Genomic DNA, 72089 nt, shown 5'->3' on the forward strand with positions numbered 1-72089 from the left:
GTTATAGGTGTCGAAATTGCTTTAATTCAGAGGTTCCCAAACTGTGGGAGTTGGGACTGCGGTGAGTTGTTGCGGGTGCGGAGCAGGGGAGGAGGGATGGCCCTGATGACGCTGCAGCAGTTGTGGTGCTGCAGGGATCCAGGGGCAGTTTACCATACATGGGGGCATCCTACAGATTCCTGGAAGGTCCCGGACGCTCACACTGAGCTCCTGTTTGCTATCGAAACTCACTTCCTGTTTGCAATCGCGCAAACTAGAATTGAGCTCCGATAGCAGATTGAAGCTCCGTGCAGCCACACGGAGGGTCACGGAGGAGGCTACAAGCCTCCAGGACTCTCCAAGAGGCTTCAGGATGCCCCTAGGTATGGTGAACTGCCCCTGGGTCCCCATGGTGTCGCAATTGCTGTGGTGCTATCGGGGACCTATTCCTGGGCCACTCCCCTTAAGGGGAATGGCTCATTTCTTGTTCACCTGGTGGGTCACAACCTACCAGTTTGGGAACTACTGCTTTAAATTGTTCCGTTTATCAGCTTATCATGTGGAGTCAGTTATTCTTCACACAGCTTTTCTCTTCTGCCAGCAGAAACACCCTGTATTGCCTTGGAGGAAAACATCCTAACTGCATGCTGAGCTGCCAGACAGCCAAACAGATGATAACTGTGTGGTTTCACATAATGACTGTAACATGTAGAATGGCCATGTGAGTGTATTCAGAATTGGTTGCCATTTCCTGATTACACACTTGCACTGGCCCTTCACTGGCTGCTATACACCAGTTGCAGTTGAATATAAACTTGTACCACTCCTCTTCCTCCTGCTCTCTGGATTCAAAAAAGCATAAGGGACTGGAACTGAAATGTGACAAAGAGAACTTTCATCTCTTCCACATTTCCTTGTCTGCTCTGCTTCCCTGCTCCTCTTTGAATCCAGGAAATGCAAGGAGGTGTGGTGGCGGCTGGTGCTCTTTTGGGAAGGGGGCATCATTTGGTGCACTTGCTCAGTAATGAGCAGTGATGTAGCAAGCAGGGAGAGGGGGTGGTCCACCCCAAGTACCAGGCCAGAAGGGGTGCAGCATGAGGCCCAGCCAAGATGGCGGCGGCTGGAGAAGCAGCAGCAATACCAGCCATAGTTGCCTCTGGCACTGTAGAACACAGTGCAAAGCAAAGACACAACAGCTGAGCTCTGCTCCAACGAGCCTGGTGGGTTGGCTGAGTCATGTTTTGGCAGCTTTGTGACCTGGCTGCCCCCTTCCTTCTCCCTCAACAAGAGCCTTTAAAGGAGAAAAAACAGGGGCAGCAGTCAGATCACCAAGCTGCCACCAACTGCCTCCTACCTCCAAGAAAAGGAGGTGACGTCACAGAAGTGCCATTAACGGAAGTGACGTCACCCAGAAATGACATCACGACATCTTCACCCTAGGTTCTGCTGCCTCTAATGCAACCTCTGATCATGAGGACATCTTGTGCTCTTCCGCCTGTGCAACCAAGACACAAGTTTTTGAATGGTGGGTGCTGTTCCTTCTGCTGGCTGACACTTTGCAAGCACAGGAACAATTAATCCAGGCATCTTTATAGGATGGCTGTTTTTAAAAGGGACATCATCTTTTCCATACAAACCTGGCTGGCAGCAAAGAAAGAAAATGTATACATCTCAGGCTGAAACCTGAAGTGTTCTGTGAGGGAAAATGAATATGTTTTAGCCTTAAAGGGATCACAGACTGCAATTATATAATTCTTGTCCACTGATGTTAAAGATAGGCTGGAAAGAATGTATGCTGAGGCCCTGTAATAAAATGAGCTCCTTTACTCCTTTCAAATGTTTGTAAGCCTTGGAGGTTATCCAAAGGTCAAATACAGGAAAAGTCTTGGTGAACAGAAAACATAATCAAGAGCTTTTTTTCTTTTCCTTTTTTAATACTGGCCCTTTCTGTAATAAAATAAAATCATTTGTAAGGGAGGGAGTGGACTGGCTCTGTCTCCTTAGATCTGGGGCCAGAGGGGCTGAGCTTTAATCAAATGCTGCTGTTCCACCTTCCTCCCTGAGCCCCCCAACTGTGCCTGTCACTTAAAATAGACAGAACCCACACTAACTGCATCAGGGTGTGGTATAAAAGTTGGGGGGGGGGAGGAGAAAGATTTAAGTCATAGTTGGGCAAATGTTTGCCTACAGATGAGTGTGGAATTGTCCCTCTTGGGCTCACTGGAACAACAGACCAAGTGCTGGGTAAAGATTTACTGTAAATGCACTGATGTTCCCCACTGACTCATTTAGTTAACAGGAGTTAACAAGGAACAATGTTTTGTGTCTATGGTCTTGTTTATGTGATGGTAGTCTTGGGTGGTTGAATTTGGTGGAACTGGGTTCTTATCCCAAGCAGTAGCATAGCAGGGGAGGGAACAGTAAGTAGTGCAGGTGTCACAATGTACCCTGTAAGTTGCCCCTCCCACTCACCATCTGAGCTATTCCAGGCATTGATGGCAAAGCACAGGAGATGCCGCTTGGTTCGGCAAGCACCTGCGCATTGCCGTTGCTGCCCAGAGTGGCTCCGACAGCAGTGGAAGGGGCCACTTGCATGGTGCTTTGCAGTGCCTGCAGTACTTAGCGTTTTGCCCGCCCTCCACCTACACTACTGATCCCAAGTCAGTGACTTGTATTCAAAGGTTTCCTCCCTCTGAAGAAAGCTTCCTCTTTATCTGGAGGAAGGAGTTCAAAGCTGGAAGTCCTTCAACCAGAGGGAGAAGGCTTTAGGCTACAACCCATTAACAGTGATAGGGGAAGAATGTTGGGGTATTCACTATATTGTGTTGCTCACTATCCTATCTTTCTCAGGCCACTGCATGTTTCCACTGAAGTTCTGATCAGTTCTGTGTACTCAAAATAATGACCAGGTCGGCATAGTCATTAGTGACCATTCTACATGGTCACTGATAGCAAAAGGAATAGAAAAAGAGCATCTTGGGGGCGGGGCTGTTTCCCACATTTTCTACTTGGGGTAGTTTCCAATTAATTCCACAATCCTGTAAACCAGAGGTGCCCAATCCCTGCCCCAGGGGCCATTTGCGACCCTCAGGACCCCCATTCTGGTCCACGGAGATCCCCCAGTCTCCAATGAGCCTCTGGCCTTCCAGAGACTTGCTGGAGCCCACACTGATCAGAAGCAACTGCTCTCAGCGTGAGGGCCAACTGTTTGACCTCACTGCAGGCCAAGGGCTCCCTCCACTGCTTGCTTCACATCTGTGAAACAGCTGCAGCAGCAAAGGAAAGGTTGGCCTTGCTTTGCTATAACGAGACCTTTATTCGTTTATATAAGCTGCATTTCTAATATATACTGATTTATGCAAATTTATTCCCATTTTAAATGTGATTTTTTTTTCCTGGCCCCCAACACAGTGTCCAAGAGATGATGTGACCCTCCTGCCAAAATGTTTGGGGACCCCTGTTGTAAACTAACTAGAGGCTAAAACAAGTTAAGGGATTACAATTTTCAGAAAACATATTTAACAAGCAAGCCCTATTTTGTGTTTTCTAGCCAAAACATTCCTAAATTGCTTTACAAACTATGTATGGTGTTTGAAAATTGCTTTGCAAACTAAGTATGGTGTTCATGTATGTTAGGATTAACCTCTGCCAGTGAAAAATGTCTTTGATGGAGCAGAAGAGCTACTTCCTTTCTCCCCAAAATGAAAATCTTGGGATGATCCTATCCTTCCCCTTTTAATAGCACATCCTCAGTGTTCACACATTTAAGGATACCCAGTGGGTCTTTGTACTAGAAACCATAACACTCTCAGAACCATTCAAGAACCAGACATTTCCTTATCACCAGGCAAGGGTGTTAATCCAGCACTGAACAAAAGGGAAGTGCCGTACATTATCACCACTTTACTGGAAAAAAAAACTAGATTTTTCACTGATGTTTCCCATCTGGCTTTCTTTAACAGGAGAAGCCTGGCCTGAAGGGTTACACTTTGGTGGGAGTCTATGAAAGAGACATCTACCAGAGGTGTTAAGTCCTACTGGAGTTTTAAGTACAAAATGAGGAAAGGGGGAGAGGAGGTAGAGGATGAGGGATATGCCAAACCTATCCTTGAAACTGCAACAATTTCCATCCAACTGAATCTGTGTAACTATTGCTCAACGTGGCGATTTTAAAGTGAGAACTGAGAAGAAGAACTAAAAGCTATGGGGCATTTGTGCTCTGAGCCATGGAATCAATCAATACTTAGCCACCCCTTCTCCCACAACATATACACTGGGACTGGCACCACAGTTGTTCTGACAATAATAGACTATGAGCAGGTGTCACCACTGAACAGTCTACTTTTCTACCTGTTTGGTTTGTGAGCTGTATTCCTTTGACCACATTCATGGACATTCTCCACCATCTCGGTCATTAAGGGTCTATTCACTCAAGACTCTTTTGGCATATCAAAAAATGTGAGCAGATTCTGTTTTTGCAGCCACCCAAGCGCAGTACCAGGAGCTCCACTTCTATGTGACTGTGTGCATATATAGCCCAGGGTTTCAAACAAGAGCTCCATATCTTACTGCACTCAGAAAAGCTTTAGGCATATCATCCTTGCCCTATACAGGAATTATTTTCATGTAGAAAATGCGTCTGAGCCACCACCCTCCCCCCCCCACCCCCACAATAGTATGCTCCCTGAATACTTTGGAACCTGCATGCCAGCTTCCCTCACAGGATGCTGAAGAACAAAGCAGCAGACCTGAATCCCCCATCATGCCACAGCTACAGTGGCGGCAGCAAAGGAGGACTCTCCCCATCTAGTACCTATATCCCAGTTAGCTTTCCCAACTACACAGTCAATGGGGAAACCAGAGGCAGTGGGGAAGAGGCAGCGGTAGCAGTCATTCTCCCCCCCTCCCCCCGCTATCTGACAATTCCCAGAAGCTCTTGCTCCTGATGCAGCAACAGGGGGCAGAACATCCATCAACCATAAAGTCAAACTGAGGAAAGAAGGAACGGGTCTGCTGATGCTTCCTCACAGTCACCAAGAAAGCACCCCCCACAGGCCCTGACTTGCCAGTGGCTGCAATGGAGCTTCACTGCATGGTAGTGGAACGCTGTGTGGGCATGTGCCCCACAAGATCCCACCTGCGGAGCCACCCTTGAGTCTGGCTGGAGATTGACATGTCATTTATTGCTTTTTCAGAGAGATAAAGATCTTACTTTTGCCTCTGCTAAACAGATTTTGCAGAAAGCTGCAAAACCTCTTTGACCAGATGTGACAGTCACACGACTAGTGAAGGCTCTCTTAAACCACTCATTTTTTAGAGAGTTCCAACTGTTATCTGTCTCTAACTGCACTGGAACATTTGAATGTACAAATGTCCTGGGGAGGTTCCAGGAGTACTTGGCTTGAACAGTTGCCCGCACCAGCTGCCTGATCTCAAGTTGAACACAGCACTTGTACTGAATTTCAAATGCTATAGTTGTAAACATTACATGCCAACATTACATGTCATTTCTCATATAGAGTTGCTCCTGTAGTCAGAGAAATATCATATGAAAAAGCATTCAGTGATAGGTTCCATTTCTGATTTTGTACCAGGCCTATTATAAATCAAGAACTGTAATGAATCTTATGCGCATGAAGATACCTGGTTCATATCCTAAACATTTATCCTAGCTCTGAAAGGTACATCACATGATTGCTTACAGTTACTATATACTCTAGGATTGGCAACTAGATGTGTGGACTAGTTTTCATTGAAAAGTGCTGCATTTAAAGTGAGGTGACGTGCTATGACTATTTTCTAAGTGGTGTTAGATTTGCGATGGTCCAGTCCCACATTCAAGTCGTCACTTGATGTCGCAGCAATGAACATATATATTAGTGAACGAGTGCAAAGTCACAATGTATCAGTCCAGTCCAAAAACATGTTCCATCATAAATGTGTGTTTCAGCATCACCAATGCACTTTTGCAGTTCTCCCCACATCTGTAAAATGTAGGGAAAGGTACTAAAGTGTCAGCCCCCACCCACCCCCCAACATTCAGACAACAGAACTTACAATCCAGGGCATCTTTATTGGCTGAATGTTTCCCAAGAAAGACACAAACATTATTACCAGATGTCATTCCCACTTGCTCAAGGCAAGTACGTCGGCTGCCACTGCCTTCCAGTCATTCGCTTCCTTCACTTTCATTCAGTCTCATTTATTTCATTTTCTGCCAAGTCAGTTGGGACATGGTCTTTTTGCTTCAGACCTGCAGTTCTTCTTCTGTGCTTCAACTGAAAAATCAGCAACATGCTCATCAGAATTGTCAGTGAATGCATCCAAACTATGTATTGGAAAAGTCAAATTCCCCCCCCCCCATCCCTATTGGGTAAAATATGGGATGTCACATTTGGCTTTTAATAGGCACTTACATCACAGTGATATCATAGCCTTGGCCTTGGTTCAGTACAGAGGTTGTCTGGTGTAATGTGGTGGTGAGGGACAAATTGTCGGTATACTTACAGCCCAAGCCTATTCCCCTCTAGCCCATAGCACACAGTGGCACCACTGGGGTGTGTGCTGCATGCTACATGTGGATGACTAGATGGCCCTGGAGAAGTAAAAACTTTTTCTTACTTCCTTCCCCATAGGCCACCTGGCCTCCAATGGGTTTCCTTGAACCGATTCCCATTGTTTTACTGACATCTCGTACAAAGAGATTCAGGGTGGGTGGGTGGCTTTCATTGTGGGGAAAGGGAGATAGTGTGCATTGCTTCTGCCAAGATCCTCCCTTTCATAACCCTGAAGCACCTCTGCTAGGCCCACTCCCCACCTCAAACCACCCCCACTGCAAACCTACCTGTTCCAGCAGGATGTCTACAAACAGATGGTTTGTACCCAGCAGCCCAGAAACACATTATGCTGGTGTGGCTTTTGCACCAGCATCTCAGGCTTTACACTGACAGACTGCAAGATCTGCCACCATAAGACCACCATAGAATTGGGCAGTAAATGCATAATGTGGCCCAGTGGGGTTTTCTTTAAGAGTGGCTGTGGGCACACAAAATAGAGTCCAGTTGCACAGTAGAGGTTGGGCTTTGCCCCATCACAGTTTCACTTCCAATTGTACCCCTGAACATTAATTTTAAACTGAAAAAGTCAATTAAAAGCCAATGTTTTACATGTCCTATTTAAAATAACACATAGAGGATTGCAATTGGGAATGAAACGATGGTGGAGACACATTTCTAACCTCTTCCGCCCCCTGCCTGCACTGCAGTTCCACTCTGTTTTGTGCTCCCCCAAATGCTATTTAAAAACATAAATAATAAATGACAGGGCCATGTTATGTGTTTGCAGGGATGTCTAACATGGCCCTGAATGTTGGATTAGGACTGGAGAGAAATGGGTTCAAACTTGCCCTCCGGCTCAGCCATGAAGCTCTCTCAGTGATTTTAGGCTAGTTGCTACTCTTAGTTAAACTACTTCACAGCATCATTGTGACCAGAAAAGGCGGGGGGACCATGTTAACTACACTGGGCTCTGTGGAGGAACCGAGGAATATAAAGTAAACGTAATAAAATGAACGTATAATAAACCACTCAAGAGTCTGTCTCCTCACCACAATTAATCCAAACTCTTGCCAAGAACACTTACACATGATGCCACCTCTTCATCTTCCACCCAGTCCCCCATCAAAACCCATCTTTTCCCTGAAACCGCAGGCCTCACCTTTTAATCCTTCAGGCCTCACCTTCCCCCCAAAAAGTCTACACTTGTGTTAGTGGCTGCTCACATTTGTCCTTTGCTATCCTTGCCTCTGCATTTCTTTCCCTCCCTATGTTGTCAGTTTCACTGTTAAAATGTAGATGATCAACTTTCTGGCCAGACCTGCCTTTTTCTATGATATTGTCCCATGTACCCATATGCCCAGCCCCATATGCCCACATGCCATATGCCCATATGCCATATGTGCCCATATGCCCAGCCCCATGTACACCGATATCACCACACAGTGGGGTGCAGCCACTACCTCTGCTTTCGCTGACTTCAGCACCATTGCGATTTGTGCTTTTGCCACCTTTTCTGCCGCCCTGGCGAGTATTTCAGTTTTCCTAGCTTTAGCGGCTTCTGTGGTTTCCAGCACTTTCAACTTCTCTCCCTCTGGGGCTTTAGCCTTGGCCTCAGCAGTTTGTTCTGCGGCTGTTTGGGGTGCTTTTCTTTCTTCTTTTCCACCTGACTGTTTTGGGGGGTCCAATTTGAGCGCTGCCATTGCGGCTTCCATTTTCACTTGTCCTGATTGCTTTGATGTGTATCTGCAAAACAAAAATAAAAATCCCACTACTTTTCAGACCCTGGGATGCTAGATTGGCATCTGTCGCTCTAAACCTCTGGCAAAATATGCTGCTGCTGCTGCCACCCCTAATTTTAAGGATTTCGTCCAATGAAGGCATCCAAAAAGTGGACTTCTTAAAGTGATAACATTTCCCTGAGGACTGGAATTAAACTTCTCTGAGGCTCGTTGTTCAACAGCTAAATCTCTATCACATTTGAGCAGACATAAGTAAAGTAAGGTTCCTATCCCCAATATGCAGATAAAAAAGAACATGGCACAATCTACTTCAGATCACCTAGTTTTCCAGAAACAACATGGAGGTGCAATGTTGCTAATGATTTCTAACGCACGAAAATCCTTGATTAGGCCAGGAAAGCTAGACTAATCAATCTTAAAGCCATGACTCTGTTACTGTTCTATTTAACCGTTTTCCTTTCCCACTTCAAATAAAGTTCATGAATCAAGGGTCTCTCAGCACGACCCCCTACACCTGCTCACTCCCTCCATCCTCCAAAGGTAAGACTTCCTACACAGTGGTCTGATCTTCCTTTCTTTTCCCCCCATCACATAGCCCAATCCTATCCACACTTTTCTGAGAGTACGCCCCACTGACTTTAAGGAAACTTACTTCTGAGTAGACATGCATAGGATTGGGCTCTCCGTCTCCTATTCATCCCTTTCCCTACACCCTGTTGCTTTCCGACAGCTCAGGGCTGATCTAAAAACTCTTAAATTCAGTGCTCCACATTCTTGGGGCTGGATTTTATCATCACTTAGTCCCACCGAGCCTTATGATTCTATGAAGCTCAGAATCAAGCTTCATAGATGCTTCAAGCTTCAAGCATAGATGCATCAAGCTTCATAACGTGAGACTCAGAATCAAGCATCCATAATGAACAATTTAATGCAAAGCGCACCACATTTGAATATACACTCAACAGCCCAATTATGTTTAAAGCACTGTAGTTCTTTGTACAGGCTTACAGCCCAATCCCGTCCTCCATCACTGCACGAAGTGCAGCTGCGTTGAAAAGTACACATTGCAGCTGGTGGTGGTAGGGAGCAAAAGGCCAACCAGAGGTAAATAAAAAACTTTACTTACCTCTGGGTAGGCTTTCTGGTCAGCTATGGGTCTCCTTGGACCCATATTACTAATGTAGCAGGTCAAAGACCAAAGACAGAAAGAGGCAAGACCGGTTAGAAAAATGAGGGATAGACTCCAACATGTGCTTTTGCTTTGAAGATCCAACTCTTCCAGCCCCCTCCCCACCCTCCTGCCCTGCCTCCTCCCACCCTGAAACACCCCCTCTCTGCTCATGAACTGTTCCTGCCACCAATTTACCTGGTTCAATGGAGCATCTGGGTGATTCTGGAGAATGCATGGAACTGTTGACTGGTTCCCTCAATGACTCCATCATGCGCCATAGTGGTATGACATTTCTATTATGACTGGGTCTTTTACACTAGCAGATCAGAAGATCTGCTAGTGCAAAGAGTCCATAGGATTGGGCTGTTAGTGCTTCTTGATGAAGAATTAGTCGTTTTATGCCAGTTTTTATAGCGGTTTTTGGAACATAATATGCCAAAGCAGAGGTTAAGAAGCAGAAAGAGAACTAGGAACACCAAGTGTGAGTTATGAATATCTCATTGCTCCAAGACAGATGTACGTGAATGAAGGGAAATGTCCTCAATAAGATTTCATTCCTCTACTTCTGTTAATAAATATAGTTTGTGTTTTTGCAATTACTATATACTTTTCTGGCTGCCACTGAAGATCTCCTTCTTCCACTCTGAAGAGTGTTAAAATATTTGAAGATCTCTATGCTGCACATGTAGCTTCTTCTGTTTTCAACTGCACGTGCCTCACTGCCATTGCTAAGTCCCTGTCCCAATCCAAGGCTATTTTGAGCAGAATTTCTGCATGCCTGCATTCAGCTGCACACGTGTTTTACCTCCAATTGCTCTTTGTTGAGGTGCTGCCCACAATTTCGCATTGTGATTGATATATGAAAATGTGTTCTTTGTTCAGATTTTTCTGAGTAATCAGGATATCCTGAGCTATGAATCCACCAAATTTAAGGTTCTTTTTAATCTGCTGTGGAAGAACTGTAACCATTTTAATACCCCAGTCAATGCGGTCCATGTCTGTGTGTACGTATAATGTTCAAAGACCCCTCAGTATCAATCCTACCCTCTACACACACAGTCCTGCAGAACATGAAGGACAAGCCACTCACTTATGGTATGTAACTGCAATATAACATTCTACCGATCTGCCTGTTTCATTAAATAGTAACCCTGTAGTTCTGTGGACAAGAACATACTCTTTTCCTCACCTCCTCCCCACCCCCACTGAGTTCCCCTGGAGGCTAGTCATGCTCAGTGACCAAGGAACAATGAGCTACTTTTCAGGTTGCAAAACCTCTGTCCTTTTCTGCTCACGTGTAGGTTGGCAAGTCATGCTTACCTGCCGACAACCTTTGCAAGCCATGGCCATGCTCCACCCCCCCTCCACTGAGTAAGATGACTCTCAACAGGGAGAATATGTGTTCATAGATATTTAATCTCCTCCTCTAGTACTGCAACAAGGCCTTGGGAAAGGCTTGCTTTGTCCATCACCACACAGAGAGATAGTTGCACTGATGGTGACAATTCACTTCAGGTCAAGAGAACCCAGCTATGAATGTACAGGAAGGAGTAGGGGTATATACAGACCTCACACCATGAGGAAAAGAAGCTTGCACTTTTGTGGTGAAATTGTGGGACTGGGAAGCTCCATATATTTCTGTACTCTTGATGCTCTTTCTCATTGCCTTGATGTCTCTATATACACTGTATTCGTTAAGCCAAAATGATCACTTGGAAAGAAACGGTTTTGAAAACCTTAGATGTGACCACATGTTATATTTAGTTCAGTGCTCCTGAAAGCCTCTCATTCAGCACCTGTGTCCACTCGGACAGGGCAGCCATGTTGCTGCTAACAAGTTTCATTTATTTATTTATTTATTTATTTATTTATTTATTTATTTATTTATTTATTTATTTTTAGTGGTCTAAAAAGCCGGAATGCCATCAGAACAGAAAATGACATCAACAAGTATGGCCTTTTGCATTCATGGAAACGTTAACAAAACAAATTCATGTGGATAACAATTGAAATGACTTGGACTTTTCCCTATAGTTTATTGGTATCTATTCATCTCATTTGTAATCATGAGCCATTAGTTGAATGCTTTCCTATGAGACATATGTCACTCTGGTCAGATACGATGTTGTATCCTGGGTTAGAGCTTTGTGATTTAATTTTAAACAGTCTCTTTACAGTGATCTAATGACTCTACACATCTTGCCTATCACGCTTAAATGGCTATATTTTGTGCATTTTTGTAAAACTTTTTATAAGAAATGAATGCATTTTTCTGTTTTCAAGAAAAACATAGTCTAAACAGTGGGCTGGGGAAGCTCTCCAGCACTAGTTGTACACCAAGTGGAAATGCACAGGAAGGAAATAATCATAGCCATAATGATCAAATGTAATCTGCTTCTCTTTGACACTTTTAAAAATGATGAATGTGTACTTTATTTCATTGCCAGGGTTTCATAGAAGGAAAGGGCAGTTAGGATACTGAACAGCCTGGCCGTGGAAGGAGTCAGCTGATTCACTAGTGACATTGCAGATAGTCAACAGTAACTGTCTCTAACATTCACACAACCATATTTCACACAGCAATCACAGTGGCAATGAGTGGATTGACTAGGAGAATGACTACATTTCCAGGCACAAAATATGGTGCACTCAGAGGTGATATCCTCTGAAAGTGTGAAAGTGTGATATCCTTCCAATGGAATCGGATGATCAAGGAATGACATCTAGTGGGGGGGGGGGGAACCGTCAACAACAGGTGGAAATGGTGTGGGAAAGCCCTCAGGTCCTATTCTGATTATGTGGGGGACTCTAATGTAATGTGTGAGACTATAGCTCACGGATCACTGCAGCAACTTTCAGGCTTTAAAATGTTCCTGGGAGATCACAGATGTTGCTGACTTGGAAATTCATGAGGCATGGTTTTACATACTTTTCCCATGCAAAATGTGTCCTCAATCCTCCCACTGAAGTCAATGGCACTTACATTTGGTTAACGTTGACTGAATCATGCCCATAGTAATTAAGCTCGGGTCATTAAGCAGCACCCTTGGGTATTCTCTAGAAATGTCTGGCCACCTACTGAAATATCACTCAATTGCTTCTATGGACCTCTGTCTGATTATTATCACTTCAAAATAGCCTTAAGATGTTCTCATACTTTTCAGAACTCTTGAAAAGCCAAGGTAATAATTGACAGGGGAAAAACCCCATTTAATTCACAAGAGGTTCCTAATAATTAGTGACCTTCTCCATGTGATAAGTTTGTTTTATCTCCCAGGTGCAATCACACACCTGCTTAGGAACGTATTCTGCTTCCAGTTCTGTGCTTTAGTGGGCAAAACTAAAAATGTGGGCAGACTGGGACAGCCAGTATGGCATATGGGATAGGTTATTGGACTAATCTTGGACAGGAGAAGTGCAGGTTCAAATATCTACTCAGCCATGAAGTTCACACTATGACTTTGGGTTGTTCTGAGGATAGAATCCCATGTAAGAATTCTGACTTCCAACACATGCTGTGGGTCTTTAGAGCAAACTACCAGTATCACTTACCACAAAGATTAGTAGAGGAATATTGTAGAACTCATTTCTATGTGACCATAGAAAATACAGAGGACATTTTTTGTTTCTTAGCTTTGTGCATAGGACAGTCATAATGACTGCACAGTCATTGGTATTGGCAACCTTCAGTCTCGAAAGACTATGGTATCGCGCTCTGAAAGGTGGTTCTGGCACAGCGTCTAGTGTGGCTGAAAAGGCCAATCCGGGAGTGACAATCCCTTCCACACCGGGAGCAAGTGCAGTCTGTCCCTGGTCTGTCTCCCTGGCTATGGGCCTTCCTTCTTTGCCTCTTAGCCTCAGACTGTTGGCAAAGTGTCTCTTCAAACTGGGAAAGGCCATGCTGCACAGCCTGCCTCCAAGCGGGCCGCTCAGAGGCCAGGGTTTCCCACTTGTTGAAGTCCATCCCTAAGGCCTTCAGATCCCTCTGAAGGCACAGTCATTATGTCTTTCATATTATGTCTTTTACCCACCCCTCCAATCTTTCTAATAAACATACAAAAGGAGTCAACCTCAGGCCTTCTGCATGCAAAGCAAGGGCAGGGACAGTCCAAGACACCTTACAGCCATTTTCAACCACTGTGCCAGGGCACAATGGTGTGGCACAAATAGTCTCCAGGTGTGCCATGAGAATTTGGGAGAGGGTCATTTATTAGTAGGGCCATTGGGAGATGTGAGCCCCCCCCCTTTTACTGGCAGCACAGTGTGCCTTGTCAATTGTTAAAAAAATGATGGTGTGCCTTGACCATTTTAGTGCCTTGCCAGTGCGCCGTGAGATGAAAAGGATGAAAATCACTGCCTTAGGTGGTGTGCCAAGACTCCCCCACCCCACTGCTGCACAAGTTGCCACTTCCACTGTTCCTCTTCAACTTACAGAAAGGAAGATATGAACAGAACAAAAGAGGAAGCATGGAAGAAAGGAGACTATTAGGTATCCTGACATGTCTCAACACTCTTCCTCTGCTTCATTCCCCTCCTGTTTCCTAAATGTAGGACACAGAAGAAGAAGGAGCAGCGGAGGTAGGCACCCCTCACTAACCCCTTAAAATGTTTGCTTCAATCAGCCGGCTTGGAGCATGTCTTCACCATCACCCCTTAAACTTTATGGTCTGTTGAATACTCAGTTGAATTGTTGGTCACCACCACTGAGCGTATGTAAAGTTAGCTACTTCCACCCATTTCATCTGTGATTGTGCAGGATCGGGGAATGCTCTCTACAATCAATTACTGAGCAGGAGGGGAGGAGGGGAAACATATGGATATCTGCAGCTCCGGTGGAATTACTACCCCAGTGGAATTATTACTCCAGGGTAAAGCCACAATCATCATCTACTGCCCTTGACCAGGATTAAAATGATGTGACATGATCTTCTGTTATTCATTGCACTGCTGGTTGCCCATGGTACTGCTGCCAAATTCAGCCAAGAGGAAAGATTTAATCCATGAAAATTCATTTGACACAGTGCAGGCAAATGATCTGAGAACAGCAAATGAAACATACAACCAAGTCCAACAAATAGAAATGGAGAAGGTCTCAGAAACAATTATCTGCTCTATACTTTTCTCCCTTCTCTTAACTACAAGGTATTATGTCATCTGTTGCTTTACCATAAAGTTTTCGTTTAAAAAAATTATACTGAGCAGAGGGAACAACTAAACTATATCAAAATGTATACAAATGCTGACCTCAATTTGACCTCCCAAAAAACCCCACCCAAATTTAAGTTGTGTGATAAATGGCTGTCTTGCACTTGGTCCTAGAAGTCTGGAATTCAAATTCCACTTCTCCTACAGGCTTATGGTATAGCAGTGGGCAAGTCACATTCATTCTCAGCTCCCCTTCTGTGAAATGGGAACAATAATGGCTTACATCTATAAAAGAATGATGAATGAAATTAGGATTCTAAAGTACCGTGCCATTGAGAGCGCTACAGAAATGATAGCAATAAATCCAAGGGTTCAGAATATCCTCATGTCAAGCTAAAAAAAAATCCTGCTGTCTCTCCTACCAAACAGTGAACAGTAAGTAGCACAAAGAATCAAATTGTAGATTATCTTTAGGGTTATTACTGGGCTGTAAGCTTTCTTGTCAGGCTTCCAGTGGAGGGAAAAGCTTTCTGAATCAGGCCCTTATCATTGAAGCCACATTATAATTCAACGTGAAAAATGACGCACTACAGATTGCATAGAATAAAGCATCTTGAGATGCAATAGAAGTACCCAGTTTTCAATAAAGATATTAAACCTAAGCTTCAGAAAAAAGGGGGGGGAGAATAATTACATCATTTTTTGCTTTGAGTTTTAATGTTAAAAGTGTCAATTTATAAAACTAGGTGAACATCCACAATTCATAAGCAGGCTGAGCTAATTAGATCCCTTTTGATCCTTTATTTTGCCTGGGAGCTTATTTAACAACTTTTCACAAAACCCAAGGTTTTGACGTGCAGGGATGGATTGGGGGAGGGAGGGAAAGCTCGGCAGGAAGTAATTTTTTGCAGCTCTCCTGAGGTGGGTGCTCATCTTCTCCCCAAGCAGAGTACAATTACTGATGATGCTTCCTAGTCATGAAATGTTATCTCTTATTTGAGACCCTTGGACAGGAGGCACTATAGAATTGCAGCACATTCTAATTATTTATTAGATTTTTTCTCTGAATGGTGTTTTCTTTGAATAATGTCCTTTAGAAAAAGAAACTCTCTCAAAAAAAATCCACACATCGCTGCAAACAACCATCATAAAAGATGCAGCTTTGCAACAAGCTAACGAAATGATAGCTGACTCTGGGCCAGCTCATGCTATTTAAGAGGACAGACAAGCAGGAAGTCAGGGAGAGTCAGGCTGCGATCCTATGTGCACATACTTAGACATAGGTTTGTGTTTCATGGAACTGACTTCTAAGAAAAGGCGTATAGTGCAGTTTTTTTTTCCACACTTACCAGAAACAAGCACTGCTGAACACAGTGGGACTTACTTCTAAGTATGCATAGGATTGGGTGGCACTTTGGTGGGTAGGGAAGCAAGGTTGCCACCTTCTGACATGGACCTGGTGCTTCTTCTTTTTAAAATCATCACTGCAAAACATATCACTGCACCTTCTTCTCATTCTTGCTGAACAGACTTCAGGTGAAGAGAGAGCAACTCAAAAGAACCTAGTTCTCTTCTCCAAAGGCCTGCATCTCTTCTCCAAAGGCCTGCATCACGTGCAGGCACAGTTTGGTTGCTTTCATTTGTTATATATACCTCACACATTTTTCCATGCTAAAACTTAAGGCAGTACACATGGGGATCCCGGGCGGTTACCCATTCAGGCCCTGACCAGACACAAATCTGCTTAGTGAGCAAGGTGTTTATATACATTTTCCTATGTCCAGGGATGATGTGTGCCCTAATGACATGCCCTAGGTGCTGAGTATTCCCTGCTGTATAGTGTTCCTTCTCTTCCCTCTTCTCACCCCTACTGGGGCGTGCTCTGTGCAGGCTGGGGTGCTGCTGCAGTGGCCAGCTCATCCATTTCCATGGAGGAGAATGTTGAGGAGAAATTCTAACCCACTGTCCACCTCTTCTCCTTGGAAGGATAAGGAGAATAGAGACAAGGTGCTGTGGTACTAGCAGTAGCTGTAGGTTTGGTGGAGCAGAGAGAGAAAGAGAGAGAGAGAGAACAGGTGCATCCAGGTGAGGCAGAGAGGGAGAGAGTTGCAAGCATGGCAGTGAGCAGGCAAACAGGTGGGGTGGGCCCCAGAGTAGCAGGGAGCAAGGTGGTGGCATTCACCAGCCTCTGGGGTTGCACATCCTCCAGGATTGGCCTGGAGTCTTCAGGAATCACCATGAAGTCTCCAAATGGCTACTGAAAGTAATTCTGGAGATTTTAACAGTGCTTCCAGGAGTTTCCAATATTTTATGTTGGGGGAAAAGATCTCCAGGAATAGCTTCAGTCATAGTTAGTAATCTTAACCCCATCCCATATACTCACTACCTGAAGTGTCCACATCGCCACTAAACCCGACCACACTTATATGCACCTTGGGTACACCTAGACTAAACAATTGTAACATGTATTTCATGGGACTACCTTTGAAAAGCAACTGGAAAGTTCCAGGGGTGCAAAATGCAGCAGCAGTGAGATGGCCGATGGAAGTCCAAGACTCTGACCTTATAGTGCCAATGCTATAGTATAAAGTCCTCCTTGACTCCTGTTAGTTTCCAGGCCCAGTCCAAAATGCTGATTCTACCCTTTCCAAAGATTCTAACCAAAGATCTAACTCTCCTAGCCCCAAACCCTAAATGGTCTGGGGCCAGGGGAGTTTCAAGACTGCCTCCTCCCTTGCTGCATGCTTTGAACCTCCAGGAAGAGCCTGCTTTAAGTTCCATCACTGAGGAAGGTACCTGAGGTCACTACCTGAACATAAGAACATAAGAACAGCCCCACTGGATCAGGCCATAGGTCCATCTAGTCCAGCTTCCTGTATCTCACAGCAGCCCACCTAATGCCCCAGGGAGCACACCTGATAACAAGAGACCTGCATCCTGGTGCCCTCCCTTGCATCTGGCATTCTGACATAGCCCATTTCTAAAATAAGGAGGTTGCACATACACATCTTGGCTTGTAACCCATAATGGATTTTTCCTCCAGAAACTTGTCCAAACCCCTTTTAAAGGCATCCAGGCCAGATGCTGTTACCACATCCTGCGGCAAGGAGTTCCACAGACCAATCACACGCTGAGTAGAGAAATATTTTCTTTTGTCTCTCCTAACTCTCCCAACACTCAATTTTAGTGGATGTCCCCTGGTTCTGGTGTTATGTGAGAGCGTAAAGAGCATCTTTCTATCCACTTTATCCTTCCCATGCATAATTTTGTATGTCTCAATCATGTCCCCCCTCAGGCATCTCTTTTCTAGGCTGAGGAGGCACAAACACCATAGCCTTTCCTCATAAGGAAGGTGCCCCAGCCCCATAATCATCTTAGTCACTCTCTTTTGCACCTTTTCCATTTCCACTATGTCCTTTTTGAGATGTGGCGACCAGAACTGGACACAATACTCCAGGTGTGGTCTTACCATCTGTTTGTATAACGGCATTATAATATTAGCCGTTTTGTTCTCAGTACCTTTTCTAATGATCCCCAGCATAGAATTGGCCTTCTTTACTGCTGCCGCACATTGGGTCGACACTTTCATTGACCTGTCCACCACCACCACCCCAAGATCTGTCTCCTGATCTGTCACAGACAGCTCAGAACCCATTAGCCTATATGTGAAGTTTTGATTTTTTTTGCCCCAATGTGCATGACCTTACACTTACTTACATTGAAACGCATCTGCCATTTTGCTGCCCATTCTGCCAGTCTGGGGAGATCCTTCTGGAGCTCCTCACAATCACTTCTGGTCTTCACCACTCAGAAAAGTTTGGTGTCATCTGCAAACTAGCCACCTCACTGCTCACCCCTGCCTCCAGGTCATTGATGAAGAGGTTGAAAAGCACCGGTCCCAGGACAGATCCTTGGAGCAGACCGCTTTTCACCTCTCTCCATTGTGAAAATTGCCCATTGACACCCATTCTCTGTTTCCTGGTCTTCAACCAGTTCTCAGTCCAGGAGAGGACCTGCCCTCTAATTCCCTGACTGTGGAGTTTTTTCAGTAGCCTTTGGTGAGGGACCGTGTCGAACGCCTTCTGAAAGTCCAGATATATAATGTCCACGGGTTCTCCTGCATCCACATGCCTGCTGACCTTTTCAAAGAATTCTAAAAGGTTTGTGAGACAAGACTTACCCTTACAGAAGCCATGCTGATTCTCTCTCAGCAAGGCCTGTTCGTCCATGTGTTTTGAGATTCTATCTTTGATGAGGCATTCCACCATCTTACCTGGTATAGATGTTAGGCTGACCGGTCTATAGTTTCCCGGGTCCCCCCTCTTTCCCTTTTTAAAGATAGGCGTGACATTTGCTATCCTCCAATCCTCTGGCACTGTGGCCATTTTGAGGGACAAGTTGCATATTTTAGTCAAGAGATCAGCAACTTCATTCTTTAATTCCTTAACTCTTGGGTGGATGCCATCCAGGCCCGGTGACATATTGATCTTTAATTAATCAATGACATCTGAAACATCTTCTCTTTTAACCTCTATCTGACTTAATTCCTTGGTCAGGAGGGGCCGTTCGGGCAGCGGTACCTGAGAGAATGCTTTTTCCATGGTCCCCCTGGGTGCTGGAACTCCCTTCTTCAAAGGTTAGCCCCTCCCCATCCTCTCTTATTCTTGTCATTTAATCTTCCTTTTGCTTCAAGGAATGCTTTTATAGCATATCTGATGTTAATCTTCTCCGGGCTTGCATTCTGCTCCTGAACTTTTAATTGTAATTGTAATTGTTGCAATTGCATTGAACTGGGTTTATTTTACTGTTATCAAGTGGTTTTAATTGTTTTTAGCCACCTGACAGGGGAGGTGGCAGTCCCATTTTGGGATGGAAGGCTGGTTACAATTAAAAAGACACAAAAATCCATAATATCCCAGGGGTATCACCAATCCTTACCAATCTAAAATGCACTCACCTGTATTCCATAGCACTCTCATGTCTAAAATATGATCTGGCATTCCCAGTCCCCAATCTAAAACCCATCACCCTGTATAACTCTTTTGACACATGAATCTGCCTCATAGCCAGTATGTTCTTCCATCTAGCCCAGAGATGTCTACTCCAACTAGCAGCTGCTCTCTGGGGGGACCTCAGGTGGTGATCTTTCCTGGCCCCTGCAATCAGACCATTTTAACTCAGGATGTCAGAGGCTGAACCTAAGATATTTTGCATGCAAAGCTTGGGCTATGCACTGAATGATGGGCTACGGCCCCTCCCAATGACCTTCCTTACCTTTATGCAAAAGCTGTGTTGGCCAGTTATTTTTAAGGCATAATCTTCTTTTTCTCACATGTGTTGTTGAATCATTCCTGTTTAGAACAGAAGAAAAGGTGAGTAAGCAGAAAAGGAAAACGAAACCGTAGGCGGGTCAGAGAAATGTTTTGTCTCTTTTATCCCGTGTTTTAGATCACTATATTAATTATTTAGACAAAACCACTTGTCCTTTGCCCGATAACAAACATAATGTATTAACAGAATCAATACTGCCTATCTGCAGAGTACGGCTTTGTATTTTATAGCATTGCTCAGGTACCCTTGGGCCAGCAGGATACAAGTGATATTAACCCCTGCTAACTGGTTAAGAGGCACTTTCTCAAGTGGATGCTCCTCTTTTATTTAGCAGGGGGAGAGTAACTGGCCCACCTCGCCCCAGCAGTGTCTTTTCTAGTGGCTGTCTGCTGGTGTTGCATCTTTGTAGACTGTGAGCCCTTTTGGGACAGGGAGCCATTAGATATTTGATTTTCTCTGTAAACCGCTTTGTGAACTTTTTGTTGAAAAGCGTTATATAAATACTGTTGTTGTTGTTGTTGCCTGCACTACAGCTTAGCTCCCTTCTTACTGTGGAGTTGGTTTGCACTGTCAATATCTGTTCCTTTTGATAGTTCCATATTAGAAAAGTGCATCTTTTGGATGAGTGTACACAATCAATATTAATGCAGCACCATCAAAGTGATGTTTCCTTGTCATTCTTCCAGTTAAAGGACCGTGTATTATGAACTCCATGGCTGATCAAACCCAGCAACTGAAAACTAAACAAGCATTTATAAGACTGTATGTCAATTTCACTTCTTGGGGTGTATTTAACTATGCACTAAATGCTTGGTCCTTGGGTACTTGTTTTGTTTTTGTAACCAATCAGTTGCAAGCCCCCTCCCCGACTCTATATTACAGGGGTGGCTAAACGTGCTTAATGTAAGAGACACATATAATACACCTCAGATGTTTGAGAGCCACAATATTTAAGAAGCACTTAAATTCTTAAATACATTTAGTCCCCATGAACATTAAAGTTATGTTTTAATCCAGTGGACTCTCAGCTTAAACCTGGTAAATAATGACAAAGCTTGAAAATTTCTTATTTACCTTTTATATTAACCATGATGCAAAAAGGAGCTCTGCCAACGTATTTCTGAGAGTTGGACATTATATGTCAAAGGCAAGCCACCGTTTGGCCATCCCTGCTATATTAGGACTGTAGTAAGCTGAAGGCAGGCTTTTACCTTTTTGCTCCACCATGTTCTCAATCTGGATCTCCCCTTCCCATGAGAAATAGCAGCCAAGGGGGTCCCAATCCAGACTGATGAAATGGAAATGTGGAAGATCCCTTGATGATCTCATCATGGTCTCAGCAGTGGTCCCTTGTGGTATCATAAGAACATAAGAACAGCCCCACTGGATCAGGCCATAGGCCCATCTAGTCCAGCTTCCTGTATCTCACAGTGGCCCACCAATGCCCAGGGAGCACACCCGATAACAAGAGACCTGCATCCTGGTGCCCTCCCTTGCATCTGACATAGCCCATTTCTAAAACCAGGAGGTTGCACATACACATCATGCCTTGTACCCCGTAATGGATTTTTCCTCCAGAAACTTGCCCCTTGTGGTATCAGCAGTGGGCCCTTGTTTTTAACAGGTCTGGGAGGTATGGAGTTAATTCAAGGGCTTTGGATTGTAAAGGGTGTGCTTCACAGCTGCAACCAAGTGGAGGTAATGAGGCCCTTGGAAATAAAAGTGGTGTCTGAAAGACAGAGAGGGTGTGTGCATGTGTGGCTGCTACAGCACAGGAACGGAGACAGTTGGGCGGCAGTGCCACCAGGCAGCTGCCCTGCCACAAGACCGCCAAGAACTGCTGAGAACTGAGGAGTCACTGCTGTAGCTGGAGGAGCTGCTGGCTGGAGAGCAGCAAAGAGGAATACTGCAGCTGGAACAAACAAGCTACCAGCTGATGACCTTCACATTATTCAGTAGCATTTCTTGCACAATGGTGGCTATTCTTTGGACTAGGGGAGCTAATTAGTCTAAAGCGGGCATTAAACTGTTGAAAGGATGTGAGGGAACAACTAAGGAATTAGTATTCACAGTTATCCTGAAGTAGATTGGGCCCTCTGTGTCTGATTTTTAACAAAAAGCTCAAGCATGCAAGGGCCAAATTATGTGCCTGTTAGTCACAGAAAAGTAATAAGATGTCATCTAACTCTGCTGTTTGTCTATCGTCACGGATTATAAAAGCAGCTATTTTCAAACTTTTCCTCTCACAGCACACTGACAAGGTGCTAAAATGGTCAAAGCACACCACCAGTTTTTGTCAACAAGACACCCCACACTGCCAGTGGGGGGTGGGCTCACATCCCCCAATGGCCCAACTAATAAATGACCCTCCCCCCAACTCCTGCGGAATACCTGTGGCACACCAATGTGCTGCAGTGCAGTGGTTGACAATCACCTGTATAAAGGGATGTGTGCAGGGTCTAGGAGAGTGGGGTAAAGGGGGTGATTTGTACCCGGGCCCAGGGTCAGAAAGGGGCACAGGAGCGGGTCCAGAAATTTCCTGGGATCTTTCATTTTCCAATCTCACCCAGACTCACTGCCCATGTGGGATGCTGGGGCATTACCGCAGGCACATTGCTGGGAGCCATATGCACCAGCCACAGGAATGCATATATTCCTTAACAGTGTCACATCTGGGGCGGGGAAACTGACCTGCTACAGTAGCTCTTTGGCTTGGGGATCTGCTAACCATGAAGGAGTGTAGAGGAACTCAGCGACACAGCTGAGGGACTGCAGCTACCGTAGGTGTCGGTTTTGTGAACACAGGACACTTTCCATTCTAGTGTGAGCCTAAATACAATGATACTAATCTCCTGCAATGATTTTCAACATATGAAAGATTTTAGAGAGACTTAGGAGTAGAGATGTGAAAGCCCAGAAAAAAACCCCTTTTTTCCGTTTTTTTTCCTGAAGACTTTTTTGTTTTTTTTCCGAAACACTGGAAAAATTGAAAAAAATAAAAAATAAATTGATTATGGAATGTTTTATTTTAACATGATGAATAAAATATTTTAAGACAAGCGGTTCAAATATTTTCCAAATCATTTCTAAAAAATAGGTATGGTATCAGATTATTCTAATTTCTGTGCACTGAGGACAAGCAAGTCTGAGGTTACAAACTGAACTCTCCAAGAACAAGATGTATTTCTTCCTGTATTTCTGCCATTGTCATAAGAAAAGAAAAAGGTTTCAGTTTTGTTTTTGCATGTGGGTGGGTATGTTTGGTTCTGTTCTGTCCTCTTCACAAGGCCTCAAAGCATTGGAAGAAAATAGTTGTTGGCAACCTTCAGTCTCGAAAGACTATGGTATCGCGCTCTGAATGGTGGTTCTGGAACAGCGTCTAGCGGGCCGCTCACAGGCCAGGGTTTCCCACTTGTTGAAGTCCACTCCTAAGACCTTCAGATCTCTCTTGCAGATGCCCTTGTATCACAGCTGTGGTCTACCTGTAGGGCGCTTTCCTTGCACCAGTTCTCCATAGAGGAGATCCTTTGGGATCCGGCCATCATCCATTCTCACGACATGACCGAGCCAACGCAGGAATCTCTGTTTCAGCAGTGCATACATGCTAGGGATTCCAGCACATTCCAGGACTGTGTTGTTGGGAACTTTGTCCTGCCAGGTGATGCCGAGAATGCGTCGGAGGCAGCGCATGTGGAAAGCGTTCAGTTTCCTCTCCTGTTGTGAGCGAAGAGTCCATGACTCGCTGCAGTACAGAAGTGTACTCAGGGCGCAAGCTCTGTAGACCTGGATCTTGGTATGTTCCATCAGCTTCTTGTTGGACCAGACTCTCTTTGTGAGTCTGGAAAATGTGGTAGCTGCTTTAGTGATGCATTTGTTTAGCTCAGTATCAAGAGAAAGAGTGTCAGAGATCGTTGAGCCAAGGTACACAAAGTCATGGACAACCTCCAGTTCATGTGCAGAGATTGTAATGCAGGGAGGTGAGTCCACATCCTGAACCATGACCTGTGTTTTCTTCAGGCTGATCGTCAGTCCAAGATCTTGGCAGGCCTTGCTAAAACGATCCATGAGCTGCTGGAGATCTTTGGCAGAGTGGGTAGTGACAGCTGCATCGTCGGCAAAGAGGAAGTCACGCAGACATTTCAGCTGGACTTTGGACTTTGCTCTCAGTTTGGAGAGGTTGAAGAGCTTTCCATCTGATCTGGTCCGGAAATAGATGCCTTCTGTTGCAGTTCCAAAGGCATGCTTCAGCAGAACAGCAAAGAAAATCCCAAACAAGGTTGGTGCAAGAACACAGCCCTGCTTCACGCCACTTCAGATGTCAAAGGGGTCTGATGTGGAGCCATCAAAGACAACAGTGCCTTTCATGTCCTTGTGGAAGGATCTGATGATGCTGAGGAGCCTGGGTGGACATCCAATCTTGGGGAGAATCTTGAAGAGGCCATCCCTGCTGACCAGGTCGAAGGCCTTCGTGAGATCTATGAAGGCTATAAAGAGTGGCTGTCGTTGTTCCCTGCATTTTTCCTGCAGTTGTCTAAGGGAGGATACCATATCAGTAGTTGACCTGTTGGCTCGGAATCCGCACTGTGATTCTGGATAAGTGCTCTCTGCAAGTACCTGGAGCCTCTTTAGTGCAACTCGGGCAAACAACTTTCCTACAATGCTAAGGAGAGAGATGCCACAGTAGTTGTTGCAGTCACCCCTGTCACCTTTGTTCTTGTACAGCGTGATGATGTTTGCATCCCTCATGTCTTGAGGTACTCCACCTTCTCTCCAGCAGAGACTGAGGATTTCATGCAGCTCAGTGACGATGATCTCTTTACAGCACTTTCGGACTTCAGCAGGGATGCTGTCTTTTCCAGGTGCCTTGCCAAAGGCAAGGGAGTCCAGGGCCACGTGAAGTTCTTCTAGGGTTGGTTCACTGTCAAGCTCTTCCAGCACAGGCAGGCACTCAATGTTGTTCAGCACTTCTTCAGTGACTACATTTTCTCTGGAATATAGCTCAGAGTACTGCTGCACCCAGCGTTCCATCTGCTGCGCCCGATCCTGGATTACCTCGCCTGTGGCAGACTTCAGAGGGGCAATTTTCTTCTGCGTTGGACCTAGGGCCTGCTTGATACCGTCATACATCCCCTTGATGTTGCCCGTGTCAGCTGCTATCTGCATCTGGGAGCAGAGCTGGAGCCAGTAGTTGTTAGCACATCTCCTGGCAATCTGCTGGACTTTGCTGCGAGCAGCTTGGAGGATCTGCAGGTTGTGCTCACTGGGACAGGCCTTGTATGCTGCTTGAGCTCTCCTCTTTTCCTCAATGACTGATGTCAACTCCTCAGAGTGGGCTTCAAACCAGTCTGCGGTCTTGTTGGTCTTCTTGCCAAATATGGGCAAGGCGTTGTTGTAAACGGCATTCTTAAAATGTTCCCATCTGTTGGATGCGTTTGCATCGACCGGGCCTGGAAGAGATTCCTCAAGCGCTCGTGCATATTCCTCCACTTTTTTCTGATCCCAGGTCTTGCTGGTATCAGTGTGAGGTCTTCCTTCCTTTTTCGTGTGGTACAGTCACTTTGTTTGCAGTTTCACTCTGCTGCACACCAGGGAGTGGTCGGTGTCGAAGGCAGCACCCTGATAGCTGCGTGTGATCTTGATGCTGGGAAGGCTAGAGCGTCTGGTGAGAATCAGGTCGAGCTGGTGCCAGTGCTTTGATCTTGGGTGTCTTCAAGAGACTCCATGTTGGGGCTTCGTGTTGAAGAACGTGTTGCTGACACAGAGACCGTGATGACAGCAAAACTCTAGCAGGCGTTGGCCATTTTCATTCATCTTCCCAGTGCCAAACTGACCTAAGCAAGTGGGCCACGAACTGTTATCAACACCAACTCTAGCATTGAAATCGCCAAGGATGAACAATGGCTGTTTTACGGGGATCTTCTTGCTAGTGGAAGAAAATACAGAGCAACAAAAAGGACCTGAAAGTATATACTTAATTTAAAAAGGTAATAGTTTACATTTATCTGATTCCAGAAAACTAAATCATTTAGCTGCATTAGTTTATCTTTATAAGCTTTGTGTAAATAATGATTTAATTACTCCTAATCTGGTTCTTTACTTCCCCCACCCACAACCATAGATTATTGTCTTCTAGTAAACTAGCCATTAAATTATTTTTCTTTCCTACTCCCCTCAGGAAAATGGTGAGCCCAACATCTAGCATATGGAGGCATTTTCACATTGTAAGTTCTTCTGAGAAGAAAAATGTGATTTGCAAATATCGTCAGATGAAATACGCATTTCCAAATGCTACCAGGATGACAAAACATATTCTTGTATGTAACAAGTGTCCTGTAGACATTAAAAAATCCTTCATGGATCTAAGTGAAGAGGACCACAATGATGAAAATGCACATAGTTTTTCTCAACGTTCTCATTCAAGAAGTCCTCTTTCTACTCCATCTGTAACATCAGCAGCAACACAAAGTGTTGTCCCATCAGCAGCATCTTCAAGTAAACAGATACTGAAGACAGCTGCATCCAAAAATTATTCAATAACTTCATTTGTAGACAAGATGACACCTGAAGATCAGGAAAAAATTGATCAAGCTCTTGCAAGAGCAATATATTCTTCTGGAATACCATTTTCAACTGAAAATACATACTGGCAGGAAGCTTTGAAATTACTAAGACCATCATACCATTTGTCCAGCAGACATTCTTTGAGCAAGCCTCTTTTGGAGTCGGAATATGAACGTGTCATGGAATCTGTGCAAGGAAAAATTAATGAAGCACTGTGTCTTGCACTACTTACAGATGGATGGACAAATGTGAGAGGAGAAGGAATTATAAATTTTGTTATAACAACACCTCAACCTGTTTTGTACAAAAGCATTGAAACAGGAGAGAACATACTGCAGAGTATATCGACTGTAAAATATGTTAAGTCCTACAGAAAATTGGGAGTGGTAAAGTATTTGCTTTGCTGACTGACAATGCCAGCAATATGAAAGCAGCATGGGAGATCATAATGGAGAAGTATCCACATATTACTGCAATAGGATGTGCCTCTCAGGGGCTCAACTTGCTTCTTAATGATATTATGAAACTGGACACCCTTCAAATGATCTATAGGCGAGCAAAAGAAGTTATAAAGCATGTAAAAGGTACTCATATTGTTGCTACAGTTTTCAAGAAGAAGCAAGTAGAAAAAATGCAAAGAATAAAATAGTGACACTGAAGCTCTGTAGTCAAACTCGGTGGGCTGGAGTGGTGATCTCCTTTGAAAGTTTACTAAAAAACAAAGAAGCTCTTCAAGAAACAGTAATAGTTGAAGATCTTAAAGTACCCAGGAATGTGAGAAACACTGTTCTTGATCAGGATGTCTTCTGAGTTCAGCTGCAAAATTCCCTGAAGATTCTAAAGCCAATTGCTGCAGCAATCACTGCCTCTGAATCAGATAGTGCACTTTTGTCAGAAATTCCTTATTTAATTACCAAGATAAAAACAACTATTTTTGACAATCTCAGTATATCTCCACTTACAACTACAAAAGAAAGTAAAGTGAAAGATTTTATTTAAAAAAGGGAAGAATTTTGTTGCCATCTCATTCATGCTGCTGCAAATCTGCTGGATCCAAGATTCAAAGGCGGAAATTTAAGTGATGACAGCACTGTGACTGCATTTGACTGGATTACAAAACAAGCATCACACTTAGGACTTGAGGTTGGGAAGGTAATTTCAAATGTTGCAGAATTTAGAACATCTACAGGGATTTGGTCCAGGAACGCAAGCTGGGATTCTGCCAAACATAGTCCTCCTGCAACATGGTGGCAAGGTCTTTGCACAACACAGCCTCTGACTCCTCTTGCTTCTCGCCTTCTTCAGATTCCTTCATCTTCTGCAGCATGTGAAAGAATCTGATCTATGTTTGGAAACACTCACACGAAATCAAGAAATAAACTGACATGTGAAAGGGTAGAGAAGCTTGTTTCAATCCGGGCAAACCTTCAGTTTTTAGAAGTCCATAATAACTGTGATAATGACAGACACAGCTGAGGAGCTGCAGAAATAGAGACTGATAATTACAGCTCAGAAAATGATTCTGATTAAATTTCATGCCCATTCATTGAAATTTAGTCCCACTCCCTTCTATACACTTCCCACCTCTTCAATTCTTTTTATGAGAATGGGTTTTTTATTTTTATTTAATACTGTGGAGAGGAAATATGACTAATTATTACTTCTGGATTTTTAAAAATTGTTTTGTTGAGGTTTTCTTCTCTGTTCCACATAAACTAGTAAACAGTTCAGGAGATTGTTGCTCCATTTGTTACAATTACAAATAAATATTATTAAAAAAGTAAATTCTGTTTGTAATAATTGTTTGGATACACTATATTTTTAATATGCGAGTTGTGATAATTTAAAGAGGTGCTAATGTAGCATTTTTTCCAATTTTTCCAAAAATTTCCGTTTTTTTCCAAAAAAACCCAGGTTTTTTTTCCAAGCTTCAAAATTTCCAGAAATTTTACATCTCTACTTAGGAGTATGTTTGGTTTTCTGTATTACTGTATCTAGCTGCCAACACCAGGCAGGCAGGTAGACCTGAACTCTGCATTGGGAAGACTGGTAGACCTGGGCTCCAAAGAGTGGCTTTTGCCACTTTCCCCCTGTCTGTTTTGCCCCATTCTGTCCACCCCCCCCCATTACCACCCCCCACTCTTTGGAAAGGGGCCCAAAAGAAACTTTGAACCCCCTTATAAAATTCCTCTCAGAGGCCCCAGATGTGGGGCCTACTTTAGTCTAAAGTTTATTTTTAGTCATCCTGATCAGTGGTTGTCAAACTTTTACCACTGGGACCCATGTTTTAGACTGAGAATCTGTCAGGACCCACCAGAAGTGATGTCATGATGGGAAGTGACATCATCAAGAAGGAAGAGTTTTAACAATCCTAGGCTGTAATCCTATCCACACTTACCCAGGAGTAAGTTCCATTGACTATCACTGTTAAAAGCATATACCATAGTAATCTGTTAAAAGTACAGATCTGCAACATTTCCCCAAATGCAGTCACATACCATGGTACTGGTAGATCAAATCTACTAAAAATAAAATATTGAAATGAATGGGGACCCACCTGAAATTGACTTGTGACCCACCTAGTGGGTCCCGACCCACAGTTTGAGAAACACTGTTCTAGATCATCAGTTGTTTCCTTCCTTAGGAATTGGATAGGGAGGATGAGGTATATGTGACAATAAACTAATAAATAAAAGCTGTCTTGGATATTTTATGTTGCTTTACAAGTTTATGCAACTGACAAGTTCTACCCTGCCTTTTCAAATCCTTAACGGAAGAGCTCAAGATAGCTTATATTCCCATCTGTGTGTGTGTGTATGGAGTCAGCCAAGTTGGGTGAGGGACCATGCCCTCAGACGGCCTTCCTGGCTGATATCAGTAGCAGTGGTAACATCCACCTTCAGAGGACAGGTGAGTATACCTTGGAGGGTCCAGTGCAGGACTTGGTTTCAGGGCCCTTAGCAGCCTGGCACTGGCTCTGAACAGTAGCGGAGCCGGGGGGGGGCAGAGCTGTAAGTGCCAAAACTCAACAAGCTGCTCCTTCCCCTCACTCTCGGAGCCTATCTGGGAGCAAAAGCAATGCAAAGGAGATGCCTCCACGTTGCTTTCACTCCTCAGAATGGCCCCAAGAGCAAGGGAAGGGACAGCTTACACAACAACTTTCAGAACCGTGTGGCACTTACAGCTCTGTCCCTCTGCCCAGCTCCACTACTGACTCTGAACAACTTTCATTTGTGAACAAGTTATCCACACCCATGTTTGGGATGGGGAAATTTGTCCCTGCTTAGACTAGCCATTCTCAACGGGAGGCATATGGCCCCCTGGGATGTCCTGGCACATTTGAAGAGAGCCACAGACTGAAAATCAACAACAATAAATGATTTTATGTTTATCTGTTCATGTTGTATTCTTGTTTGATTGGGGGGGGGGGGCTGGAACCTGGGAAGAACTCCTAAGGGAAGCAAAAACAAAAGGTTGAGAATGTCTACTTAGACCTTTACAACATTCAGGGCCCAATTCCACCCAACTTTCCAGCACTGATGCAGCTGCAACGCAGCCCTTTGGTAAAATGTTCCTTTACCTTGAGGAGGCTTCAGTGACAGCACCTCCACTGCAAGATGCAGCACACGCTCTGTTGGCACGGCTGGTACTGGAAAGTTGGATAAGATTGGGCTTTCAATGTCTTTACAAAACATGTCCAAAAGGCCAGCCAGCATAATAAACCAAGGGGCTCTATGTGCAGCAAACTCACATTATGGGATTGCACACATTTCTGCACAGCAGATATAAAAAGTACCACCTGAAATATTCTGCAATTCAGATTGCTTTACATGCTGACAAAAGTGACCATTACAGGTGTACCCCCTTATCTGCGGGGGGTTCCATTCTGGAACCCCCTGTGGATCGCTAAAACCATGGATACAGGCAAACACCCATCCCTGCAGTCCCTGGGGGGAGCAACCCTTGGAGGCGAGGGGAGCTCTGCTCCCCTTACCTCTGGAGGGACCTCTGAGCTTGGCAGAGGCCAAGGAGGTCCATCTCCAGCTTCTGCCAAGCTCAAACCAAGCTCTGACGCTCAAAACACATTGCTTCCGGCTTCTCCATGAAACATGGAAGTTATGTGTTTTGAGCCTCAGAGTTCAGTCTGAGCTTGGCAGAGACTGGAGATGGATGGCCCCTGCTGAGCTCAGAGGCCCCTTGAGAGGTGAGGAGAAAAGAGCTCCCCTTGCCATCGGATGGGGTGCATGCACTGGGGGGCCTCTGGACCCAATCCACAGATAAGTGAATCCATGGATATGGGATCTGCGGATATGGCGGCTATATTCTTCCTACAGCTGGGAATATGGACTCTGCTTGATGTGAGAAGGGAATGGCCACCATATTCTGAAGCCTACAGGAAGTTAAAAAAAAACATAGCAGCCACTTGGATAGGGTGATCCCTTACACCAGGGGTGTCCAAAGTTTTTGGCAGGAGGGCCACATCAACTCTCTGTTGCTATGTCAGGGGCCAGGGGGAAAGAGAATTAATTTACACTTAAAATTTGAAGTTTACATACGTTTACATAAATTAATATATTAAAGCTGAACATATATAAATGAATGAAGGTCTTGCAATAGCTCAAGGCCTATAAAAGGCCTTGCACAAAGCAAGGCTAGCCTTTCCTCTCCTTTGCTGCCGATACTGCATCACAGATGTGAAACAGCAAGCAGTGGAGGTAGCCCTTATCCCACAGCTCACGCGAGAAGTCAAGCAGTCGCCCTCACGCTGAGAGCAGTTGCGTCGGGCCAGTGTGGGCTCCAACAAATCTCTGGAGGGCCAGAGGTTCATTGGAGACTGGGGGCTCCCTGAGGGCCGCATTGAGAGGCCTCAAGGGCCGCAAGTGGCCCCAGGGCCGGGGTTTGGGCACCCCTGCCTTACACAATAGCAACAGCAGAAGTCCCAGTGCAGTTGCTCTTAACTAATTTAGCATAATGATCAATCCAGCCCTGCACCTACACAATCTCCCCAAATGTTTTCATGTCAGAGCCACTTTGCATGCATCTCAGATCAGCCCTGCCTCATTGTAAAAGCTTAAAAGGCAAGCCAATTTCAGAGGGAAATCTCTGATTAAGAGCAGCCGCAACCTCCCCCTCCCCCCCCGGGTTTACATTGTCCCCTTTTCGTAGCACAGTCTCCATTCTAGTTAAAGCAGGAAGTGCCGACATCAGTGACTCATAAACTTTCACCTAAAAAATAATCAAATGACATCATAAAACAATAATGGCAACCACAATACCTAGTTGCTGGCTTTTAAATCTGAATGGTTATTGAGGAATCGGGAGAAGTTCAGAAAAGGTCTGTATCCACTAACTTAAGGAAGCAGTGCTGCAGAATCGTAAGAAAGGACAACAGCCACAACCTAACCTGCCACTGCTAAAGTTCTAGCCCAGAGACTGGGACATTGAATTCCAAAGCAATGTGCATGTCCCCAGCAAATCTCTGAGTAAACACCATGCCATTTGAAGAAGTCACTAGGGACACCCATGCACTCTGGCACCCTGCCACTCAACAAAATTAGACAAAACAATTAACGGCGCTTGTCTGGTTGTGCAGCTCTTGACACCCAAATATCAGAAAGCATTTAAGTATGAAATCCACCTCATTACCCCTCCTGGAGCCAGCCAGGCTTATTCTGCCAAGTTTTTTGATAGGGAAGAAGAGTACTTAAGCACTACAACTAGAGTTGAAATACCAGCTTGGATAGATTTGGGCATATTTCTCTTTGCAAACTCAGCAAAATTGTTTTATTTTAATATTCACGTTAGTGCCATGCAGATTGTTAGGAAGAAACGGTCCCCAAGCCAGCATGTCCCATATAACGAAGAGGTAAATTTCATTGTGGTGATACACCTTTTAAGCAGCGAAAACCTGTAAATGGTGGGGGTCTCTCTTTAAGAGGTATTTGTAGAACAGGAGAGAAAACGCAAGAGAACAAGGAGGAGGAGAGGAGGGCAGAGCCTCAGGCAGTATTGGGAACAAGAAAGCCAAGGAAAGGATACAATAAAGGACTCAGGGCACAGTACTAACCAGGTCTACTCAGAAATAAGTCCTATTGTGTTCAGTGGGGCTTACTCTCAGGAAAGTGTGGTTAGGATTGCAGCCTCAGAGTCCAATCCTAGCCAACTTTCCAGTGCCAGAGCAGCCACAATGCAGCCCCAAGGTAAAGGAAAAAATGTTCTCTTACCTTGAGGAGGCCTCTGTGACTGCCTTCTCTATGCAGGGATGCAGCGTATGCCGCTTTGGCACAGTTGCATCAGTGCTGGAAAGTTGGATAGGAATGGACCTTCAGAAGGCAATTCATTAATAATAATAATAATAATAATAATAATAATAATAATAATAATAATAATAATAATAATAATACAGGTATTTATATACCGCCTTTCTTGGTCTTTATTCAAGACTTTATTCAAGGCGGTTTACATAGGCAGGCTTATTTAAATCCCCATAGGGATTTTTACAATTGAAAGAAGGTTCTATCTTTCAAGAACCACAACATTCAGATGTTTCAATCTGATCTGGTTTCACATTCTGGCCTCCATCCTCCCACACTCAGAGCAGATGGAATAGCTCGGCTTCAGCTTGTCAGCTGCTTCAAGGTCGCACGGTGCCGGTGGCCTCGAACTGGCGACCTTGTGGATGTTATCTTCAGGCAAATGGAGGGTCTACCCTCTAGACCAGACTCTCCTGCCCATTAGATCTGCTCACTGTATGAATGTTTAGAAAAAAAAAAGTTCTGTTCGTTTAGGAGCTCTGGAATCTATACTCACAAGTGAATGAAAGAACATCACATACTTTTCTCGCTTGAGACACGGAGATCTTACTGGATCATTCTCAAAAGCCATTGATCTTAGTCCATCAACCATAACCTTTCATCTGTATAAAGGGATTATGATCATCATCCTAGCCTACCTTACAAGACAGTTGCAAGGATTACTGAGATGTATGGGAAAGACTTAGGACAAGGGCCTTATAAGATGGTAGGTAACATTAACGACAACAAGTTGAAAAGACTTCACACAGCATTTTCATCATTTCCATTGCTTAAGGATTTCTTCTGTTGTACTGAAAGCTCTTCTTGTAGCTGACATTGGTAATATAAATTCACTGGCCTTCAGAAATCACATTTACCCCTTTCCTTCCACCCAAAATGAAGGGGAACTCAACACACACGTCAAGAGCAATCAACCATAATCCACCAGGAAAGGTGTACATAGTTTTTTCAAGACAGTCTGCATGACAGATGCCTTTGTCAAGGGGAATAAAAGAGAAAAAGGGAACAAGCGCATGACACAAATTCAAAGCACATGCTTGGGCTGCTGCTATGTCACATCCCTCTCGCTTAGCTAATGTAGTGTACTAACTGTTGGTGTAAGTATACTGTAGTAACAATAAGGTGCACATAAAACAAGCCACAGGGCTGTTTAATTTTAGAAATCCAAGCTACTAACTAAGTCAGTGTGCCTTTCTTCCACAATCCAGAACTTACAGCACAATCGTAGGTATGTCTACTCAGAAGTAAGTCTCACTGAGTTGCATGGAAGTTACTCCCAAGTCCGTGTGTATAGGGATTACAGCCCTAGATTACTAGTGTCACAGCCAGCAGTTACCACCATCGTGGTTTGCTGCTGTGGAGAGACAATGTATATCTGAGGCACATCCTCTTGGTTTTCTCACTGTTGTTGTTTGAGCACTGGTATGCAGAGAGTGTGGAAGGCGCCCTAAGGAGATTCAGGTTCAACTTCCCACTCTATCTTGAAGCTCTCAAGGAGACCTTAGGCCAGTCACTCTCGGCTTAACTTCCTCCACAGGGGGCCAGCTTGAATGAGACTTCTGCTGCTCTCTGTGGTGCCTGCATGCATGTCCTGGTTCTTTCCAGATGAGCTACGGCTCATTGACTTAACTGCATGGATAACCCCCCCACCCCATGATTAAGGAAACTAGTCCTGACTCATCTGGGCTTGAGAGGAGGGCCTGGATGTTCATGCACTTTGACTGAACATGTCTTTTAATATGTGGGGTTTGTTGAGTGATAGAAACAGCATCTGAACTAGTCCAGGGTTGTTGAGAAGATAAAATTAAGAGAACCTTACGTGCTGCCCCGAGCTTCTTGAAAGCAGAGCAGGATACAAAAATATAATGCAATAAACAATACAGTGATCACTAAGCAGGCCTCTCTACACTGTGGACAACGCTTTTCACAGCCTAGACTAGCTTTTTGCCTGACATCCAATTATCTATATGCAGGAATTCTTTTCATATGGAGAAGCTGTCAGCCATTCTCCCCGCCCCACCTACAGTCTGAAGTTATACAGCTGATACACAGGTTTATTTCCTCAGTGAGAACTAGGCCCTTACTCACATGCAAACCTGTAGAGCTGTGTTTTCAGTGTACCATCAACCAGATGACCAGAAATGTTGCACTGTGTGCAGTGGTGGGAGAACATTAAATAAATAAGATGACCTTAATACTAATGGATCAAGTTCTGGAGACTGGATGTGGAACTCTCAAGATGAAAGGCTGTTGCCTGAGTCCCCCAATTTGCATACTGCTTTATTTCTTGAACAGATAACCAGCCCTTCCTCCCAATAGATAGAAAAGAGACAAAGGTATTCTGTGCAAAAGGGGGGACGCTTTTGAGTGCTATAAGGAGACATGGATGTTGGGATTGAACTAGAAGCCAGATTTGTGTGGCACAGAAAGATGCAGTGTACATTTGTGCTGCTGTTGTAGATCCTTACTGAGCTGGATGCGAGTAGACCTCCATCACACAACCACAACCAACGCACAACCTGCATCCACAACCAAGGCAGCATAGCAGTACAAAAGGAGATTTCTGAGACTGGTCCTGAAGAAGGGGCACCTTGTCTAGGCACCTCAATGGGCAAACAGTTTGTTTCTGGGAGAACTTAAAACCTGACAAGCACCCACAAGCTGAAACTGGAGAGCTACTGCAGCTCCCTCCCCCTGTTTTATTTTTGTACTTCTATGGAGAAAATGAAAAAAAAGAAGAGACGGAAGAAAGCAAACAAGTCATGGAGGGATTTTCTGTTTCTCTAGTCAAACATGGTAAGAGCAGTTCAAAAGAGGCTAATTAAATTCCAAAATCCCTGAGCAAATTCATTAATAATGATTTTGAAATAAGCAGTTAACCAAGGAAGCTTTCAAGGTGGGGAATGATTGATATGGGGGAATGAGAGTGGGGAGACACTGAGAAGTGGGGAGCTGGAGAGGGAGAGGGCTCCAGAAGATGTGGGAAGAAGGCATTTAGGTAGAGTCTCTGGCATGCCTGTCGACCATGCCTACGTACGAGTGTGTGAAGACAGGAACAAACACATGCACAGAACAAATGTTCTCCCACATCAAAGATTGTTCCCCAGTTAGTGGGGAACCTGATTCCTTTACCTTTTGTAGTGGCCCCCCTGCTACTGTATTTAAACATTGAGCCATATATGGCTACAATAGGAGGTTGTCAGGGTCGGGATTTCGTTAAGGACCTGCTAATTTTTCCTCCATAACTGAAGCACTAAAGAGGCAGCATCAGACACCGTTAGAGAAGTGGCAAGACATCAAATCAGGATGTGAAACTATGCACATAGATTTTGCTGTCCTGGGTCAAGTTTTCCCCCTCCCCCCCCCCAAAATCGATTTCACTGCCAGGTTTCAGGGTGGATTCAGTTGGCATGAGGACAAAGTTCACAGTGGTGGGCGCTTACTGGCTAACATCTGTAACATCACAAACACATCTCCACCTCTGTTTTCTGGAGTTTTTCCGCAATTAGTTTTAATACATCTGCAAAAGTGAAGGATAAAACCTAGATGTACATGCACTGCTTTAAAAATAAAAAATAAATAAGTTAAAAAAAACAAAACAGGCAACCCACTTGCCAAACCAGTTTGGGCAAGACGTAGAGATGAAGAAAACCTTCCATAAAAGAAACATCTTGTTGATCTATCATTCAGCTTTCTGATGCAGCAGCATCTTTGCATTCTGTGGAGCACTGAATCCAGTGCAAGTCCCAGAACGTTGCACTTCACAGATGCCCTGTGGCCGGTGAAGAGGTAAGTTCAGAGGCAGACTGGGGCAGGGATCAGGCTGGGTGAGGGTGGATCAGGGACAGGACAGGGCAGATTGCAGCGGTATCTGCAAGATCCAGAGCCCCCGTCCCAGGCCTGACATGCTCCCTACAGTGGTTCGGATCTACTCCAGCAAAATATATGGCATAGATCTGAGTAGGCTCCTACAGAACATGGGAAGAGCAGAGGAGGTAAGTAAACATTTTCTTTATTACCTTTCCTGGCTTGCCTGGTCCCCTAACAGCACATGGGATGCCTTAGAGACTGTGTGTGTGGTGCAGCACCCTGCAGGCCAGTCATGGATAGGATTGGGCCATAAATAAAACAAGAAAGTGCCTCTGACACCATGGTATACACAGTGGAAGAATCGTATCACTGGCTTAGGTGATACCATTCTTCCTCTATGGTGCATTTGAGGACACCATCCCCCAAATGCACCATTTCATCCCTGTGTATTCACTTGGGGAATGGAATGTCCAACCTGCTTCTCATTGCACAGTTGAAGTACAACAGTTACCATTTGAATGCTGCAGTTATGGGGCAGTTCAGACAGAGAGGTGCACCATGTGTAGAGTCAGGGTGGAGGCGGGAAGAGATGCCTTGAGTTTTTTGGGGTCAGCCGGTCAGATGGGATCCCAGCCAGCCAAGTGTGGTACAGTTTACTGCACAAAGAAAGTGAGCTCATTCCTGCATGATACTCTCACACATCCCTAAATAAAGTGTAGTGCTGTATCTCACCTGCCTTTGTGTAAAATGGGGGTATTAGATCACATTTGCCACATGACATTTGGGTCATGTATACACATAGATGCGCAATGAACTTGGAGGCTCTTTGGCAGAAGATGCCCCCCAAAGAGCAATGGGTTATCCTTGTAACGAGATGTCCCAGTTTGCTACGCTTATGCCTTTTGTACCTGATTTTTCTTCCTCTGCACCACATGAAATTGTGAGGATAGAGAAGTTAAATCTAGAAAGGGAAAGGGGGGCGAGTTGCTGGTTTGATTGGCCGTGACTAGCTGCAATTAAAAACTATAATTTATTACCCTGGACTACGAGTATAATTTCAATGCAGAGAATTAAGGTTTTCTTCTGAGATGGAAATAAAGATTAATTTTTAATTTCCTTTCTCATTGCACATTTAAGAGCAATAGACTCCACAGAAAACTACAGGTCAAAATAGTTTTATGGGGGGGATGACAGTGTTCTGTGAGCGAATAATTTAATGCTCCTGCTGCCTTTTTAATATTTGACTGCAGCTCCCTCATGTGAGACGAAGGCAGTGGATGCTGTGTGTGTGAGAGCGGGTGCACTGCAGCAGGTAGGTCAGCCTGACTTTGACATGAGAGGGGGGAACAGTTTCACTGTTCAGCACTCCAGGCAAGTTATAAGCTTTCCTATGGTGCAGGAACTGCCTCCAAGGCGGACAGGAGGTGCAAGTGCTATTACATAAGAACATAAGAACAGCCCCACTGGATCAGGCCATAGGCCCATCTAGTCCAGCTTCCTGTATCTCACAGCGGCCCACCAAATGCCCCAGGAAGCACACCAGATAACAAGAGACCTGCATCCTGGTTCCCTCCCTTATTACTGAGGTACCACTTAGGACAAGAGGGCATGCATGCAAGCACGCAGACACACACATATTTCAAACCAGTCATGATATTTCTTCAGAAACACTGCAGGCCAACTCACTGGTTGTATATACTGAAGGCAATATTCTTCTCCATGTGGGAGTGCATCACCCATGCATGAAGGGTTCCCTCCAGAACTCAACAGAGCACCCTTTCTTCCTACCTCTGTCTCAACACAGATAGCAGCATTGTGTCAACACAAGAACCGATGAAAAGCCCCGCTGGATCAGGCTGGATCCATGTACTCTGTTTTTCATAGTGGCCCAGCAGGTGCCTCTGGGAAGCCCACAAGCAGGAGAGGAAGATATATGTACTTCTTTCTTACCATTGCTCCCCTGTGTTTAGTATTCAGAGTCACACTGCCACTAGGTCTGGAGGTAGCAGCTGCCTCTCTGAACACCTGAGGGATGTTTCTTCGGTTTCAAATCCCATCTGAAAACCTGCATTTTGGGGAGAGACTTTGGCACCATACTTTAGCCCATGTTCCCTACTGTAACTAAACTTAAGTCCATGCAGCTATAAGGCTCACACATGCTTCCTCTGTTTGTGCCTACCTCCATCCCCATCCCTCTCTCTGTTGTTTCCTTGTGCAACACTTTCTAGATTCTCGATTGTAAACTTCTCCAGGCAGGGACTTGGTGTTTTTTTTTTAACATAGTGTAAAATGCCATGTAGTCTGACGGCACTATAAAAATAACCAGTACAGTGCTGGATGGGGATATGGAAGACATTCCATTCCTCATAATGTTGTGGCATGATGCTTCTCCATGCACCCATGAGCATGCCTAAAGAGGGGAATTGAAATGAGTCTTATGAGGACTCTGACACATGCAAGGATTTCACCCCTGCTCAGGAAACAATTGTACCCCAAGTGATGATTGTTAGGAGCAATTCAGTGGGCCTAAGTAGTCAGGTGCATGTGACAAAGGTCCGTTTTACTGCTATTGATAACAGTGCTGTCGTAACTCTTGTTACAGTGGCTGGCTGATCCACAGCCCAGGATGACTGTGTGATGCTCCCTCAGTGGGAGCTTATGATTAAAAGAACTGGAGGCAGGTAATTGCTCTGACAGAGGGAAGAAATGGTTGAATACCTGTGCAAAAAATCAGGATTTAGCAATCTGGGAGAGAAAGAAAAGCAGGAGTTGGTTGAAGGCACCTTGGATGTGCAGGGTCTGGGGTTCTGATGTGGAGAAGTGAATTAGGGGCATGTAGTGAAGTGCTATGAATCAACAATTAATAATTATGGGGATTAGCAATCCACAATAGACATGATAACAATAGAAAATCAGCAGAAGGAGTTGAGTGGCTTGAATCTAAGTTTGAGTCAGTCGCTTCATCAGGCCAAAGAGAAATGGTTGCTAGAGGTGATGGAAATGGGCAGTTTTCACAATGCAGAGAGGTGAAAGCTGGCGTGTGCCCCAAGGATCAGTCTTGGGCCCAGTCTTTTTCAATTTGTTCATAAAAGATCTGGAGTTGATGAGGTGCCCATGTTTGTGAAAGATACTGAATTTTCCCCACAGTCTAGACTGGACTGTGAAGGGAATCTAACCTCCTCAGCTTCCCACTCATTGAGTGAGTCTGGAATGTATCATGAAAAGGGAGGTCTAGGCCTTACATAGCACTAATTTCAAGAGCTCGTGTTCCTAGGTTCTAGCTAAGAAAGAGTAAAAGTACTGCTCGAGGGGCGCTTGCTACCTCACTGCCCTGAAGCAAATCCAAATGTGTGATTAGGAACAAGGAATAATTAACACAGGGCTCATTACAGTAGGCATTAATTAATTCTGACTCCCTGAACCAGAGGTGGTGGAATTCTCTAGAACAAAGGATTAGACAGAATCAGGAAGAGTAACTGCTGTGAAGCCTTTTCATACAATTTTGCAAGAGCACCGACTTCAGTCTCTGGTAACCGACCACAAGACTACACATTGCTTGAGTGCAAAGCATGGAGTGGATCTCCGGAAATGGCATTGAGATGTTTGTCTTATCTAAATGAGCGGAGGGCTGAGCAAACTGCTTAGAAGAGAGTGAGTAACTGTGACAAAGTGGCCGTCTTCTTATCACAACCTCGAGGAGGGCTGAATAGAATCAAGCATCAGAGACTTATCTTCCCTACAATGCACAAAACCCCAAGTCTGTTGTACTGATTAGCTTCGAGTAATTATTTTTGGGGGCCCTCTCATCTTACTCTTGAGAACACAGTGCCACTTCCTGAGTGAATTGGGTGCTGCGTCATTTGCAGTAGCACTATTTTGAACCTCTGTGCAAACCAGACTTTGCAAGAGCTGGAATACAAAATTCATTTAACTTTGGAATACCCTGACCTGGTTTCAGTGTGGTGAACAGACGTGGCCAGTTCCCTGTCCACATCCCCTCTGTTCATAGCCCCTCTTGAACTGAAAACACACTTCAAGTGTTTTCACATATGAGGCCTAAAGTGCTTTTGACTCATTCACCTGTCCCTTCTGTTAATGCTCCCCAAGGAAGAATACCAGCACTTGTAATGCAAATGAGCATTTTGACCAAATGAAGGTTTGACATTTTTCTTACAAAGCTGACTAAAGAAAGTTTCCCTTGAAGCCTCACATGTGAAAACCAGGAAACTCCAGATCTTGGGAGTGCAGCAGACTGTTCAAGGCTTGGAGCCAAAACCTTTCAAGCAGGCATAGGACATCAGTGATCACAAGTCAAGTGCCTTAGGAAATGTCTATGTCCTAGCACCCGACACTTCTGCACACAGAATATAAAACAGAAGGAGTGCCCTTCTGGATCAGACCCAAGTTGCATCTGCCCCAGTGTTCTCTTTCCTACAGTATCCAACCAGATGCCTCCAAGGAGCCCAAAAGCCTTCAATGCCCAAGTTCAGCTTTCACTTGCTCTTGGGGAAGGGGTTGGTCTATGGAACTCCTTGCCACAGGATGTGGTGATGGCATCTGACTTAAAATGCCTTTAAAAGGGGATTGCACAAATTTCTGTAGGAAGAGTCCATCACGGGTTACAAGCCATGATGTGTATGTGCAACCTCCTGATTTTAGAAATGGGCTACATCAGAATGCCAGATGCAAGGGAGGGCACCAGGATGAGGTCTCTTGTTATCTGGTGTGCTCCCTGGGGCATTTGGTGGGCCGCTGTGAGATACAGGAAGCTGGACTAGATGGGCCTTTGGCCTGATCCAGTGGGGCTGTTCTTGTGTTCTTATGTTCTTATGACAGCAGAGAAGCTTGGAAAAGAAACAGGGAATAGATGGTTACCAGTCCTGGCTGTTGGCTTGACACAGTGGCTTTTGGGTAACAGATGGAAAGGGAATGCTGCAGGCAGCACCAGTGGGTCAAATGAATGAATGCTGTGGCAGCAACCCAGACCCACAAGGGAGGAATGAAATACTCCTGGGGTTTTTTGTGTCCCCTTTCTAAAATACCTTTTCTTGCCATAGAGTACTTTGGGATCATCAAAGACCCTTCTTTTGTGGATTGATGTTTCTTGATTGGTCATCCCTAGCACTCAATTGGGGCCAAGAGTAGGAAGAGTAGAGCAGTGAGCTCTAGAGGATAACTGCTGCACCAGCAAGTTGCCCTTGGTTGGCTTGGACCATGGAGTTGGTGAGGGCAGCTAGGGCTAGAGACCCTTCTTTTTCTGTCACTAACAACCTGATTTACTCCAGGCCAAGGAGCTCCCAGGATATAGTTTCTGTTTAAAGGTTCAGATATGCTGTGCAGTCAAGGTGCAGCCATCCATGGAATTTTCCAAGAAATAAAAGTCAAGCAAGGCTTCTTCTAAGCCAGCTTGATAGAGTGGGGTGTGCGCGTGATTGCTTTGACAAATTAAAAGTGTGGCCTTGCTCAAGGACTATGGGATCTTTAGCCTCTTGTCATCAGTTCTGCTTTAAAGGCACAGTACTGGACTGGGTCATGCTCTGCCGGAAGGCACCCAGTGCCACATACAAATACATGCACACATGCCACACTTCACACATTAAAGAACTAAAAAGGCTGCCAGGCAACAAGTCACAGCCTGCATTGTATCAGGAGACTCCATTAACTCCAGACCGTATCTCTAGTGCAACATAAACAGTAGCCCTGCTCAAGGCAACAGGTCGTTCCAACCTGATTCACGCACAGAGCAAAATGCAGCAGAACGGTATAACCCCAGTAGAGCTGGTGCTGGCAGTAGTTCATTTGGCTTAAGAAGATAAGTACTTTACTAATTATAGGGTTCCATGGTTGTGCACGGCGCACTGATTAGAAATATGTTCTGCCCTACCCTGGAGAACTTACAGCCCAAATTCTGACATATCTTGATAATGGAGGCTGAAACCACTGAAGGGGAGAAGATGGACAGATCAATGTGATCTCACGGTCATTCTGTCTCTTCATTTCTACAATCTTGAAAGGGACTTGGTGTTCAGTAGTTATTGTTTAGAGCAGGGGTCTCCAAACCCCGGCCCGGGGGCCAGATGTGGCCCGCAGCAAGCTCTGGCCCGCGGCCAACCTCTTGTTCCCTGAAAGCCTCTGGCCCACTCAACTGAACATGACCAGAACTGTGCTCTGATTGTGTCTGGAGGGTGTTCTGAGGGCAGAGAGGTGGAATGAATGAGCCCATTCATTCATTTGTTCACTCATCTAAGTTCCATCTCTAAGTTATTTAAATTTTATACAGTAGAACTCTTTAAGTTGACCACCCAAGGGACTGGAGAAATTGGTCAACATAGGGAGGTGGTCAACATACGGAAAAAAAGGCATTTAAATATTATCATGTTTAGCTCCCAGGACAACAAATGCAAGGCCAAGTTATTATTTAGATTGGATTTTTAAAAAGTTTTACTGCAAATATCAATGAGAATTGATCCTCTTGTGATGCTTACTATTTATATCATCTATATCTATATCAAGAGACAGAGAATAAACAGCCCACAATCAGTGTTTTAAAAAAAACCTTGAAATTCATAAGCTTAACAAAATTGTAAGTTAAAAATAAATTCTTGGTTTCATAGCAGACAGGCAGACTAATGCTATCCCTTGCCAGCCCACAGCATGTAGCATGTTACATAGCCCCAACAGCTAAAAAAACACACAAAACACTTAGGCTGCCTGGGTCTCCTCAGATTCACTAAATGCCAGAAAGTGTTTGATAAGGTCCCTCACTAAAAGCTGTTGAGAAAACTCCACAGTCAGGGAATAAGAGGACAGGTCCTCTCATGGATTGGGAACTGGTTGAGGACCAGGAAAGAGAGAGTGGGTGTCAATGGGCAATTGACAAAAAAGGTGGAGAGAGGTGGAAAGTGGAGTGCCTCAAGGATCTGTCCTGGGACTGGTGCATTTCAACATCTTCATAAATGACCTGGAAACAGGGATAAGCAGGGAGGTGGACAAGTTTGTGGATGACACGAAACTTTTTTTGAGTCGTGAAGACCAGAAGGGATTGTGAAGTGCTCCAGAAGGATCTCTCCAAATCGGGAGAATAGGCAGCAAAATAGCAGTTGTGTTTCAATATAAGTGTAAAGTAATGCAGTGGTGACGGGAACCAAAGTGAAAGGACAGTGGCTTCACTATGCACAAGCAACCTCATGTCCATCACAACTTGGTACATGTCCAGGTACAATCAGCAGCTGGCGAGGTCTGTTGGCTATGTGCAGTGTGCGCACCTATAAAAACCCATTCGCAGGCATAGGGTAGGGATTGTCGTGTGGCTTCTTGCTTTTCTAAGATGGGACAAACCAGACAAAACACAAGCCCACAGTATTGTGTTCAGTGGGCAACTTACGGAGGATAAATTAATACTCTGTGCAATGATCAAAGTGGCCAATATACAACTTACGGAGGTGGTCAATATAGAGAGGTTGGTCTCCCATAGTGTATATGCAGTGTCTGTCCATTCTGTGAAAATTAGGTCAACTTAAGGAGGTGGTCAATATAGAGAGGTGGTCAACTTTGGAGGTTCTACTGCATTTAAATTTTTTTCCGGCCCTCCACACCATGCCAGATATTTGATGCGGCCCTCTGGTCAAAAAGTTTGGAGACCCCTGGTTTAGAGGCTTACTCCTAAGGGCCGCGTGTCCAAGTAGCTGTAGCCCTTGTCTAAAGCTAAGCTACATAATCAATGGAATCAGGTGATGCAGTTGTTGCTGGAGTGCACCACTTCAGACCACACAGACACATGTATGAATGACCTGCCATAGTTATTTGAGTTATTTTATACTGCCTTTCATAGGCCTTTCTGCACTTAGCAAACAAGCATATCCCAACTACCTGAGAATCAGTATGTAGTTCATGTTATTTAAGGATAAAATCCTAGGCAAATTTCCCTGGGAGTAACATCCCAGTCCTATTCTTTCCTCACAGAATGAGAAGGCAATGGGGGTGGAGAGGCAGGCAAATTGGGCTCAGGAAGGGGGGTGGATTGGGCATCAGTGGTGCCTGCTGAATCCTTACTCCTTTTGCAGGCTCAATCCATCTTCATGGGTCTGTGCAGACTTGTGCCAGTGATATCACTGGCACAGACCCAAATAGACCCAGCAGGCTGTGATGGGCTTACCCTGGGGCAAGTGAACTTACCTTGAGGAGGCCTCTGCAGGCTTTGGCACTGCTGCAATGCCATGCCGGGAGTTACAGAGGATTGGACTGTAAGACATCATCTCTTATTATTATCATTTTTTTGGACAGCGCCACTGGCATGGAGCTTCACTAATGTATGCTGTCAAAAAAATACATTCACACCATAAGGAATCTTTGCGCCTTGTTCAAATTGCTCTTTTCATTTGCATATTAAATTCTTCCCTTCTACAAATGTAAACAATAATTCAGAGAGGAGGAGAAGGAGGGAAAGAGACAAAAATTCTGTTTGCAAAAATTCTGGGCTGAATTAACAACAGATGATGTTTACACAGAAGCTTAGCCAAAGGAGCGGTGCACAGCTCAGCACCTTCAGCACACACAGACTTCCTCACAATCAAGCAGCCCCCTCTGCGTTGTTGAAAGTGCCTGTAGGACAGGAATTGGAGATGGGCCTACGGCCGACAAAGAAATTCTTAATGCTGGAGCCCATTTTCCACTCGGAAAGTTTGGCAGACTGCAAAGGTTGTTTGGGGTCACAAAACTTCAACCAACTCATATGTCTATGAGCCTCATTCTGATCAGACAAGATTATGAGAGTGTAAAGAGCCACCACTGGCCTTCTTGAGCCACTTGGCCATTTGCCCACTGAGGAAAATTCTCACAAAGCCACACCCAAGCTGGACTTTTAAGGCCATGGAGCCATTTCCCAGCTAAGTCCCAGAAAGAGGCCTCAGGTTAGCAGTCATAATGCATTGCCCTTGGGTCACTTATCAACCTATTGGCTCACCATAAGAACATCAGAGCTAACAGAGAAAGGCAAGCAGGCACAGCAAGTCTGGATGAGTAAGAACCCCAAATATTAATGTGCAACAATGGTTCACATAAAATGCCACAGGGGGTGTGGAGAATCTTTGGGCACATCTTCGATGGTTCTTTCTCAAGGGAAGCAAACAACACCATTCGTGAGGAAATGTGTTGCTTTTCTATATTTTTCAAGTATAGAAGAGACAAACAAGGTACGAAAACCCAATTCAGATGAGAAAGATAAACTCTCAAAAAAGAGCAACAGACACACACAGTAGATACTGGTGAGGGAACAACACTGAGATCTGATTAAAGCTAATGAATCAGCACTGGCAACGCTATCTCTAAACCAAACAACCTTTCCTTTCCCCTACATCACTCTCTCCACATTTCTGCAACATCCCGTCTCTCAGTCTCTACCTACTCCCATGCCCATCTCCAGATTAAGGCTGATAAGAGGAAGCGCTTACACTTGGGTTTGCAGGATTAGGCCCTCAGTTTTGGTTAGCAAACCGTTCCTTCATCTCATGTGCTTCAACAGCCTCTGGACTCACGCTCTGCTCATTTGGGTTCAGTCTTCCTCACTTATGTCTTTCTGGTGCTTTCTGGGTGCACTTGTATCTAGTAGTTTAGGGCACCAGTGAAAGGGAGCTTGAAGAGGACCTTGAGATGACAGAAAGAAAAGATGTTCTTTGGACCTACTGGTAGAAAGTGTAGCTCTTTGACCTGCAGACTCTCTTAAACTGGCACATATTCTAGAACATTCTTTCCTACTGTCTGTATGACATCAGCGGCTTCCTGGCTTCAAGCAGCTGAATTTGAAATTTGCCCTTCAAAAAGCCTTCTTCTAATTGCACTTTATTTCTCTAGGTTCTGCCTGCTTATGGATCATTGGCAACATGGTTCAGGCAGATTTGGGAGCTTCAAAGGGCAAAAACAAAAAGCCCGCTAACAACCTAGCTGCATAGGAAAAGGCTGTATTCTTTATTCCCAACATGTTTCAAGATAAACTCTTTCTCAAGGGATGTGATGTTTACAATTAAAATAAGGTGGTTGGTTCTGCTCAGCCTCTCGATATTGGTGGCAGGGAAAAAAATCCTCTGTAAGTACGTTTCTGAAGCTAAGGCAATAGATCTGTTCAAACCCACTTCAAAATGATGGCTTGAAGCAGGTCATCTTAATCGCCTGCAGAAACATACCTACAGAATTTTGGCCATCCATTTGAGGAAATGAGCAGATCCAACTGCCGTCTTTGAATTTTAATCAATCCTTTAAAAAAGAGTTTATCTCAACATGCGTTGGGAATCACGAACAGAGGCTTTTTCAACAGAAGTGTAGCTCTGGTGTGGGTTTGTGTGTTTTCTGAACACTTGTCTGATCCTGTTGCTGCTCTGAGGTTTCTTGTACATATTTCTACAAGGCTTTGCTTTCCCCTCCCTCTGACTGACACCTTAAGAATATTGACAGAGTAGTGTTCATTCTGATATTGAATCTCAGCACTGGTAGTGCAGGATTGTCTACTCGGTTTGGCAGGAGTTCTCCATTGTCCTTCTAGACCCTGCTACCTGAGATCCTTTTATCTGGAGATGTTGGGCATTGAACTTGTGACTTTCTGGGTGCACTCTACCCCTGAGCTATAAAAGTCTTTCCTTCTAATCTAGGGGCATAAGTTGGGTGACATCTTAGGAATGTTCTCCAGTCCTTCATCTAGACCCTGTTGGTTCTCCTTCATCACCACAACCTTAACCTTTTTAAAAAAAATTTTTTTTAGTTTTGATCTTGTAATTTCAGTCTCATGGGCTACTGGAGCTTGAATTAGCTCTTCTTTCCATTCCTCTCCTGGTCACCTTCAGAAAGTTCCAACCTGGTCGACTTCAGCAAGAGTATCCCAATGAAATTGTACTTGGTTCATTTTCTAAGTTCTCTCCTTCTTATGGAGAACTTTTCATTCTAGGTTATCTAGAAATGTTCCATTACCTGCAGGGATTTTGTCCATCTCCAATCATTGTCTGACAATCCCTCAATCTCACAACAGCAACCACTAAAATGATGTTATTCCAACATTTTTCAGATCAGTAAGAGAATCTTCATATCCTTTTGTGCAACCTTAACAATGCCAGCAAAACTGCAAGGGAAATAAATGGTCTTATACAAAATACCTTGTTACTCTTGATAATCAACAGAAAACTGAATTAAGAACCCTTTCCAAGTTCCATTTGTGTTGACGTTAGTGTAAAAACAATGCGTGCACGTGTTGCTTGGATGGTCAGCTGTTCAGAACAGGACATATACAAATATGATGAAAAAAGAATGTGGAAGATCTCAGGCGTTCCTGCCAAGTTCAACTTCAGCCTCATGTCTCTGCTTTTGATAGCTTAAGGCTTTCTTTCCATTGGCTTCGGGCCATCCCAAAGTAATGTTATAATCTGCAGCTGATTTAGCACAGCTGTTGGTGTTTGTGTACACACGGTCAGGCATTACTGGCGAGCCAGGACATCACTGTGGAGCTCCCAGGGCTGCAACAGAAGGGAAGCGTCACATTAAGATGCAGGTGCTTCGAGAGTATCCTGAAAGAGGTGCAGTCTGGCCATTCCCCTCAATTAGAGCCCAAGTGGACGGGCAAAGATAAAGATGGCAGGACAGGCATCTAGCTGTATTCACTGGCATGAGGGATGTCAGTTAGGTTGCCACCGTGACAGCGGCTTGAGCTTTGCAACCAGAACAGGAATGTTTCAGTACCACATACTGTTCCCCTCAGTCTTGCCATGCATGCATTCACTGAAACTATGTTCTGGAAATGAAGGACAGGGGATGATGACGTGAAGGAGGCTGCTTCAGGCACCAACCTTTTCTTCTTTTTTTTCCTCCTCATGGGACTTCCGTGAGAAAAAGCACAGCCGTGGTAGGTGTCACATTGCCAACAGTAGCAAGGCAAGCAAAGGAGTCAGGCAGAGAGCAACACTCCCACTGCCCCTCTATATCAGGGACTGTCTCTGTTTTCTGGTATTCTTGTCCCTGATAAAGCACCGCCTGTAGTTTGCCTTTGGGGAAAAAGTTGGAGGAGCCTTTTAAAAAATGATTAGTGTGAATTGTCAGAATTGCCAGGTTGGATGTTCTGGCCCAATCCCTCAGGGCTCTAGAAGTTAAATCTCCTTGCAGAGGGAGGAATGGGGCAGGCACACCTCATCTCTGGCTCATATGCATGTCAAGAGTAGCACATGGGAACTTAATCCCCATCCACTCTTTCTCTTCCCACCCACCCCCACCAAACATCTTTTTCAGAGAATGTTTGCTGAATGTGATTGAACAGCAACCATTCTGTAGTACAGTGTTTCTCAAATGGTGGGTCGGGACCCACCAGGTGGGTCACGAGCCAATTTCAGGTGGGTCCCCATTCATTTCAATATTTTATTTTTAATATGTTAGACTTGATGCTCCCATGGTATGTGACTGCATTTGGGGAAACGTTACAGATCTGTACTTTTAACAGGCTACTATGTATATGCTTTGAACAATAATAGTAAATGGGACTTACTCTGGAGTAAGTGTGGGTAGGATTGCAGCCTAAGATGGTTAAAAAAAATTTCCTGCTTGATGATGTCACTTCCAGTGGGTTCTGACAGATTCTCGTTCTAAAAGGTGGGTTCCGGTGCTAAAAGTTTGAGAACCACTTTAGTAGGTATGACTTGAACAACAATTAAGGTGTTTTTAAAAGCCCTGTTATGGTTTATTTACAAACATAGCCTGCTTCAGTAGCCAGTAGCAGAACAAAGTATTGCGGTAACAAAAGCAAGTGTCGCAAACGTAGCTGACCAGCCAAGCAGAAAACAGCAGGACTGGGGAAAGTGGGCTTTTCATTCTAGTCTTCAGGCAACTGATTCAGAAGTTCAGAGAGCCAGCAACGGGCCTATTTGCCCCTGTAGAAAATCATCAAACTTCAAGGTTGCTGCCTTGTGCTCGGTCCCTCTTAGGTGGCAGAGAGAATGGATGCCCTCACAACTCCCTTGCCAAAGTGGCTCATGTACACCTTTCCTCTGACTCCTTTGAACCTCCAAAGTGCTCCAGCAGCAGGGCCAATCCATCCATCAGGTGGTTGCCTCAAGCAGCAGATTGACAGAGGGTATCCACCTCTGCCCACCTGCTTACATGACTCCTTCTCCTCCCTGAACTAGAAAAAAGAAGAGGAGAGGAAGATGAAGTATAGAGGAGACTAGAATGGTGGGCTAGAGCATTTAGCCCTTCACTCTCCTCCATGCTGCCTCTTCTGCTCCATCCCCCTCCTCCTTTTCCAGTCCAGGTGGTGGGTGGACTAGAGACTGGCACATCATCAAGTTGCTGACAAGTTGTGATAACTCTCTGTGAGAAAAAGGGGTCGCTGATGAGCTGCAGCGAAAGGGTGGAAGAAATGTGAAAGAAATGAGTCAGCAAGAGTGATAACAACTTCATCCTGCCCGACTTGATTTGTAGCTATCTGCAGAAACCTTGGAAGGCATCAGCTGTGCAGCCAGTGTGACAACCACTGGATAACATCTGGAGACTAAAGGGTTCTGTATGAGTAGAACAATATTGTAAAAAACCCCACAGGGGTTTGTGACAGCCAACCAGAGTAAACCACCTTGAATAAATCTGATAAGAAAGGCAGTATATAAATACTGTAGTACTTTTTCTCAAACACTGAGTCAGGACCCAATTTCAGGTGGGTCCCCATTCATTTCAATGTGTATTTTATTTTTGATATAATACTTGAGGTCTGGAGGGCAGGAGGTCTGGCTCAAATAGTAGAGCTACTGCCCCGTACACCTGAAGATCTGGGGACGCCGGTTCAAAACCACCGGAAGTATCCAAGAGCTGTCAACAAGATGATAATGTTGATGAGCAGACCCCCTCGGTGAAGAGAGAGGAGTTCCCATTAGCCAAGCATGGGAGGTGAAGCAGCCAGAGGGAGCCCAGATCAAGAAGGAATCCAGCTGGAATGAAGGTGTTTTACAAAACTTTAGAATATTATATTGTAAAAATCTCTACAGGAGTTTAGAAAAGCCTACCTATGTAAACCACCTTAAAGTCTGAGAAGAAATCTAATGATTTTTGCTTGATGATGTCATTTCTGGGCATGACACCACTTCCAAGTTAATGATATCATTTCCAGTGGGTCCCAAAAGATTGCTGAAATAAATAAATAAATAAATAAATAAATAAATAAATAAATAAATAAATAAATAAATCAAAAGGCTTTATCTATATCAACGTGTGTGCCTGTGTTGTTCTATAAAATTAACACCAAAAATATTTTCTTCCCAAACAGCTTGATGACAATCATATACGTAAGCATCCTAAATCATCATCATCCAGTATTAAAAGTGACAGCTACTTCTGGCTCTTTCTGTTTGACCCTTTCCATGCAAAGCATTTGCTCTACTGAGGAGGCTACAAACTGGCCACAAACCCCAATCCACTTTTGTAGACCCCTAGCTCTACCTCTGTGACGATGGCTGTTTCCTCAAATGGAAGCAGACCACAAACCAGTTATCCTCACAGTTCAGCTGATACACTCCTATGTACTCCGGAGGTGCCAAATCCGCCTCAAGTTCCAACTGCGAGCAAGCTGCCTTAGAGGTAAGTTTCACTGAACTTAGGTTGCTCCTACAAATCCAAGTGATGGTGATGATGATGATTCCACTACTACCACCCCTGCTTGTTTAAACTGTGTCGCTTGTCTGTTAGAGAACTACTCCATTTTTACACAGCCCCGTACCTTCCAGTCTATTTCAGAATCTACTGGGGCTACCTTTAGAAAGATCGGTGTTGCCTGGTTGATTGAAGTCTAACTGTATAAACATTTTCTTAAGGGCTTTCTAGCAATACTGCTTCCAGCAAGCCTTGCGCATCAAGTCTATTAAAAATAATCAGAAAGTTACTCTTCAGTTTTAAGCACTTCCTGCTACTCAGACTAGGAGGCACATGTGTGTGAGAGACTTCACACACACACACACACACACACACACAATTGTGCACCTGCTTAAGAGTGGATGCCTTGCTCTCAACCCCTCCCCCCCGTTATGTGTAGTGGGAAAAGAGACCTGAGGTTTACCTGACAGCTTCTTACAATCCAGTCAGTGTAAGGTATAATGCAGGCTTCCTTCCCGCCCCCCACTTGCCAACCCTTTGCTTCTCAGATCTCAGGAATATGTGCCAGAAGCCTGTCAACTTGTTAAAAGTACATTAATGCAAATACCAGAGCTTTCAGTTATGTTTATGCTAATAAAAAGCCTCCCGCTCGGTGACAGGTCCAAGTGAAGACTCAGTAAAATTAATTCCAGCTGTTGAAATTGATTTTAAAAAAAAATAAAAATAAAAATAAAAACTCCAAAACTAGTTTAATAATAGATAAATAAATAATAAAATGGCACAACAAGAATGCCTGAAATTAAAAATGAGAATGTGGGGGAGGGGATGGAAGAAGGGATATGAAAAGCACCAACGCCGGCTTGCAGCATGGAAGCAGAACAGCTTCTCCTTTTGGGAAGAAATCTTCCCAATTTAATCACGCCTGGCTAGAAGAAAGCTTGGGCTTGTTATCTGGGGTTATAAAGTGTAGATTAACCTGAGAAGAATTAGCGAGGGGGCTCGGCCCGCATTTGGGGAAGAAAAAGCTGGCCTTTTCTTTGCCTTTGTAGGTACACATTGTTTCAGATCCCTTGCACTTAATCCATCGGCAGGGAGACCAAATCCCAGTTGCTGTGGGACAGGCAGTATTTTTGAGAGATAATGTTTGCCTATCACACATTTCTGAATGACTCGCTCCCTTTTTATGTATTGGCCCCTGCAGTGTGAGACAGCCGTTCAGTGGTCAAGTTCCTGATTTCAGTTACAGCCTCTGATCGGCATCTAGGGTGGTGAAACGAACACTTCCCAGCTTGATATGCTTTTATCTGGGCAAGCCTGTGTTTGTGCTCAGGCATCTGTCACACTACACCGTGCAATAACACCAAGGAACATTGGCTGGGATTTGGTTTCTGAAATCATAAGAGGGCAATTGCATAATACTAAATCATCTGCCAGGTAGGAAGGATTGAATGGTAACTGCTATAAGTTCACATGCATCTTAGAACCAGACTCTCTGGAAGACCAGCTGCCTTTGAGCCCAATTCTGAGCTCTGCACACCGACTTAACCGCCAGTGCGCACTCTCACAAATGTGCCATAAGGTACGTTTGCAGGGCTTAGTGCCAGTCCAGCACCGGAGCTAGCCCAGCTGGGCTAGCGCTGGTGGAATGCTGGTGCTCCGCAGCTCTGCAGTTGCCCAAAATGCCAGGCAGCAGAGAGGTAGGTGGGGGTGTGGAGGTAGGAGATAGGGAGAAGGCATTCTGGGATTGAGGGAGGTGGGGGGAGGTGGGGAGAGGCATGCTGGGGAGAGAGCAAGGTGAGAAGAGGGCGGGACCAGTGGAGCTTAGCTCCAGCAGATTCTGAGCTCTGTGTTGGGCCACACAGCCCAACACAGAACTCCAGAGCTGCTGCAGAATCAAATAGCCCCATTACAGCGCTACTTTCCTTACCCGCAATAGGGTACTGCAACCCTGGCTAGTTAGCTCAACATGGGGAGAGAAAGGATGTTTCAACATAACATGAGATCCCTTGAGACTTGGCCACTGACCAATTTTCCATGGAGCATCCCATGACGTTTCTAAAACCATGCCGGTTTGCTTCTCATTGCAAATGTTGCCATGGCTGGAGCTATCAGTCAGATTTTAAAGGGGCCATTCACCACTGTTTTGATCATCTATGGCAGTGGTTCTCACACATTTACCACTGGGACCCAATTTTTAGAATGAGAATCTGTCAGGACCCACCGGAAGTGATGCCATGATCAGAAGTGATATTATCAAGCAGGAAATTTTTTAACAATCCTACCCACACTTACCACAGACACCCATCTATAAGTCGATCCCATAGATAAGTCGAGGGCAGGTTTTGAGCCAACAATCATAGAATTTTCTATGACCCTTGGATAAGTCGGGGGTTAAACTTAGGGGGGTGTCTGACTATAGTTTTGTCTGATTTTACTGGAGGCCAGATTCTGAAAAATAACCCACCACTAATTGTTACCTGAGAACTGTAGTCTCTAATTTATTAAAAACATAATAAAAGATCTTAAGATACATTTTTATTCTTTTTAAATTCTGGTCTTCATCACCTTTTTGTAAACACTGTCAGAGTAAGTGTACTGTAAACTATATACCAGTAAAACAGTGGTTCCCAACCTAGTATTCACGTACTCCCAGGGACACTCAACAGGACCTTTAGGGGTACTTGAAAAAGAAAGAAATAATGGCAGAAAAGGGCAGGCCATGCTCCAGAATGCCTTGCAAGGCAGGAAGGGAGGTAGCTAGTTGGCTGTGAAAGCCCCACCAATAGCTAGTTTTTGGTCATCAATTCATCTATGAACCAGTGATTGAAAACCAGCACAGTAAAAAAGCTGAAACATAATATGGAAAGTGATCAATCACCCAGAATTTCTCAGCACACTTCTGGTGCAAAACAGTGCAAAGGCAGAGTCTTCTGTTCTTCAAACAGATGAAAAGAGAAAATATGTGATGAATACATGAAGTCTGGGCTTTCTTATGGAGGAGATGAAGGCTTGTATTATTAATTACAAACATTTTGCTAATATGAAGGGTACAATTTATGGAAATGGGCTGCCAAGGGATATACAAGTGAAAAAGGTTGGGAACCACTGCAGGAGAACCATGAATCAAATCCACCTTTAAGCCCAAAACTCTACATACAACATACAACCCATAACACATAACTGAGAGTGTGCAATTCACTTCACAGCAGAGAGATGAGCTGCATATAGTTGCAACCCTTTTTACTCAGAAGTAGACCCACTGCTTTCCATGGGTGTTATTCTTAAGTAATGGTGCATTGAATTGTAGCCTGCTCCAAATGGAGAGGAGGATTCCCATCCTGGTGTTTCAAAAAACAAACCTGCCCTGGCCTCTCAGCGGCCCGCTTGGAGGCAGGCTGTGCAGCATGGCCTTTCCCAGTTTGAAGAGACACTTTGCCAACAGTCTGAGGCTAAGAGGCAAAGAAGGAAGGCCCATAGCCAGGGAGACAGACCAGGGACAGACTGCACTTGCTCCCGGTGTGGAAGGGATTGTCACTCCCGGATTGGCCTTTTCAGCCACACTAGACACTGTGCCAGAACCACCTTTCAGAGCGCGATACCATAGTCTTTCGAGACTGAAGGTTGCCAATATATTTGCCAGGCAGAACCAGGCTGCAGCAGAAGGAAGGAGAATAAAAGGTTAACAAATTGCTTCTAGGGAGCTGTGCCTGCCTGCTGCTTGAGAAAACTTTTCAGAGTTGAAAGGTTTTGCCCTCTGATTGACCCAGAGATAAGGCGAAGTGATAATTGGAGCTTGATTACTTGGCAAAAATTTCACTATAGGCGAGTATCTACTGTACAAGTAAGTGGCATTTACAAGCATTGTTAAAAGAATATACATAGTAGCTTGTTAAAAGCTTGTTAAAAGGTCCCCAAATGCAGTCACATGCCATGGTAGCATCAAGTCTAATATATTAAAAATAAAATATTGAAATGAATGGGGACCCACCTGAAATGAGCTTGCGACCCACCTAGTGGGTCCTGACCCACAAACACTGATCTATGGCTAATTTATATGGGCAAATGAAGCAGTGCAAATTTAATGAAAACTCAATTAGGAGAAAGAAGGGGATGAAACCCCAACTGTTTTCAAAAAGTCAGGTACAATTTTATTCACCGTACAATATGGGAAGGCTTTTCTGTAACTGAATTATAAACGGTCAGATTAGTAATGTTCTTCTTGTAGTGGCTGTGGAGTGATCTGAAACTGCAGTTTGAGCCACGATACAGAGTTGCAGATTTGCTTTCCTACAGCTACTCAAGCCTTTTCATATTACCACAAGGAGACACGGTACGTACAGAGATACGATCTATAAGATGTCCTTTGCCCCCATGATCTGGATGCAGGTAGCATCACCTGGGATGCTACCTGCATCCCTCACCTGGGATTTTCAGAAATCAGAGATACTAACCAAGCAGTACCATTTGATCACAATGGGTTGAAACTGTCCTCAGTATTGCTGAGATTGCACAGCAAACAGGAGACTGAATGTGTTGCACAGATGGATCTGTGCCCACTATCTCCACATCACCATAACCATGTTGCTACTAGATTCCACATGTTGTCTGTAATCACATCATCAGCATCAGGCTCTTGTGTCCTGATGCATTCCAGGGCAGGGGTCCAAATCCCAAACCATTTCTCTGATACGTACAAGATAAGCACAAGGTATTATTAGTCAAGTAATATTCATTCGTTTACAACGGGGGGCATCGGTTCAACAGAGTACAGTTTGTGAAGTCATATTTAAGAAAGAACCATTCCCTAGCCACCCTGGTTCGTGTACAAGACAGCCTGGAATAGCAACAGCTCCAGACTGATCCATATCAGGTTTTGCATTGGACTGTTATTGGTTTCTTTATATTTGCTATCTCTCCTGATCCTTTAAAACCAAACATATAAAAATAATTCTAAGAATAAGGTTTATAAAACGCCATGATAAAATTCCCACTTAATCCTAACCACTAATCAGAGCCAGTTCAAAAAATGGCAATGATCATGGGGATGGTCTCGAACGCTGGGGAGAGGAAAAAGATAGTGAGAAAGCATGATTTGCAGAACCAGAAAAGAAATTGGACATGGACTACAGAGCAGTATATTCATCTCAGGGGAAAGGGAAGGAACCAGGCAGCTTCTGATGGCCTTCTCAGGGCATGATGGGTTGTTGTTGTTTCTACAAATGCACCATGATAGAGAACTGGTTGGCTTGAGCACTTGGCAAGCTAGGAAGTGAATCATGCATTAGTGCACCCCTACAACTGTGTGGAAATGCTGGTGCATAAGGATGCTCCTTTTCACCTGCACACTTTCCTGGGAGTAAGTCCCACAATGGGAGTTACTTCTGATTAGATAAGCATAGGATTGTGCTGTTAATATATAGCAGGATTTATTTATTTTTCACATGTTTATACTGCCCTTCCTCCAAGGAGCTCAGGGTGGTGTACATAGTTCCTCCCCTTCTTTTGTCCTCACAACAACCCTGTAAGGTAGGTAAGGATGAGAGATAATGACTGGCCCAAGGTCACCCAGGAAGCTTCATGGCTAAGCAGGGATTTGAACCTGGATCACCCAGGTCTACGTTAAACTCCCAAACCACTACACCATCTTGGATCTCCAGAAACTTTTTAGTATCAGGGCCACCTAAAAAAAAGCTTCACTTGACTAGTGGCTCAAGTCTCTGTGCTTATAAGGGTAATTGGGAAGCAGTGCTCCCCCCACTCCAAGTAGCAGGCTGTTTAACCCTTGATGTGCATAGCCTAATCTGCACTGTCAGTTTCATGAACCACCAAAAATTGGGTAACAACCCACTGGTGGGTCGTGGATCCACAGTTCAGGAACCATTGTATCTATTTCAGTGCTTCCCAAACGTTTTAGCATCATAACCCACTTTTTACAATGACAATCTATTGTGACCCACTAGCCCCCCCCCCCCAAAAAACAACAGAGAACTCTAGAAAGAAATAGTATTTTATTAATAATAACAAGTAATAAATTGGAAATTAATAATAATTGGGGCCCTGTGCTCCCGAGGCCTTATATATACAGGTCCAGCCTATTTATACACGGATTTTTTTATACACGGTTTTGACTCAACACGAATGGCCCCTGCAAATGAGAAGGAATGTGCTGATCCCTGGAGAAGGTGAAAAATGCATCAGTTTAAAAAACTGAACAGTCCTTTAACAACAGCCTCCTTAATGAGAGAGAGAGGGGGCAGCAGGCTAACAATCCATCAGTCCTTCTCTCTCCAGCGGACCCCTCCCTTCCCCCTGAGCACGTGAAAGAAAGGTGATCACTTTGCATTGGTGAAGGGAGGGACTGAGTGAAGTGCCTTTGTAAGCGCTTGGAGGAGGATTGATGGATTGTCTTCTTAATGACTTTTATCTTACATCACAAAGGTTAGCAAGGCTGTTTTTAAATCACCAGAGCAAAGAAACTGTTTTTTAAATTGATTTGCTATAGTGCGTTTTTTGCTATCCATGTGAGTGCTTGGAGCAGAACCCATGCAAATTATGAGGCTCAAACTGTAGTATGTGTGGGTGTAGACATTTGCTAGACTCTCCCTAGACTCTCCCTAGTTCAAGGACTGTTCCCCCAAAACATTACAGTCTGAACTGAACTGAACCGAAGAGCAAGATGAGCAGTTAAGGACTTCCAGGTCAGAAAAAAGGCTGAAACTGGGTTTACACGAATGCCAATTCCTAGAGAAAATCAGAAAATGTGACATTTTAATTTGGGGTATGAAGATTACCTCATCCCACAGGTTAGCATTCCAGGTAAAGATTTTCTCTGCAAAAAGGGCAAAGGTGCCTGCAAAGGGTTTTTTTTTCTTTTTTCTAATTTTTCAAACATTTTTTGTGACCCACCACTGATGGGTCCCAACCCACAGTTTGGGAAACACTGTTCTATCTTGCTCTCCTGATACAAGCTAAAGGGATATTGTCTGATGGCAGGGATAACTACTGTCCAGACAGGTCTGTCCTCTCAAATCTATTCAAAACCTCTAGCATTTGCTGATTTGTTCACACTGTAATACTTACAATGTCAACTACCTGGTTAAACTAACTTAAGTTTAGAATGACCACAGGCTGAAACTACTTATCTGGCCATCAGCAGGAATGTTCTAGAAGCCTGCAATTTCTGTTAAAGATTTCTATACTATTATATTCTCCTCAAGACCCCTCCCCCCCCCCAAAAAAAAATCCCATCCACACTTGTCCTCCCTCAAGGAACTTTAGCAACTCCTTAAAACCTCAGTTGGGTTGCCAGAAAAGAGTCCAATCACCCTGATGGTAGGTTCCGGCTCCTCCTTTCAGGAGATGGTTGTGCTATGCCCTGAGAGTGCATCCTGAGAGGAAGCAGAGGAAAGCCCTGTCTTCAAAAATGCTTTGATCTCAAAATGATATTTGCTGTGTTGGAGAAATATTAGGCGAAGTTCATTTTCGACTGCAGACCTTGACGAGTTACAGCACACACTTTTGCACAGATGTGCCAAAGCCTTGTAAACTTTTTAAAAAAGGCTTTGTTTTAGATTTTGCAGCAGCCAGAATGCATGCCGTGCGCACTTGAAAGCTAGCTCTGAAGAGAAATGGGGGGTGGCATCCGACACCATAGCGTTTTTTAAAACAAGAAACTGATAAACACATACCAGAATTACGAGGATGTAAAAAGTGTCATAGCGTTTGTTTTTGGCCACTCCTTCCCAAATTGATTTGTTGGAGGAAAAGATTTCTTTTTTAAAAAATCTTTTGCATATCTGAACATCAAGACAATTCAACAGGCAACTTGCAACTTTTCCAAAACAAGCATCTGCCATCTCTTAAGCTTTATAATGTGCTAAACATTATTTGCTCATTGTATTTGAACAGCACAACTTTGATATTGTTGACTTTGGCAAAAGGAAAGCCCCTTCTTTATTTAGCGAGAAGGGATGGTTTGGGTGTCTCTTATCACCTTCTACTTTCTGCCTCACTTCCCCAAGCTGCAGAGACTACAAGACAGCAGATTGCAGTGCAGTCTCAGAGGTGGGATTGAAACGACCACTGAGCGATGTAAAAATAGGGTTGTGGTGCCACTAAGGAGCAAAGTAGAATGGACAGGGCCACATGGCTGCACATGTCAAGAAAGTACCACCCTTCAAGAGGTTGGTCAGAGAACACATGGTGGGTGGGCCTGCCTGAGGTCGTGTTTGCTGACAATTAAACTGGAACATGTGGCGCACTTTTGTATTGTGGAGTTTACTAGACTTCAACAATTAGGAACAGTGAACTAAACCGGACTTCAAATAAGGAGGCTTGAGGGGAAGGATTGCATATTAATTAAGATTAATTTAGAAGACTGTATTATGATGCTTGTATTTTTTTTTCCAGTATTTTTGGTATGACGGAACATACCAAGATCCAGGTTTACAGAGCTTGCGCCCTGAGTACACTTCTGTACTGCAGCGAGTCATGGACTCTTCACTCACAACAGGAGAGGAAACTGAACGCTTTCCACATGCGCTGCCTCCGACACATTCTCGGCATCACCTGGCAGGACAAAGTTCCAAACAACACAGTCCTGGAACGTGCTGGAATTCCTAGCATGTATGCACTGCTGAAACAGAGACGCCTGCATTGGCTCGGTCATGTCATGAGAATGGATGATGGCAGGATCCCAAAGGATCTCCTCTATGGAGAACTCGTGCAAGGAAAGCGCCCTACAGGTAGACCACAGCTGCGATACAAGGACATCTGCAAGAGGGATCTGAAGGCCTTAGGAGTGGACCTCAACAAGTGGGAAACCCTGGCCTCTGAGCGGCCCGCTTGGAGGCAGGCTGTGCAGCATGGCCTTTCCCAGTTTGAAGAGACACTTGGCCAACAGTCTGAGGCAAAGAGGCAAAGAGGCAAAGAAGGAAGGCCCATAGCCAGGGAGACAGACCAGGGACAGACTGCACTTGCTCCCAGTGTGGAAGGGATTGTCATTCCCGATTCAGCCTTTTCAGCCACACTAGACGCTGTTCCAGAACCACTTTTCAGAGCGCGATACCATAGTCTTTCAAGACTGAAGGTTGCCAACATGATTTTTTTTTTCCTTTTCATTCCTGTGACAAGATAGTAATTAGTAAAATTTCTAAAGGGATCCTGGAATCCTTTGAATTCTATAGTCACTTATATACACATTCCCCCATTTCCACAGAGGATAGGTTCCTGTTGCTACTGCAGATACCGGAAACTGCAGATAGCAGCAAACCCTACGAGAAGTGGTTCACAAATTTCCCCCAATCACACAAAGGGCCAAATCCTATCCTATTTTCCAGCACCGGTGCAACCATGCCAATGGGACATGCGATGCATCCTGCAGTGAAGGGGCAATCATGATTGTGCCCTTAGGCTCAGTGTAGAGAAGAGCCCATGCGAGCTCATGCCATCTTTGGGCACCTGCCAAGGCCCAAACACTCTGCTGGCTCTGCACCGCTGACTCTGCTGACCCAGGAACCCCCAGGAGGACACGACCCAGGCAGTGACTAGAAGCTGCCAGCTGAGGGAAAGGACTTGGTAACAGGTGTGACGGTGGACATGAAAGAAAAACAAAAACCCACACTCACTGCCAAGGTAATGGAAGTAGAAACCAAGGTAGGAGAGACTTATTGGAGAACACCTTGCTCAGGATTCTTGCCCAGGATGCACCTTGCTCAAACTGCAAGGCAAGATGCCAAAAGCACCATGAAATAGGTCAGTTTTAAAAAGCGACCTGAGGGTGAGGAAGCTCCTGCAGGTATTCTGGGAGAGAGTTTGACATATAAGGGGCTGTAAGGGAGAAAGGAAAGAATTGTTTAAAGTACATGGAGACCTTCAGGCATTTGAGGGGTAAGGGTACAGGCAGGAGTGTAGTGGGATATGTTGACAATATCCTCAGGTCAAAAAGAACTGGTGTCCACAGGCAATAGGGCCTTTTGTGTGATGATCCCTCACTTGTGGGACTTCCTTACATTGGAAAAATTCCAGAGCCATTGAGCTGTCCAGATTTTCCATTTCAAATAAGATTTAGCCTCCAGGGCACTGGGATCAGAGCTCTGTATTTTCTAGTTTTACCCTCCTGCATACATTTGTCAGATGGTGAAGATTTAGAGCCCGATCCTGTGGCCACGGCACGGACCACAGTCGCAAACGTGCCATGAGGCACATTTGTGGGGCTTACCTACGAGCTCCCGCAAGAGCTGGCTCAGCTCCAGCTGGCGCTGAGCCAGCACGCGGCAGGTGCCCGAGTTCTGCAGCTCAGCGGTCTCCATGACCGCCAGGCTGCGGAATGGGAGGGGGAGGCATGGTCGGGGGCGTGGGGGAGGCGTTCTGGGGAGGGGGAGGCGTGCCGGGGGCAGGGGAGAGGCGGATCCGCGGAGCCGAGCTCTGCAGGCTCCAAGGTGCTCGGGCAGGGCTGCTCGCTCTACACGATCACCTTCGCTTTAGCGGCGACCAAACAGTCACCACTAAAGTGAGTAGCCCCATTGCGGGGCTGCTTCCCTTACTCGGGGGAAGGGGACAGACGTCCCCTTCTCCCGCGGTAGCACAGGAGGGGCTGGATCCGGCGGGAGCCCTCCATGGAGCCACCGGGTCCTGCAGCTCCGGGCAGCTCAGGATTGGGCTGTTAATTCTTTAATTGGTAGGGTTTTACTCAGTTATAAGTTATTTTATGTTTTTAACTACTTCTGAAAAGCAAGCTATACATTTTGAAATGAGTAAATAACAAATGAATGTAAGAAGTGACCTCGAAAACCCAAATGGATGGCATAGCAGCCAACTTGCAATATCACAGAAAAGTACTTGGAGTCATGTGGGCATCTCCATATGCCACCCATACCCACACTGGAACCTTTTCGACGCATTCTGCAACACTCAGAGCTATCTCCTAAATCCTAAACAAATACATTAATTGCTTTCAATTTATCAGTCTCCAATCACTCGGTCTAATTACCATTCATCTAGGGTTTGTGTTTTTAATGGTTTATGGGTATTGTTGGTAATCTTTTAATTTCTCATTAAAAACAATATCTTGTACGCACTATGTGTGAAAAGCCCTAATCCGATAAATCAAGCAAGAGTAACACAGTTAAAAGGAAATCAGCAAAACAATATTTGGGGTTTATATATTTCTGCCAGTCAATTTGTAATTAAAAAGTTGCTACTTTAAAAAAAAAAAAAAAGCAGTTGTTGCTGTGAAAGCCATTATCAGTCAGCATTTTCATATGAATACTGCTTTAATTAATTAGCAAAAAGTAAATACATTATATATCAAAAACGCTTTCCCACTGAACCCATGCGTTCCAGAACAAAAGACTTAATAAACTGCACAAAAGAGGGACAAATAAGCTGATCCCACCTTCCAATCCCCCCCTTTTAGCTTCAATCATTTAAAGTTCTCTAAGGTTTTTTTACCCCCATTCTTGTTGCTTCTGCATCTTGTGCGTTTTGTTTTTTTTAATGCATTGTTTGTTTCTCTTTGGATAAGGTTGGAGGGATGCATGCTAGACAAACAGAGTGCATACACACAAACATTCACAATTCCATTTAAATTGATTTTGAAATCACTGTTGCTGGGTCTTACAAAACAAGAGTGTTTATGATTATTAAAAACTGAATGTAATTACGATCACATACAACACGCTCCCTCTGGAACAACTTATTTACCAAAGACTGAAGGGCTATGGCTTGGTTCACAAAGAAGAAGAAAAAACGGTTCATCAAACATTTACTTTTTTTTCTGTGGGCTTTTTAAACATTGAAGAAAAAGACCCTTCTCTTTTGACAATTAGGGAAGGAGGGAGGGAATGCCAGCCTGCCACTTTCCTGAAGGCTGCAAGTACTTGAAATGTACACGCGGTGCCTTTTAAGCCATTTCCAAGGTTCCTGAGACTTTCTTTTTATTTATCCCCAAGAGTTCACTTCATGGTAGTTTGGCTTGATCTGGAAAGGTGCTCATGGGATAGCTGTGGACACTGGGTTGCTGCTGAAGAACCTGGAGTGGAAATTGGGCTCCATTTCCAACTACTGTTTATTTAAGATGGTACTGGAGTGTATTAAGCTGTCTACGTTGTGGACAAAGTAAGGGTCTAACTCTACACATTGTGAGCAAAAGCAAGTCACAAAACCCTGATGGTCTTTTCATCTAATTTTTTAAAAGACAAAAGCCATTTAGAGGATGGGTGACATAGCAGAGAATCAGGCCTGCCGGAGGCCTCCTGGTTCCTGAGGCAGCGTGCCAAATGTTGCCACCCCATACCAATGATGTTCCACCTCTGTTCTTCCAACTCCTTGGGTTGAGAAGGGAAAAGGGGGGCTACATTGGAAGGGAAGTGCAAAGGGGAGGAGCGTGGTGGGCTAGAGTGTCATGCTCTAGACCAGTGTTTCTCAAACAGTAGGTCGGGACCCATTAGGTGGGTCGCAAGCCAATTCCAAGTGGGTCCCCACTCATTTCAATATTTCATTTTTAATATATTAGACGATGCTAGACCATGACATATAACTACACTTGAGGGGAAATATTACAGATCTATACTTTGAACAGGCTATTGTGTATATGATTTTAACAATGACACTCAATGGGACTTATTCCTGGGATTGCAGCATAAGATTGTTAAAAATTTTCCCGCTTGATGATGTCACTTTCCAGACATGACATCATTGCCGGTGGGTCCTGACAGATTTTCATTGTGAAAAGTGGGTCCCGGTGCTAAAAGTTTGAGAACCACTGCTCTAGACCAGGGTGTCCAAAGTTTTTGGCAGGAGGGCCACATCGTCTCTCTGACACTGTGTCGGAGGGCAGGGGGGAAAAAGAATTAATTTACATTTAAAATTTGAATAAATTTACATAAGTTTGCATAAATGAATATATTAAAGATTAACTTTTAATTAATCTTGAGGCCTCGAGGGCCTCAAGTGGCCCCAGGGCCAGGGTTTGGGCACCCCTGCTCTAGACCATCATTTTCCTCCCCTCCACATTTCCAGTTTTGCTCTGTTCCTTTTCCAATCCAGTGAATGGGGAAATGAAGAGAAGCAGTGGAGATTAATGGGCAGGTGGAGATGGGTGTCCCCCACCCATAGCAGGATGGGTGCCTCAGAATGGGTGCCCGAGGTAACTGCCTCAGTTGGTCTCATGAATGGGCCAGCCATGATGGAGAAGAAGCAAGGGGTGGATGCTGTGACAAAAGTTCAAATAGGCCTGTACAGCTTGTGACTGCCCACTGTATTAGAAATGAGCAAGATCCCTCTAGGAGATACGGTGTGGTGTCAACAGTGGCCGCTTGCTCTGGTAGGTCTGGGAAGCATGGAGTTAACACCAGGGCCTTAGACTGCAGTGAGTGTGCTTCACAGCTGCAGCCACTTGGAGGTAACAAGGCTCTCAGGGTTAAAATCAGCACTTGGAGGAAGGAAAGGGTGTAGAAGGAAGGAGGTTGGAGAGACTGAGAGAGCAGAAGGAAAGAGGATGGACTGACTAAATGGGACTGAATGAATGGAGACTACTGGAGACTGCTGGAACAGAGACTGCTGGAGACATTGGAGACTGGTGTGTGGCTGCCATGCCCAGGAAAGGTTGGGAACCAAGGTGTTGCTGCAGCGACTGGAGAAGCTGCTGGAGAGTGGAGGAAAGGAGGAACTCTACAGGGTGAACAGGCGAGCTACCCTAAGGGTGGGCTCTAGCAGTGCTTTCTGATTAGGGCCATTTTGAGTGACTAGGGGAACTAATTAGCTTAAAGTGGGCATATGTTCCTAGACCAAGTTTGGAAAGGGAATTTGGCAAAACACCTGCCAACTCCATATTTTACATTACCAATTGAAAATCCCTGCTAGGTGGTCAGCAAAAACAGGTTTATTGGACCTGTATATGTCTGGTACACTGCGTTTGGGTCACAAACTGTGCAGTCCATCTCCATTTGGAGTTCTGCCACCATTTTGCCCTGAAATAAACTTACTGAAAACACCTGAATATTTCATTTCCATCCAAATCCATGCATGAGTTGGAACAGCGGTTTTCAAGCAGGGCACATTGACGTGCTTCACGTGGTCTGCAGGTGTGCTGTAGGAGTTTGGGGGAGGGTCATTTATTAGTAGGGTTTTTGGGGGATGTGAGCCCCCCCCCCACTATTGGCAGCACTGCCTTGTCAAAAAAACTAATGGTGTGCTTTGACCATTTGAGCGCTTTGTCAGTGTGCTGTGAGATGAAAAAGATTGCAAATTGCTGAGTTAGAAGATCACTCTTCCCTTAACCCAGCCATTTTCAACCACTGCGCCATGGCACACTGGTCTGCCGCGACTAGTCTACAGGTGTGCCACAGAAGTTTGGGGGACGGTCATATATTAGTAGAGCCAATGGGGATATGAGCCCCTCACCAGCAGCATGGTGTGCCTTGTCAATTGCAAAAAAAAACTGATGGTGTGCCTTGACAATTTTAATGCCTTGTCAGTGTGCCACAATATGAAAAGGTTGAAAATAGCTGCCTTAATCAGTAGTGGTGCTTTCCACAAGACTAGAGGAGCTTGTTTCCATCCTAACTGGTAAGCAATTCTGTTCTAGCCATACAGAGCCAGCCTCAATCATTGCTCCTCACTTAATCCAAGAACATTATAATTGCTCTTTGGGAGCCATACAACATCTACCATGTTTTTTCCCCAGTTGTGGCCTCAGCAATCCCCCATCAACAAGAACGTGAAGTGTGTGAGGATGCAAACGTTTTCATAGTCACCCCGGGAAACACTGCAACAGACTCAGTGTGTGCCTGTTGCAATTCTTCACTGCAGACATGTTTTCCCTTCACATGACTGCCTTGATTTTTATCATTACTATATTCGATTCTGCCACCCATCTGGAAAGATCTCACCTCCCTCTGGCCCTCATAAATTACTGAGCCCAGCTCGAACCAAAAGCAGTTGATGGAATCAAGACCTGTTGGCCTTTGGCAGTTCCTCCAGGAATTTTTAGGGCTTTCACCAGTCAAGAAGAAAGCCTTTGATGATTGGACTTTGGATTTTATGAACACCATGTTGTCGGGTTCAGCCAACTCATGAAGTGTCAAACATGGGGCATTCTTTCATCTCATCTTTAGAACAGGGAATCACAAATGCTCCCACTGACTGCAACTGAAGACTGGGGAGCAGGAAGTATCCTCGAAATGAAGGGTTGTTTTATTTTCTCTGTGTCTCAGTGTACTGGCAACTCCCACATTCCCCTCATTGTAGCTGCTGGAGTCCTATCTGTCTGCTCTCCGAGGCTCCATCAGATAAGAGGAGACTGGAAAACTGCATGCTTGTTCACTCTCTGGTTTTGAAGCTCTTGCTGAGGGGCCTCAAGGCATCGCTCTCCCCTTCCTGGAAGCTGCTGTGGAGACAAGCAAATGTATGTTGCACATTCAATTCAAAGGAACGCTCTTATAAAATCTGCCACTTCTGAAGGCCTAACTGAAGACAAAACCAAGCCAACTGGAAAAATTCCATTTCCCACCATGTGCTTCCCCCTACAGGAGAGAGGAAGATGTGCATATGGATTTGACTGAGGCTGCAATCCTAACCACACTTTCCTGAGAGTAAGCCCCACTGAACAAAATAGACCTTACTTCTGAGTAGACCTGGTTAGGCTTGTGCCCTAAGAACATCATTGCTTCAGTCAGCAGAAAAATATATCACAGATAATATTTAGAGAGTTGGCAACCTTCAGTCTCGAAAGACTATGGTATCGCGCTCTGAATGGTGGGTCTGGAACAGCGTCTAGTGTGGCTGAAAAGGCCAATTCGGGAGTGACAATCCCTTCCACACTGGGAGCAAGTGCAGTCTGTCCCTGGTCTGTCTCCCTGGCTATGGGCCTTCTTTCTTTGCCTCTTTGCCTCAGACTGTTGGCCAAGTGTCTCTTCAAACTGGGACTGTGCGTGACTGTGCATTCCAGACTGCTGAAACTTACAATCATGCCCAAGTTTCTGCTCTGCTAGAGAAAAAAAAAGGTGGGCCTGGTTGTATCCTCTTTCTCAACTCTACGACATGCTGCTGTGTTGACTTCCTTGGAGCTGGTGAAATTACAAACACCTCCTCAACCACATTTTACTGCTGTCATCAGTGGAACAGAAATTTCAAGCATGGTCACTAGATGACGAAAGAAAGAAAAAACCTCAACTAAGGAAACAGAAGTAGCTGTTCTGAATGCTTTTATCTATGCCCATATGATACAGACAGAACATCACATGATCTGTCTACTTGTACATTTGATTCACTCTCACTGTCCTCACTCCTTAACTTGTCATAAATCTTTTAAAAAACCATTTAAAATATAAATAGCCTGAAGAAAAAATAAATCTCCCAAAGTTATTCCTACTCATCCCAACCCACTAATCATGTGCACAATTTTTTTTTAAATGCTTCCATGAACGTTTAGAGGAAAGGTTGCAGTGATGTGACACATCCCTGCTATCAGAATGAGCTTCTTGCATTCCTGTTATATGTAGCTCTCACCCTGTTATTTTGGTTAGTCCTCTACTATACTTCACTCAAGTTTCTATATGTACCTACTGACATCTGAGTCCAGCATTCCTTGATTAGACCAGGGGAGTCAAACTCGTTTCATACTGAGGGCCAAATGGCATTCAGGATGCCTACTGAGGGCTGAAAGTGATGTGGTTAGGCAGGAAGTGATGTCATTAAAGAACTTATCACCAAAAATATGCACTTTTTCTGACTTAGGAATTCATTAACTACAAATGACAAGAGAAAACGTGCAAATCTTTATCATATTTCAAGATATGGGACAGCCCAATTTTTGTGGGGGCTGCCCTTTTAGCAGTAACAGCACTGCTCAGCATCTGAGAGCCTGAGGGCTGGATAAAAAGCTTCAGAGCGGTGCATCCAACCCCCGGGCCTTATGTTTGATTTAAACTATGAAAACTCACAGCGCAAGAGTCAACGTGGAATCCTCTAGTCACTAGAATCTGGTGTGCCACAATACTCTGATTTTGCAGCAACACAGTAAAGACCTTCCCAGCATTTATGCTTGGAAGGGTAATCACCGTGTGTGAAACAAGACAGCATGGTTACTGGCCAGTTGCGATATCTATGATCTCAGAGGCTGGGCAATGTGTCTCCCAGAGCATGGAAAGTGTGGTGTTCAGTGTCTGTGCCCTCACCACAGCTGACATAGTAGTAGTAGAAGTAGTAATAGCAGTAGTATGAATATTTTAACAAAAATAAAATGTTCACATACAAAATAAATAAGCAGGTCCCTGTCCCCAAATGGCTTACCATCTCACCAAAACAGGCAGAGGAAACCCCAGCAAACAGCCACCGGACAAGATGTTATGCTGGAGTGAATAGGAACAATTGCACTCCCCCTGCTAAGGGTAAGAAGATCAACTTTTCAAAAAGTGCCCTTTTTGCCTAGTTAACAGGGAGACTACATTACCTCATGTCTGAGACAGCCATAACAGAGGTACTCTTCAGCAGATTAAGAGAACATAATGCCTGAATCCTTGACATCACAGTCAGTCTCCATCTCTCGTAGTGGAAGAAGCAGGAAAAGGAAGGGTGCAGGGAAGATGATACTTCTTTACCCAGGAATAGCATGAGACAAGAGGTCCTGGTAATGAAATCATCTCGGGAAAACACAGGCAGTGACACTGAGGTGGTGCCCATGCATATACCAACACAGATTCATAGTGGGTGCATCCCACAGGGTAAATTGTGGGATCCCAAAGGATCTCCCCTATGGAGAACTCATGCAAAGCGCCCTACAGGTAGATCGCAGCTGCGATACAAGGACATCTGCAAGAGGGATCTGAAGGCCTTAGGAGTGGACCTCAACAAGTGGGAAACCCTGGCCTCTGAGCGGTCCGCTTGGAGGCAGGCTGTGCAGCATGGCCTTTCCCAGTTTGAAGAGACACTTTGCCAGCAGTCTGAGGCAAAGAGGCAAAGAAGGAAGGCCCATAGCCAGGGAGACAGGCCAGGGACAGACTGCACTTGCTCCCAGTGTGGAAGGGATTGTCACTCCTGGATTGGCCTTTTCAGCCACACTAGACGCTGTTCCAGAACCACCTTTCAGAGCGCGATACCAGAGTCTTTCGAGACTGAAGGTTGCCAACAGTGGCATGTTCTTCATCACAATCATCGTAGAATGTCAGAGTGTTCAAAGTGCTTCACGTACATCAGTCATCCTTACAACAGCCCTGCAGGGTAGGACAGGTCCTTATCCAACAAACTTCATGCACAAGCACTTTGTTCTGTATAGAAACAGCACTCAGTACAAGCAGATCTTGATCTCAGGTGCGTTTCAAAACTCTAGCCAGCAATGAAAAATTGATTCTGAGCTTGCTAACCAAGATGGCTTCATTGTTTCACTGCAGGATTTTGTGCTGTTTGCCAAGAACAGGAGGAAGAGATTTCCTGCAATTCAAAGACCTTGCATAAAAGACAGCTTGAGTCCTTATAGCTGTATATTCTCTTTAATTAGTTTGTGCAACAGTGTATTTGCATGGGAAGACGCAGAGCATGTGCATGAACTTAATTAGGAAAACAATACGTTCCCTCTTAAGATAATGAATTGGGGATTATGGAAATTATTATTCTAGATCCATCCATGGGTTAGCTGAGGTTCAGTATCTGATAAACTTTTAAAATACATTAAGGTCAGCAGCTCAGAGGCTGTCAGCAAAGTCACTTGATACCACTCTCACTTAAATGAGTAATTACAGGGAGTGCCTACATCTGGCCTCCAAGTTACACAACATAGTGGGGCACAACAAGCAACAGTGACATACACTTGTAACAAGCTCTCCTGAGCTGAACCTTTATAACAAATCTACTATTTAGTTGCAATTAAGTCCCACTTCAATCGCAGACCTCAAATTGCTCCAATTCTAGTACGAGTCCATCCAGATATGCTGGTAACTCCTCTCCCATGCACCATAGTCCCAATCTTGATTTCTCCCAAGTGCTATGTTCTTTTTCTTAAAAAAAAATAGAAGCAGAAATCATATTTAGCATCACATGTCTTTTGAACTTTTCTCCTAGTTCTGACTTAATAAATAAACCTGTGTCTGTGCAATGCCTCTCCAGACTGCAGAGGGAGGATCATATGACTGAAGATACCTACACAACATATTCTGTCCACATAAAATAACTACAAATAAGGGTTCTAGCCGAACCCTGAGATACTAACTTTCTAAATGCAGGAAACTGCTTGTATAGCAAAACCTTCTGAAGTTGTACAGCCTAGACACAGGTTTACTATTTCAGAGAACTAGGTGGATTTGCACACAGTCTGCCAGATCCGAAAGGGAGATCTGCATGCAGAAAGTGGCTCCTATTCATGCAGCCAGTGTGGATGAGGATCCACATCTCTGAGCATCACAATGCTCACTCAGCTAGCTGGCACACCTTTCAGTGATGATGCGCTTTGTGATGCAGCTGTGTGTGACTTTGCAGTGCCAGGTCAGTCATCAAAAAACCAATCACCATCCAGTATTTGATCATGGGTAAGAATGCTGACCTGCATATCTTTACCAAGATCAGGCTGGGAGAAGCTGCAGCACCCACCCTGGCCTAGATTAATTAGGGGTAAGCATTAGACTAGGGCCAGTGGGCAAGAGTGTGGGGTCATTGCAGTGGTCCACTAGAATTTGAATATCTGTCTATCAGAGGAAGAGGAGGAAAGGAAGAAAAAGAGAAAGCAGAAGCAGTCCCAGCAGCCCTCGGGAGTTTAAAATAGTGTGTCATTTTTTAAGAAATATGGTAATTACCTGCACCCCCTGCTAGTGCCACTGTTCACTTGCCCTGGACCAATAAGAGCATCTGTTCAAATGCCCTGAGTGAGAATTAAGCAGGATGGATCAGAAACACCAACAAGAAGGCAGGGAAAGTATTTCACATGATATTACCACTAAACTAGAATAAAGAATGGTTTTGGAAGGAGGCCGTTCATTAAGAGTCTTCGGCTCAAGGGGCTATTTGCTTAACATGCACAACAATTTGCATTTCACATGCAAAAGGGGCAAAACTTGGGGCGGGGAGTCATACTTCAAAGGAGTGTGTTGTGGTTTTAGGCATCTCCATAAAGTGATTGGAAGCAGCAAACCCGCCCCTTCTACCCGGCAAATAAGGAGAAGAAAACAACAGCAGCACCAAATGAACTATTAGAAAGCCAACAAATCCTTTTGCAGAACTTGGGAGGTTCAAGAGACAGTGTTTGCACATGTGATGTGGCGTGTGCTGGTCTTCAAGACAAATCAGCCTTATTCTTAGGAGGCTGTTTAGGCTGAGAGCCATTTCCAGCCCGATCCTCTCAAGGGCCAACGGCAACATCTCTTGTGATCCACTGATGTAGGCCCCATTGCGGTGGCACAAAAGCCACATTACTGTCGCATGTGTCAGAGTGCAAACTGGTGGCTCTGCATGTGCACCAGAACTGCCCAGGTGCTCTGCCACTGTGGGTAAGGTGGCGGAAGGGGCGGTTTGTGGGAGGATTGTGGTGAGAATTGGACCAGACCAGGGCCTTGTCAAGAGCAGGCCGGAGGTGGATCTCAGTGGTAGTACCAACATCCTATGCCCCTGCCCTGGGCCTTGAACCTACTAGCCAGATGATAAAGGCTTTAGAGGGCCTTTCACTGCCTTGCTACCTGAGATCTGAATCAGGGACCTGACACATACAAAGCATGTGCTCTGCCAACAATGTGTGGGCCCTCCTGCTGCCCCCTCGCTTATGTTTTCATGCCTCAAGGTGTCTTTTGGTTCATGTTTCCCCTGAAATCTATCAATAGCAGGATTCATGTTAAAACACGTAGCTCCCGCCAAATCAGAATATCCATAATGTTTTAGTCATCCAGTCATGATTAAG

Source organism: Tiliqua scincoides, chromosome 2 (genome assembly GCF_035046505.1).
Source record: "Tiliqua scincoides isolate rTilSci1 chromosome 2, rTilSci1.hap2, whole genome shotgun sequence".
In the NCBI taxonomy this organism is placed as follows: domain Eukaryota; kingdom Metazoa; phylum Chordata; class Lepidosauria; order Squamata; family Scincidae; genus Tiliqua; species Tiliqua scincoides.